General features: G+C 44.1%; 1 protein-coding gene across 2 annotated transcripts; it reads right to left on the reverse strand.

The window, feature by feature from the left end:
* Positions 1 to 14,303: 14,303 nt before the first annotated feature.
* Positions 14,304 to 38,861, reverse strand: LPL (lipoprotein lipase). Of its 2 annotated transcripts, XM_040417895.1 has the most exons (10): positions 38,602 to 38,860; positions 29,673 to 29,851; positions 24,322 to 24,501; positions 23,409 to 23,520; positions 21,591 to 21,833; positions 21,110 to 21,352; positions 20,695 to 20,815; positions 17,017 to 17,199; positions 15,881 to 15,988; positions 14,304 to 14,573 (listed from the first exon to the last, which is right to left on the reverse strand). In XM_040417895.1, coding segments are annotated over exons 1-10 (1,470 nt in total). In that variant the 5' UTR covers positions 38,702 to 38,860; the 3' UTR covers positions 14,304 to 14,572. The 2 variants fall into 2 exon arrangements, with proteins under 2 accessions (XP_040273829.1, XP_040273830.1); XM_040417896.1 differs by lacking the exons at positions 14,304 to 14,573; positions 15,881 to 15,988 and adding an exon at positions 16,549 to 16,843 and having other exon boundaries at positions 16,972 to 17,199; positions 38,602 to 38,861.
* Between the last annotated feature and the right edge of the window lie 33,228 nt (positions 38,862 to 72,089).

Here is a 72,089-nt window from a genome sequence, read left to right on the forward strand (position 1 = left end):
ACCTCTGTCTCCTGGATCGCCCAGGCTCATACCTACCTCTGTCTCCTGGATCGCCCAGGCTCATACCTACCTCTGTCTCCTGGATCGCCCAGGCTCATACCTACCTCTGTCTCCTGGATCGCCCAGGCTCATACCTACCTCTGTCTCCTGGATCGCCCAGGCTCATACCTACCTCTGTCTCCTGGATCGCCCAGGCTCATACCTATCTCTGTCTCCTGGATCGCCCAGGCTCATACCTACCTCTGTCTGCTGGATCGCCCATGCGGTCATCTCCTTAGTTATTCCTCCTTGACTATTAAATCGTTTGATGCATGTATCTTTACAGAGGAAGATGTTCTAAGTTTGCTGTCTAAGGTGAAGACAGATAAGTCACAGGGGCCTGATGAGACACACCCAAAATTATTAAAAGAGCTTAGTGGTGAGCTGGCAAAACCGTTAACAGATTTATTTAACCAATCATTAGTAACAGGAGTCGTCCCGGAAGATTGGAAATTGGCAAATGTCGTGCCCATTCACAAGAAAGGTAGTAGGGAGGAATCGAGCAACTATAGACCAGTGAGTCTGACATCAATAGTAGGCAAATTAATGGAAACCCTATTAAAGGATAGGATTGTGGAACATCTAAAATCCCATGGATTGCAAGATGAAAAACAACATGGGTTTACTTCAGGGAGATCATGTCAAACAAATCTTATAGATTTTTTTGACTGGGTGAATAAAATAATAGACGGTGGAGGTGCAGTAGACATCGCATATCTAGATTTTAGTAAGGCTTTTGACACTGTCCCACATAGAAGACTTATCAATAAACTGCAGTCATTGAGCATGGACTCCCATATTGTTGAGTGGATTAGGCAGTGGCTGAGTGACAGACAACAGAGGGTTGTAGTCAATGGAGAACATTCAAAACAAGGTAATGTTACCAGTGGGGTTCCACAGGGATCTGTACTGGGACCGATTTTGTTTAATATCTTCATAAGTGATATTGCAAAAGGCCTCGCTGGTAAGGTTTGTCTTTTTGCTGATGACACAAAGATATGTAACAGGGTTGATGTTCCTGGAGGGAAACGCCAAATGGAAAAGGATTTAGGAAAACTAGAAGAATGGTCAGAACTCTGGAAACTGAAATTTAATGTGGATAAGTGCAAGATAATGCACCTGGGGCGTAAAAACCCAAGGGCAGAATATAGAATATTTGACACAGTCCTGACCTCAGTATCTGAGGAAAGGGATTTAGGAGTAATTATTTCAGAAGACTTAAAGGTGGGAAGACAATGTAATAGAGCAGCACGAAATGCCAGCAGAATGCTTGGATGTATAGGGAGAGGTATAAGCAGTAGAAAGAGTGAAGTGCTTATGCCGCTGTACAGAACACTGGTGAGACCTCACTTGGAGTATTGTGCGCAGTACTGGAGGCCATATCTCCAGAAGGATATAGATACTCTAGAGAGAGTTCAGAGAAGAGCTACTAAACTAGTACATGGATTGCAGGATAAAACTTACCAGGAAAGGTTAAAGGACCTTAATATGTATAGCTTGGAAGAAAGAAGAGACAGAGGGGATATGATAGAAACTTTTAAATACATAAAGGGAATCAACTCGGTAAAGGAAGAGAGCATATTTAAAAGAAGAAAAACAACCACAAGAGGACACAGTTTTAAATTAGAGGGGCAAAGGTTTAAAAGTAATATAAGGAAGTATTACTTTACTGAGAGAGTAGTGGATGCATGGAATAGTCTTCCTGCAGAAGTGGTAGCTGCAAATACAGTGAAGGGGTTTAAGCATGCATGGGATAGGCATAAGGCCATCCTTCATATAAGATAGGGCCGGGGGCTATCCATAGTATTCAGTATATTGGGCAGACTAGATGGGCCAAATGGTTCTTATCTGCCGACACATTCTATGTTTCTATGTTTCTATGTTTCCTTCTGACTCTACTAGATTTTGTTCTCCTGGGAACGGGTACGTTATTTTTTTTTATGTATCATTACCCCGGGTCCGTCCAGGCCCTTTTCTTCCTTCTCTGCCTGGTACGTTCAGGTCTGGTCTCCCTGCATGTCTACTATTCCGGGTTTTTTCCAGGGTCTCCCGCTGTCGGCGGATCCATCCAGGCTTAGCCTCCTATCTATTACGATACTTCACCATGATCCGCACAGGCCCACCTACTCTTTCACACTCGTCTCACCCATGCCTGTCCCTTCCTGGTTTACTTTTTCCTGGCACTGCCAGGTCGGTCCTTCACCGGGCTACGTGGTGTGGTATTTCTGGGTCACCCCCTTTTTTTCCAGGTGATGCCAGAAGCAGATCCCGCGGGGTCCCCTCTCCCAGCCTTCAATTCCCGGGTGATGGATTAGAGTCCCTCCTTTCTCACGCCAGGAACCTGGTACAACATTCCCTCTCCTCCAACACGGCCAGGAATTATCAAGCCGGCTATAAAATATATAAAGAATTCTCGGCCCCATGGCTTTGGGGGCCCGATGACTGCTTCGGCCCTATTGCTTTGGGGGCCCGATGACGGCTTTGGGGGCCCGATGACGGCTTTGGGGGCCCGATGACGGCTTTGGGGGCCCGATGACTGTTTTTAGTCCTGCTGGGCTGATTGCCTGGTTGGTTGTCCATCTGTGCATCTGGGCTGATTTGGCCCGTATGTATCACATACATACCTGCTTCTCTAATTTCCTAATAATCCACGTTGATCGCTCACTTTATGTTTTGACCACAAACTGGTCCGGTTCGCCCTATAGCATCATTGTCATGCCTTACGCAGATATTTGCTCTTGCTTTAATTGTTCATGCTTTCGTTCAGGTCCTGCCAGAAGAGAAACAAGCAGGGTAATTCCCTCTAGCATTTCAGTCTCTGATCGTAGTCGATCATATCTTGCCAACCAGGTCCCCGCGCAAAGTCTTTGCCTTTTTACCACGACCAGGAATCCATTTTCGCCGGTAGCTTCATTGCAATTGCATTCCCTCACTCATGGGAGGGCTTAGACAGAATCTTGTATATTATGGCTTCGTAGCTTCTTTCCGCACTAACCTCAGATTCCCGACAAACACGTTGAATCGAGTTTGGGACAAAGTTCAGCATTTCCTCATGGTAGAACATTCAGATAGTAGGTCGGTCTTCTCGTCTCAAGCGTTAAAACAATTCTCAGGGGCACACAGTAGAACAACGCGCGGACCACGCATCCATGATGCCTTGTAGTTGGCTTTGGAATTAGTTTGCACATGCCATTCGAGTCCCTTTTCTACCCTACTTGGCTTGGTTTTTGCCCACTTATAGGCCTACCCACGATCATGGCTTAGGGCACACAACAAGCCATTTAGTCAGGTTAGCTAAGACACGCCTAGCTGGGTTGTTTCTCTCCCTAGGGTTCTTCGGATATCTCTTGGCCGTAGCCATGACCACAAGTTGGTAAGGCTGATTAGTCAGCCTGCATTTGTGGGAGGGGCGGAGGCTCTTCATATACGAGCCACAGCCTCACTCACAGGCGTGGGTTCTCAGGTACCCCACCCTCCCTCCCTTATCTTCTCATTTCCACAGGGTATGCCCACTTATAGGCCTACCCACGATCATGGCTTAGGGCACACAACAAGCCATTTAGTCAGGTTAGCTAAGACACGCCTAGCTGGGTTAGGTTGTTTCTCTCCCTAGGGTTCTTCGGATATCTCTTGGCCGTAGCCATGACCACAAATATATATATATATATATATTTCAATAATAAGTGAATTGAATGAATGAATAAAGAAATAAGAGGTTTAATAAATTAATGAAAAAAGAGATAAATAAACTCATCGATTCATAAAAAGAAAAAGAAATTATTCGCCAAATAAATACTGTATTTTTCGCCCTATAAGACGCACCGGCCCATAAGACGCACCTAGGTTTTTGGGGAGGAAAATAATAAAAAAATATTTTTAACCAAAAGGTGTGCTTTTGGTGGGTTTGGAACTAATGATGGTCTGTGGATGGCACTATTACTAGGGATCTGTGGATGGCACTGTTATGGGGGGATCTGTGAAGGACACTGTTATGGGGGGATCTGGGGATGGCACTGTTATGGGAAATCTGTGGATGACGCACTATTATGGGGGATCTGTGGATGACGCACTGTTATGGGGGGATCTGTGGATGACACACTGTTATGGGAGGATCTGTGGATGACGCACTGTTTTGGGGGGATCTGTGACGGACACTGTTATGGGGGGGATCTGTGGCTGACACTGCTACAGGGGGGATCTGTGGCTGGCACTGTTACAGGGGGGATCTGTGGATGGCACTGTTACAGGGGGGATCTGTGGATGGCACTGTTACAGGGGGGATCTGTGGGTGGCACTGTTACAGGGGGGATCTGTGGGTAGCACTGTTATGGGAGATCTGTGGGAGGCACTGTTATATATGTGCCATCCACAGACCCCCCAGCCCATAACAGTGCCATCCACAGACCCCCCACCCCTTAACAGTGCCATCCACAGATGTTCCCCATAAAACTGTCATCCACAGATCCCCCCCCACCGCTCCAGTGCTGCAGTATACAAATATAAAATGTCTCATTCAATTAAAAGTGATTAAACATGCCCCCTTGCTCCTAATATTACCGTACATCCTAACAGCTTCTGTACAACCCAGGCAGGCAGGCAGAGCGGCGCATCACTCACTGACGTCACTTGCCTGTGCCGCCTGCTTCATTCATAAAGTAGGCGGCGCAGGCACGTGACATCAGGGAGTTATGCTGCTGCCCGCCTGGGCCTGAGCCTGGAGGGCGGTCAGAACATCAGGTCCAGTGTGTCTCCATTCCTCTAAGCTGACAAGCTGGAGCACGGCCTGGCAGCGCACGTGCCCCACACTTGTGTAGCTACGGGGACGCTTGCTGTGGGCTCAGCAGCGGTTGAGACAGTGGGTTGAGGGAGAGCAGCAGTTCTCCCTTGGACACCCCGGGGCGGCATCACAAACTGAGATGCCTCCACATCTGATGATCCCTCCCAGGCACCTCGGAGGGACACCCAATGGGCGATGAAGCTGATATAGCGTCCCTGCCCATGTCTGCTGGTCCAGGCATCCATTGTCAGATGCACCCTGTCGCTGACAGCATGATCCAGCAGCAGGTATACATTCTGCACAATGTGCTGGTGTAGGGCAGGGATGCCAGTCCTGGCAAAGAAATGGCGGCTGGGGACACGCCATTTGGGTTGGGCCTGCTCCAACATCTGCCGGAATGGATTGCAGTCCATAATATTGTTCGGCAGCAGATGTTGGGCGATAACCCTTGCCAGGAGCCCATTGAGTGAACGCACGTAGGGTGCGTAGGCCGTGGTGCGTTCATATGCCTTGGCGACCGACGGTTGGTGCCGGACGGCAGCGCAGACAACAGAGGAGGGTGCAGAGGAGGCAGAGGTCTGGCTGCCTGTACCAGTACCTCTAAGAGAAGGAGTGGGAGAGTGGGAATGCATTTTTGGAAGGGGGTGGGGTGGCTACAGGACAGTGGCAGGAGCTGCTGTCCCCTGCGCACTGCTGCTGGCCCTGCTGCGACCACCCTGCATCTGGTCCCACTCCCGCCAGTGGTTGACTCTCCGGTGCTGGGTAAGGGCAGTGGTACCCAGCCGAACAACAGACCTCCCTCTCCTCACCCTGGCATGGCACAGCTGACAGATGGCAATTGTCTGATCGTCTTCTGCCAGGGTAAAGTAAGCCCAAACAGGCGACTTACGCACCGACCTCCTGTCAGATAGGGTGGTGCTGGCTTGCACCTGTTCTAGCTCGGTGCGCATAGGTGGAGGTGGCACCTGGCGCTGCTGCTGCCGCTGGACCTGCTGCTGCTGCCACCGCCTCCTGCTATCATTAACAGTGGAGCCACTGCCACTGGGCTCCCTGGTGAGCTGGCACACCATTTGCCTTGGGTGCCTACCTTCCTCACCAGTGCGGCTGTCACCTGACAAGGAAGGTGGCACCCATTCTTGGTCACCCTCCTCTTCGCCGCCTGCATTGTCAGACCCAAGGTCGACCAGTGGTGGACTGAGGGGAACAGCAGATGTTGAGCCCCTAACCTGGCTCCGCTGTCCCCCGGCTGACGCCTGGGTCTGACTAGGTGCAGGGGTTCTGTGGCTGAAACCACCCCCACAATTTGGAAGGGATGTCACTGGGGTACTGACGGGCGGTACCCCCTCCTCCTCCTCCTCCTCCTCCTCCATCCCTTCCAAAAGATACTGCGCATCCGTACCCAGCTGCAGCTCACTCTCCTGAATTACCTCCCCCAAGATGTCCCTGTTGCTGTCAAGCAGCATCAGGAACGAATCTTGGGGTCTGGGGGCTGGTCCTGTAGGAGGCGGACAGCTGCTGTTGCTCAGAGTCGGGGCAGAGGACTCCGTGCCGAATGACACAACTGCCTTGGCGTCCTGAGATGAAATGGGGCAGCTGACATGGCCCAAAAAAATCTCTGATGAGGCGGACGCACTGGAACCGACTCCTCTACCACGACCACAGCTGCCGGAACGCTCACGTCCACTCATGATCGATTCTGCAAACACTGTGTTTTTAAACGCCAAAAGAAAATGAAGAGGAAATTTGGGCTAACTTTATTGGGTTTGGGAAAATGGGGCAAAAATGCAATAAAATAGACACGAAACCCTAAGACAATGACACTAAAATATCAAGCAAAATACTTTTTTGTTTGTTTTTCTTGTTTTTTTCACAGACGAACGATGATGACAATAATCCCTCCCTAGCACATGAAACCCTATGACAATGACACTAAAACACCAAGCAAAATAATTTTTTTATTTTTTTTTACAGACGAACAACGATGACAATAATCCCTCCCTAGCACACGAAACACTAAGTGGTGTAAAGTAGAACAGGTTTAGTTGCCCATATCAATCAATCAATCAGATTCCACCTTTCATTTTTGAGAGCTCCTTTGGAAAATTAAAGGTGGAATCTGATTGGTTGCTATGGGCAACTAAGACAGTTGTACTTTGCACCAGTTTGATAAATAACCCCAATTATGTCTACTGAGGTCACTATTTTTTCAGCAGTATAGTACCTGGGGCATTGGGGAGCACCAGTTTTGGGAGTGGCAGCAGGATGACATTGTTGGAACACCAGGATGGGGAGTTTGATGGAAAAATTGAGAAGTCTAACGTGTCTGTGTAAGAGAGCTCCTTTGGAAAATGAAAGGTGGAATCTGATTGGTTGCTATGGGCAACTAAGACAGTTGTACTTTGCACCAGTTTGATAAATAACCCCAATTATGTCTACTGAGGTCACTATTTTTTCAGCAGTATAGTACCTGGGGCATTGGGAAGCACCAGTTTTGGGAGTGGCAGCAGGATGACATTGTTGGAACACCAGGATGGGGAGTTTGATGGAAAAATTGAGAAGTCTAACGTGTCTGTGTAACTCTGTAGAGACGAGATGCAACTGAAAGAATTTGTCATGGCATTCTGGATCAAACATAGGAGAAAAGGAAAGAGGAGGTCTACATTAGTGATGGACGAGCATCGGCTGGGACGGATCCTTTATATACTGCTCATTATCTTTTTAACCCTGTGAGTATAATAAACCCTCTCCATTGTCAACCTATGTGACAGTGCTTCACTATTGTTGCTACTTTTGGTCTTTGACAGAAGTTTGGAAAGAGGAGGAGAAGGTGGCTTTCTGTGGCCTGAGTGCTTTCCTATATCCACCAACATCTGAATGAATCCTGAGTGAGGAATTTTCTGTTCCGTAGAGCAGCGTTGTCCGACAAAAAAACGCACCTGTAGCTGAGGTAATGGAGCTAAACTCCAAACAAATGCTGCACTACCCAAATGCACTATATAGAAAGTATAGTTTATAGAAACTATAGTTTTTTGGGGGGGCAACTGGTATATCACACCACTAGAAATTATTTGTTCCAATGGCGTTTGTCACTATCTGTAGCTGAGGTAACGCAGCAAAACCGCAAACAAATTGTCACGGTGGGGAGTGGGGGAATACCCCCACCGTACGATATATGGTATGCGTGGAAGCAGCTAGGCCAAGAAGCCAGGAAAAGGGAAGCATGTCCCCTCCTATAGCGTCCCTAATCCTCTCCCTAACTCCTCGCTGTATGAGCGGACCCCGATGGTAGTACGGCTCATACCCTGTAAACCTTGGACCCTGAGTCGCCCTGATAGTCCCTCAGATAGGAGCAGGGGGGAGACGTCCTGTTCGTCCAAGACACAGAATAACAAGTGTCTCTAAAGACCTAATAGCAGGGAAAAGGAGAGACCATACACAGCAAGAGGATCGGCAGGTAAGAACACACGACAACACACTTACCTGCCGAAGTCTCCACGACTGGAACCCGTGCATACGTACAGAAGCCCTAACACCAAACAGGACGCCGTACCACCAACTCAAACAGGTATCCAGCACACCAGACTCCGCCAGGACCCCAATGCCGCAAGGTGCATGGCAGCCCCATGCAGCACTGCATACAGGCTAGTGGTTCACCCCTCCAGGAAACCAACCCCCTTCCGGAGGACACAACACACAGGGAAAACATCTTACATACATGCAGGGAAAAACACCAACAACAGCCCAGACATGTAACAACGATCAAGACGTACAACACACCCTGAACATAAACCCACACCTAACATACAACAAGCTAGGTAGGGTATAAGGAGCATACAAAAGGAAGACAAATTGTGGACCTCAAGGACTGGGAAGAATCACCCAGGAAAAGAGCATGTAACGGGGTGCCGAAGGCACACTCGGTCTCCCATCAGCCACAGACCTGCTGCTTAGCTTCGGGAGTGAGGATCTGTGTTTGACCTCGTTCCCAGGGTGGCTTTGCTAGCTGGGAGGCTCCCTGCTCCTAGGTCTGCCTTGAGTGCCGAGCTGATCACTCGGTGCTCGACTGGTCGGTCTGTCAGTCATGTGACGCTGGCCACGTCACATGACCCTCACTCCCCACTATAAATACAGGAAGCCTGCTGGCCACAGGTTGCCTCTTAATTTAGGTTCCTGGCAGTTGTTGGATACCTGTGTACTTACCTGATCCTGTTCCCTGATGATCCTTTGCCTGCGCCTCCTGTACTGCGCATCCTTCCTGGTATATTGACCTCGGCTTCCACCTGACTATTCTTTGCGGACTCCTTTGGTACTTCTCGACTCTCCTGGTATTTATGACCCCGGCTTCTCCTGACCTTTCTTTGCTTATCCCTCTGTACTGCATTGTCCTCTTGGTTTTGACCCGGTCCGTTCACTATCCGTTATTTGTCTTGTCTGTCCTTCCCGCAAGTATCCTTTAGGGACTGCCATCCAGTTGTCCCCTATCATCAGTACTCGTGAGGCAAGTAGGCAGGGCCAGGGGTGAGGTGGAGCGCAGTGCTCACTATAAATAGATGACTTATCCTAAGGTTGGGTCATCAGTATCTAAAACCCAGAAAACCACTTTAAAGGGAACCTGTCATCAACTTTATGCAAGTGTTGTGTGTTTAATATATGCAGAAGCACTTTGTTACCCTAAAGAAGCCAGTAATCTCTGTAATCCTTCTCCATTTCAGTCTCCATTCAAAAACATAATCACAAATTTCTAGTTAGAAGAACAATAAAAATAATTAGAAGGCTCACTCATCTTCCACTATGGATTTACAGAAGGTGTTCTGTCAAATGGCTAACCCACTGCCACCTAGTATAACATGTATGAATAGGCATACCTTCACCTGGAATGTACTTGATAATGACTAAAAATGAAATTAAAATAAATTGATTTATTATACAATACAACTGTGTAATTCCAGAAGGGCTCTTTCTGGATAAATGCAAAAAATAAAAAATATATCAGATAAAGATAACACCGCTAAAAACCCTTAGAGGCATAACTCGTTTCTGTTCCCTCTTTTGGTATTTCACAATATGATGCCCAAAAATATACAAATCATAAAAATAGATAAAAATATGATGCTGAAAATATCCGGATAATATATTCAATGTTCCACTATAAGAAATGGTTGCTGTAGTGCACCACATAAAAATGCTTAGTTGCAACAATATATCCTATATCGTATGAGGATTTATATATTGTCAATATGACATATAATAGGGTATCCAGATAGTGTAACTAGTATTAATGTTGCAGACCATATGTGAGATTAGTAGCCAGAACTTTTTATGATAACCACCTCGCTGTAGATGGTATCCCAAATATTGTATTCAGTACTGAGCAAAACCTATATGGATCGCTGTGTAGCGTCTTTCTTGAAATGGCTCCAAAGAACAATGATGGATAAAGTATGTTGGAGGTATATTGATTGAAGCTGGTCACATCAGCATAAACACTTGGCGTCTCAGCGCACTTGCTATACAGCATGCTCAATGCAGAGCTTATATATTGTAATATCTGTCTTAGGCCTATTGCACACGGACGTTTTTTTTTCCCGTTTACTGGACGTTTTTGGCGTTCCGTATACGGTCCGTATACGGAACCATTCATTTCAATGGGTCCGCAAAAAAAAACGGAATGTACTCCATATGCATTCCGTTTCCGTATTTCCGTTTTTCCGTTCCGTTTTAACATAGAACATGTCCTATTATTGCCCGCAAATCACAGTCCGTGGCTCCATTCAAGTTAATGGGTCCGCAAAAAAACGGAACACATACGGAAATGCATCCGTATGTCTTCCGTTTCCGTTCCGTTTTTTGCTGAACCATCTATTGAAAATGTTATGCCCAGCCCAATTTTATCTATGTAATTACTGTATACTGTATATGCCATACGGAAAAACGGAACGGAAAAACGGAACAGAAACGGAAACACAACGGAAACAAAAAACGGAACAACGGATCCGTGAAAAACGGATCGCAAAACACTGAAAAAGCCATACGGTCGTGTGCAATAGGCCTTACCAGCACCACGCTGACTGTTTCATTTAACATCCTTTTTAGACTAAACTTGCGGCGGCTGTTACTTGCTGCTTTTGGTGTCCCGCTTACTCACTACTCATGTAAGCTTCCACCAGCCGCTGGTTGCCAAATCACGTGGTTTCCGTCTCTACGTGGCTCACCACCCACTGGCTTTCATTTCAGCATAGTTAGATATTGTCTTGATATATCCAATATATCCATATGTTGTAAAGATATGTTTGTGCATGGAATAGACCAGTGTCTCACTCTTTTCTCAGTGGTTATCCGTGTGCATTCCATTTCCATATGTCCACATGGGAGTTTTGCAAAAGAGATAAAACATGTCCTATTCTTGTACATATTGTGTACAAGGATAGGCATTGTTTCAATGGATCCGCAAAAAAAACAAAAAACGACACAATACAGATGTCACACGGACATCATTAGTATTTTTTGCGGATCCGTGTTTTGAGGACCACAAAATACATACGGTTGTGTGCATGAGCCCTAATACAGGCTGTGGACTCCATTATAGCCAACGAGGACTAAGCTTTGTCGCTTCCCCGAAACTTCCAGATTTGTGATATCATGCTGGTTCACATAGTCAGTCTCCAGCAGAAACTCCACCTGCAAGATTTCAGAAAAACTGTTTGCTTTGCAGCTTACTGACAGTCTTGCAGGCATATCTAAGAGGAACAATTTTATACAGATATTTTTTTTTATATGTTTAGTGCTCCTTTAAGCATACAAAAGACAAATTTTTCGCAGTAACATAATCTTTATTTTTGTAAACATACAGTGATTGTTGCATGTTATGAAAATAAATGATTCCAAATATTCAGAAAAAAAACTATATTTACATTGAGAGTAAAAAATGTTGAAAAGTCCTAACATATATACAAAATATAATTTACATTCATACACAGTGAATAAATAGTGTGTAATATGTTTTTTATGTAACAGTCTTTAGAAATGCTCCAGCCCCATGGTTTTATTCACTTGGCTTTAGAAACAGGTAAAGGTTTAGTTACATGTATGGTTTAATGCAGTATCATTTTGGATATAATTTTTTTTATATACTATATGTATGTTAATAACCCTTAATATCAGAAAAATTTCTTAGTTATTAGAGAAGACAGTTTAAAGAATTATAAAGCAAATCTTTTAAATTTCATAGTTAAAAGCAACATGGGTATTTGGGAAAGTCAGAATTTCTTTTGCACATTTTTGTAGCGTGCCACACTTACAGAAATCTGTTTGTCAAAGGAAAAGGCAGCTGATCAAGAAGTGTTGAAAAATTTAGGCTCCGAGACCCTAAGGGCTCTTTCACACAAGTGAGTTTTCAGTCCGGATGCATAATTTCAATGGGTCTGTGTACATTTGCGTCATTTTTCATGCATCATCTTTGCATTCACGAAAAATAGCAGCATGTTCTATAGTGTACATTTTTCATGCAGCTCTGATGCAATGCATTTTTCACTGACCGTTGCCAGTAGATGTACATTGTTATTCTTTAGGTTTTCTTCACACATGTGAAAAACGCATACAATCCGAATCCAATGTGGACAGAAAAAACACGCGCATTGAACATGATACTGACACAATCCGTATCGCTTGCGTGAAAGAGACCAAATACAAATACATAGCTTATTTTAGTGTGGCCTGATGTGGCAGAGCGGTCATTAGCCTCCCACAGACACCAGGACCTGGCTTTGACTGCAACCTCTGTACCTTCTATAGCTATGCCCATGAGTGTGTCTCTACTTTGCTGTGTGACATCAGACCTAACAATTTAGAGCGGAATTTAGAGTTTTCAGTGGAAGATATGCGGAATGATCTCATTAACAAACTATGGTAAAGGGAGTAGTAAATTTAATTTGCATTACTTTTACTAGAAATTATAGTTCCAGTCTTTATTTACCGGTGCTTTGACATTTTTATGTCTGTTCCTCCTGTGACTGTTGTTTTTACATCTGCTGGTAGGGTTTGCCAAAAACCTGAGATATTTGTCATATGTAGATAGGATGACTACAAGAAAACTTAACTATACATGATTTCATCATTACTATTGCTGAAAACTGGTCACAGCAAAATAGTATTCCATATAATTAACGCTTACTAAAAATTGTTCTTTTCTCTTGTAGTCTGGATATACTTTATATATTTATTTAATGGATGCATTAGTTAATAAAATGCGAGATGATAAATGCCATAACGCTTCAACTATTGATTTAATTGTAGACTGATTTAGGAATGGTTTATACTTAAAGGGGTTATCCCAATATTAATGTCAAAAATTAAAAACATCATATAGTACATGACAATTGCTTTCTAACAAAGCTTGTACCAGCCCTGTACCTCACATGGATCCAGAAATCTCCTCATTCATTGCTCCAATTGCTCTACTATATTTATATCAATCTGGCAGCTGAAGGGGCGTGCATTTCTGCTGCAGCTTGGGGGGCGTGTCCTCTTTGCTTCAGCTGTCTCCCTATCACAGCTCAGGAGAGAGTTACAGGATGGAACTGAGCATGTGCATCCACCACAGTGAGGTGGACATAGGAATAAGGAAAATAATAAAACTATACAGATACATTTTATTCAATAACTCAATGGCTATACTAAATTTTTAATTACAGGTAATTACAAAAGTATTCAGATCCAGGTGTTGGGGTGAAAACTATGGAATATGTTTTTTGTGGGAAAACCCCTTTAAGTTGTGATTACTATTCATGTTCTCATTTTTTCTCATTTTTGCTATGTGCTGGAATAAAATATGTAACAACATTGACTATATTGTCAACGTGGCAAAAAGAAAACCTAAGCTCCTACCTATAGAATAATGATGAATATAGTGGGTATGGCAATTTAGAAGAGATAATTAAAAAAAGCATGGGAAAAAATGAGCCAATCCAATCAATCTGATGTTCATACCCTAATGATACAGTTGTGCTTGTAGGAAGCAGTTATATTGGAGTTTTGTTTTTTATAGCATGGACATTTCAAAAAAGTACATAAAGAAACATATCTCTGCATAACATATAACTCTATGGGGAAGATTTATCAAAAGTGGTGTAAAGGAATACTGGCTTAGTTGCCCATAGCAACCAATCATGTTCCACCTTTCATTTTCTAAAGGGGTTCTGAAAAATAAAAGGTTGAATATGATTGATTGCTATAGGCAACTAAGCCAGTTTTATTTTACACCACTTTTGATAAATCCCCCCCTATATCTGTGGTGGTACCCATGTAGAGATGTTTACTAGTTGTTTAGTCCAGAATGTCTCTGGTTTTAGTACAGTACTTGAGTGGATGTCTCATCTGCTTTAACACAGATATGGCTTTCAAGTCATTTAAATGTGTAACTGGTGCTGTTACAGTATGAAAGAAGCATACACTATACAATAATACTTTTGGCTGTAAAGAATGTTTTTACCAAAATAAATATCCACAATACACAGGTAGCCTGCAATGGGTTGATGATCTAGAGTTGACTTTTGTTGCTCAGTCTTTGATCCTGTTATTGTTCTACGAAGAAACTGTTAACTCTTGTCTATGCAAAAGTGCCCAATATGAAATACCCTTTGATTGAACTTCATTGTAGGTGGGCATATAGAGTTTTAGTAGTAACAAATGTCACTTGAATGTTCTTCACAGCATCAGTAACATTGGACATGTGGTTCAAAGTGCAAATTCATTTTCACATCTAAAAAAAAAATATCACTTATTAATTTCTTCAACATAAACTCGTTTACTTTCATTTGAATGAATTTGTATCAGTGTCGAGCAAACAGATTTTTGCAAGCCTCATTCAGGTAAACAGGACATTCATAGTGTGACTATACCCTAAAGCTGACTGTAGCCATGACAAAATTGTATGTGGACCTCCTTTGTCCTCAGATCCTACCAATATTGTCTGGATTTGACGAGAAGTCAATATCAAGATTGTCTTGGTTATTAGAAACAAGGCTTGAATTATAAATTTTTTAACTATTCAACCCTTTGTATAAGGGCTTGTTCATACGAACGTGTGAAGCCCGTGCCCGTGCTGTGGACCACAAATTGTGGTCCGCAATGCACGGGCACCGTCTGTGGGGCAGGCGCATGGGGATCGCAGACCCATTCACTTGAATGGGTCCTCAATCCTTCCTTTCCGAAAAAAAGATAGAGCAAGTTCTATCTTTTTGCGGTGCGGAAGCACGGAACCCCAGAAAACACTCAGTAGTGCTTCCGTAGTGTTCCGTTCCATTCTTCCGTTCCGCATCTCCGGATTTGCGGACCCATTAAAATTAATGGGTCTGCATCCGTGATGCGGAATGGCCACGGAACAGTGTCCATGTATTGCGGATCCGCAAATGCAGTCCGCAATATGGCAACTGGCTTCACACGGTCGTGTGAACGAGCCCTAACACTGTAGATAACACTGGAACAACCACACAACAACATTGCCCAGATATAAGCTCAAAACTCAAAAGCACTCAATAGTAACAGTTCATAAACCATCTGCCCAATCAGATCAATCAAAATTGGCTGGATTCCCACATTTGTATTCTAGACAAATTATATGTCCATATTACATAAATGTGTAACAGCCAGGTCAGTTAAACCCATGGTCAGACCATGACACATTCAAGTAATATGATATATACTACATCTGGATGTGTGAATACAGCCTGATATTTATACAGTAAATGGGTACAATTTGGCAGAGCAAAATCTTCTGCTTATCTGTGCCTCTCTACTCTGGCTTATAAAGACGGGGGGGGGGGGGGGGGTGAGGTGGATTGAGGACTTACTCTATGATGTTCACATACCCAAATATGGCATATGGACAAGGGTTGTCCTAAGGGAACATCCTTTTAAGACTTGTTGACTTTTTATTGCTATAATGGGCTTCATTTATCAAAGCTGTCTTATAAAAAAAACTTTTTGTTTATTAAAAAGGCCAATTGTTCACTTACAGTCAAATTTGTATATACAAACATAAAATACAAACACTAAATTTGCTCATACCAGTCTCCTTTCTTCATGTTGGAGTGTTCATTACATCTCACAAATACCACGGGTCCTTTCCCTCTTGTGATAGTTGCGCGTTCTCCATTTTGAGGACAAAATATTAGCCTGAAAATTGAAAATACATAATCATTTCTCTTGAATCAACATGTTATTGTCATATATTAACTCTTTGGGTTTTTATCTCAACCATACATTGTCAATTTTTGCTAGATTCCAAATGTAGAACTATTGATATGTCATTGACATATAATTGACAACCAAAAACCTGATCTTCTAGGTGCAGGGGGGAGCATTGCCCCTGCTTCTAGAGGCTCCGTTCTCCCACCTCTGGCCACGCCCTGCTACACTAGATTGACAGGGCCAGGCAGCGTTCACCTCCAACTGCCAGCCCTGTGCGCTGGGGAAATGTCGCAGACAGGGCCGGCAGTAGGAGAACAACGCTGCCTGGCCCTGTCAATCTAGTGTAGCAGGGCGTGGCCAGAGGTGGGGGAACGGAGCCTCTAGAAGCAGGGGCAGCGCCCCCCCCCCCCATGCACCTAGAGGCTAATTAGCATATTATAAAAGTTACGGGAGGCATATATAAAAGTAGGAATAGGCTAGTTAGGTTCAGCTGACATTAGAACATTGCTAATGTCAGCTAGTTTAATAGGGTTAATTCTGGTGACAGAAACCCTTTAAAGGCCAAAGTGGGCACTATTCTAATTAATAATAGCCACAATATACTTGATTTTGTTTAAGAAATTGCATTGAGCAATTATCACTCACATTTTTTGCAGGCCCAGCACTTGGACCTCTTTTAGCCATGAGGTTTCATGCTCTGATCTATTGCCTGAAGAGTCAGTCAACACCTGCCCAAGGATGTATAGTTGGCCAATGAAATTAATATGCTGTAGGATAAGTGCTATGTACAGATCTTATTATAATGTTATGATGACCATATTGAAAAATATGGCACATGTCAGTTTGTGCAAAAAGTGTGACTTTTTGTGATTTTACACTACTCTTGCTTTTAAAAGAAATAGGTTGGGCGCTTAGCAGAAGTGGGTGTGCACCTCTTTATAAATTTGGCACAATTTTTAACCTCTTAATTGGTTTTATAAATAGTGAATTGATGCAGTGATAGTATGACTTACTTTTTCTGCAGCTCTCCTGATTTTATCCTGATTTTCTGCACATCAAATGCATATGTTTTGAACCAGTTTGCCCAGCCTAAATATGACTCATTCTCCCATCTAATCTTCAACATTAGCAGTTCTCCTACATCAAGTTCAGTGTAGATCAAGTAGGAATAGGTTTTGTTGGTGGACATTTCTGCTCTAAAAGAATAAATCACTTTGGTTAAAATTCCTAATATGTACGTAATTTAATGAATAATTGCATTTCTTGTCTGATTATTTGTAAGCATTACTTATTTCCTTGGTAATATATATAAGCATGGTAAAATAAAACAGTTAAATGAGTTGTTTGAGAATATTTTAAAAAAAAAATACTACTTTCTCCCAGAAACAGAACCATACGTGTGGTATTACAGCTCAGTTACATTGAACTGGAAGCAACACCAGATAAAGCCAGTGGGCCAGTTCGGAGATATTTTAAATAACATGATTAAATATGAATAGATTGAAATATTGTCTTCATTAGAAACAAGGCTTAGAATTGTAAATGTATTAAACTTTCTTTTCTCTTACAAACACGTCCTGCTTCCAAATATATATATATTTTTGTGTTTAGCGCTACTAATCTATTTATTTGACATAAGATGTCATTTTTCCACCCCCAAAAACAACATCATTTTGAAATTGTAACTTGACAGCTGAAGAAATTAGATGCAATAAATGTATAATCATCATTTGTTACACATGGGACGGCTGATAAGTGCTAGAATAGTGTGGGTCAATCTGCTGGAACCCCACCAGATTGCGGCTCCCCACAGATTGCGGCTCAAAGGACCTTTGAACCGCAATCTGTGCCAGAAATACACCTAAAATAGGAGTATTTCTGTTTAATAAATTACCCCCTATGTTTCAACAAACTTTCTGCAAATCCACGTGTTATTTTTGGTCTACATGTTTTATGGGGCCATACAATTGTACAAGTTTCCATATAACTTCTCCATACTATAATGTACATGACAAATTGAAAACTTGAATTACAATTTACTCAGACATACAGTCCTGATCAAAAGTTTAAGACCACTTGAAAAATGGCAAAAAATCATATTTAGCATGGCTGGATCTTAACAAGGTTCCAAGTAGAGCTTCAACATGCAACAAGAAGAAATGAGAGTGAGACAAAACATTTTTTGAGCATTCAATTTAATGAAAACAACGAATAAACTGGAACAGGCTGTTTTTCAGCTGATTAAAAGTTTACGACCACACCTCCCAAAAAACCTAAACCCCCCAATAAACAGAAATCCAACTTCCAAATATGAACTCAGTAATGAGTAGCTCCACCGTTATTGAAACAGCCTGTTTCAGTTTATTCGTTGTTTTCATTAAATTGAATGGTCAAAAAATGTTTTGTCTCACTCTCATTTCTTCTTGTTGCATGTTGAAGCTCTACTTGGAACCTTGTTAAGATCCAGCCATGCTAAGGGCTCTTTCACACCTGCGTTATTGTCTTCCGGCATAGAGTTCCGTCGTCGGGGCTCTATGCCGGAAGAATCCTGATCAGGATTATCCTAATGCATTCTGAATGGAGAGTAATCCGTTCAGGATGCATCAGGATGTCTTCAGTTCCGGTACGGAACGTTTGTTGGCCGGAGAAAATACCGCAGCATGCTGCGCTTTTTGCTCCGGCCAAAAATCCGGAACACTTGCCGCAAGGCCGGATCCGGAATTAATGCCCATTGGAAGGCATTGATCCGGATCCGGCCTTAAGCTAAACGTCGTTTCGGCGCATTGCCGGAGCCGACATTTAGCTTTTTCAGAGTGGTTACCATGGCTGCCGGGACGCTAAAGTCCTGACAGCCATGGTAAGTGTAGCGGGGAGCGGGGGAGCAGTGTACTTACCGTCCGTGCGGCTCCCCGGGCGCTCCAGAGTGACGTCAGGGCGCCCCAAGCGCATGGATCACGTGATCGCATGGATCACGTCATCCATGCGCATGGGGCGCTCTGACGTCATTCTGGAGCGCCCCGGGAGCCGCACGGACTGTAAGTATACCGCTCCCCCGCTCCCCGCTCCTACTATGGCAACCAGGACTTTAATAGCGTCCTGGGTGCCATAGTAACACTGAAAGCATTTGGAAGACGGTTCCGTCTTCAAATGCTTTCAGTACACTTGCGTTTTTCCGGATCCGGAGTGTAATTCCGGCAAGTGGAGTACACGCCGGATCCGGACAACGCAAGTGTGAAAGAGGCCTAAGGCTACTTTCACACTTGCGTTGTTCTTTTCCGGCATAGAGTTCCGTCACAGGGGCTCTATACCGGAAAAGAACTGATCAGGTATGTCCCCATGCATTCTGAATGGAGAGTAATCCGTTCAGTTTGCATCAGGATGTCTTCAGTTCAGTCGTTTTGACTGATCAGGCAAAAGAGAAAACCGTAGCATGCTACGGTTTTATCTCCGGCTAAAAAAACTGAAGACTTGCCTGAATGCCGGATCAGGCATTTTTTCCCATAGGAATGTATTGGTGCCGGATCCGGCATTCAGAATACCGGAATGCCGGATCCGTCCTTCCGGTATGCGCATGCGCAGACTGAAAAAAAGGTGAAAAAATAAATGCCGGATCCGTTTTTGCCGGATGACACCGGAAAGACGGATCCGGCATTTCACTGCATTTTTTCGACTGATCAGGCATTTTTAAGACTGATCAGGATCCTGATCAGTCTTAGGCCTCTTTCACACTTGCGTTGTTGGGATCCGGCATGCACTTCCGTTGCCGGAGGTGCCTGCCGGATCCGTAACAACGCAAGTGTACTGAAAGCATTTGAAGACGGAACCGTCTTCCAAATGCGTTCAGTGTTACTATGGCACCCAGGACGCTATTAAAGTCCTGGTTGCCATAGTAGGAGCGGGGAGCGGGGGAGCGGTATACTTACCGTCCGTGCGGCTCCCGGGGCGCTCCAGAGTGACGTCAGAGCGCCCCATGCGCATGGATGACGTGATCCATGTGATCACGTGATCCATGCGCTTGGGGCGCCCTGACGTCACTCTGGAGCGCCCGGGGAGCCGCACGAACGGTAAGTATGCTGCTCCCCTGCTCCCCGCTACACTTACCATGGCTGTCAGGACTTTAGCGTCCCGGCAGCCATGGTAACCACTCTGAAAAAGCTAAATGTCGGCTCCGGCAATGCGCCGAAACGACGTTTAGCTTAAAGCCGGATCCGGATCAATGCCTTTCAATGGGCATTGATCCCGGATCCGGCCTTGCGGCAAGTCTTCAGGATTTTTGGCCGGAGCAAAAAGCGCAGCATGCTGCGGTATTTTCTCCGGCCAAAAAACGTTCCGTACCGGAACTGAAGACATCCTGATGCATCCTGAACGGATTTCACTCCATTCAGAATGCATTAGGATAATCCTGATCAGTATTCTTCCGGCATAGAGTCCCGACGACGGAACTCTATGCCGGAAGACAATAACGCAGGTGTGAAAGAGCCCTTACTAATGCCATCAGTTAGCATACATTTTGCCTGATCCGGCAGGCAGTTCCGGCGACGGAACTGCTTGCTGGATCTCTCTGCCGCAAGTGGGAAAGTAGCCTAAATATGATTTTTTTGCCATTTTTCAAGTGGTTTAAACTTTTGATCAGGACTGTATATACAGACATTTTACAGTTGTATAAATACAACATATTGCATAATACTTACAAAGTGAGAGGTCGGTTTTCACTTTCTCCCTTTGTTCCATACAGAGAAACCAAGAATGGTTGGTTGGTAACAGTGAAGTTCCTCTTTGCAAAGAAGTGCACTTTTACTTGATAGTGAAATACTACAAAATCACAAAAGGGAAAAACTAACATAAATAAGAATTGAAATACAGCTATTATCATACAGTAAGTAAAAATACTATAGTCTGCTTTACTAATGCCCTGGGTTACATTATTATTGAACCATTTATAAATTGTAAACCTATGTTCTAGGCTGAATATTTTTTTTATTTTTTTTTTAAGAATAAGTGAAGCGATTTGTGATATCAATGAGCACTTGGTTGTCAATTAATTGATAGGTTTCACTCAAATATCAGCACAACAGTTGCCTTAGAAGTAGTTATTAATGTTATTACCTTTAAATGGCATCTGGGCATTTGTTTTCAAGTACATCTTTACACTTCTCTTTCCTCTGACCTTGTTGACTTTGTAGCCCAAAGTATTGCAGCGGTTCTTACGGCAGCTTAGACAAAGTCCTCTATCAAAAGCTTCCTTTGAATTGCAGCGGTAGGCCATGCTTGGCTTCTCTTCATGAAGTAAAGAGTCAATGAAGAGGTGGATGGAACGTTCATGGGAGCATTTCACAATCTGGTCCATGTCTTGAAAAATAAGAAAATTTATTATTCTACTATTACACACTACGGGTTTTAATCACATTATATAGAAAGTTAACAGTACAGTTAATACACCTTTGGAATTTGTTACTTTAAACCCTTTTTTGGAAACATTCTTATTTTTATTATACAAAAGAGCATATGGAGTAAAATAGGCTAAGAAGGAACACAGTCAACTCCTGAAACCATCCTTGATTAGTAAAATTAATTGTTCATATTTTACCTATAATTCCACGAATTCCATTTTCTGCTATAAGCCGTATGGTATCTCCAATGCTGCATCCTGGTTGAAAACTTCCGCCATTAGGATAAATGTCAATATGTCCGACTGGCCTTTGAATACCAATGCTGCGGTCAGGAGTTCCTACGCTGTAGGTGTGTACAACATCTACAAACTCTGCATCATCAGGAGATAAAGTAACCGATGTCTCTGCATATTCAAAGGTGGGACCAGCTGGATCCAAACCTGCATAGAAACACATAATGAGCTCAGAAAACCTTAAACCATCGGGTGATACAGTATATAGCAAGATATGGGGCACTGACTTTTTTATATCTCTGTTTTATTGGCTGCATTTTTTGCCCATAACAATAAATTCACACTTCAGTCACTCTATTTTGGATGCAGATTGAATGGTCCAACTCCCCTTCTTGAATTTTCTTACTCATGTATTTTTTTCTGGCTTTAAAGGATACCTATACTTTCACAATTTTTTTATTTTATTATTTTATAATGACATAGCAAAGGTTTTCACTGATGGAAAATCAGAGTGCTAAGACCCTCATTGAATGCTAGAATGAGGGGAAAACACACAGCGCTCCCTCTCTCATCGCTGCGGAAGATGCACTCAGTAGAAAGTCTATGAGCCTGTCTTCAGTCCGTTTCCTGCAGCAAAAAAAGAAAGAAAATGCTCTTTGTCAGCACTACTATCTCCCCATTCTAGTGATTGGTGGGGGTCTCCGCACTTTGTCCCCCACCGATCAAAATGTTTGATACAGTATGTCGCTATGACATATCAAAAGTTTTGCTAAAGTACAGGTACATTTTAAATTGTTCTGTACTGAAAAATATCTAACATGTCATATCTACTCCCTGTAACCATCCTTAAATACTCAGGAGTTGAGCTGCTGACTTTCTGCACATTCAAGTTAGAACTATTCTCTCTTAGGCCCCTTTCACATGAGCAAGTTTTCTGCTTGGGTGCAATGCGTGATGCGAATTCATTGCGCCCGCACTGAATCCTGGCCCATTAATTTCATTAGGTCTGTGTACATGTGCGTTGTTTTTCATGCATCATTTGTGCGTTACGTGAAAATCGCAGCATGTTCTATATTCTGAGTTTTTCACGCAACGCTGTCCCCATAGAAGTGAATGGGGCTGCGTGAAAAACAAGCAAATGTGGATGTGATGCATTTTTCACTGATAGTTTCTAAGAGAGGTTGTTTGTAAACATTCCGTTTTCTATCACGCACGGGAAAAAACGCATCAATGCGCATTTCACCCACTCGATAAAAACTGAACAACTGAACGCAATCGCAAACAAAACTGACTGAACTTGCTTGCAAAATGGTGCGAGTTTTGCTGAACGCACCCTGAACGCATCCGGACCTAATCCGTATTGTTCGTGTGCAAGAGGCCTTAGACCTAGAGAAATTCGTAGGTCCAAACTCAAGTCAAAACTTGGCTTATTGTTTTTGGCTTAGGATTAGCCTCACTTCTTAAATTCAAAGCCATTCATTATCTCCCAATAAGACTAAAGGAGCCCATACACTTAAGTGTAAAGCTGGTTGATTATCTTATGCGGATGAGGGGTGCTGACTCTCACCAAAACAGTTGATTTTGGGAAAAAGAAGGATTGGGCATGTGAAATGTCATCACCTTCCTATTCTCAAAGGAGATAAGACATCACCAGGACTGTATGGTAGCAGCTTACTCCTCTGTCCTCATTAAGAACACATGTACGCTTGGCTGAGCTGAGTGTATCTGTTGGCTGAATAAGCCTAAATGTAAATGTCAAATTGTCCTCCTACCCGCTCTTACCTGTTATCCTGTTGACTTTGTTAGTTGTCAAGCTACCAGCAACACCTGCTGCATGAGCGCCAAGACTGTATCCTAAAATATGAATGTTATCCAATGGATAGCCAAACTGTTCCTATTGGGAGAAAAGTACAGATAATACACTTTAAGTCATGATAAAGAATAATACAACTATTCTTACCAATTGCATTGTAAAGTTTTGAAAATACAATATAATAGCAATAAAGTCTTGACCGTGCATTAGTAAAAATAATTAAATCTTAACCTAATTCTGGTATATCTTTCGTAACCTAAATACATAATCTGTCCTTCATTGTTGCCTTCTGTTTGTCACTCATACACCTTTTTTCCAGTTCTTAAAGACTAAATGGCCAAGATTCAATACTGAATTTGCCCCTTTTGTGTAGAAGTAGAATTTTGGTGCATTTTGAAAAGAAAAATTATATCTAGATATTTCACCATGTTCAAAAGGGGGCATGGCATATTGAGAATTGAGACATGGTTGAAAATGTGACTCAGCTCCAAATGCACATGAACATTTCTGGTGTAAAAAAGTATCTTAAACTTTTACAGAGGCATTCTATAGATGCCCCAGGTTTTATCGTACACCCTGAACCACTGTGATAATTCTGGCACATTTAATAATTCACCTATCTTCGTGTCTACCCTGTTTAACTGCCAGTAAGTATGGGCCAATAACAGGCTGCTTTCATTGCTCTGTGTAATGTGGTCCATGTGGTAGCCTCATTTTCAGGACCTATGTTGCTTATGTGAGGTGAACTCATTACATCATGGTGATCTATGATGGAGGGAGTTCAGGTCAGATGAGCTGTGGTTAGTCTGGAAAATGCAGCCATCACATGGACCCCATGTCACTGATCACATAGAGCTTTATGTTACATTTGTCTTTACATACCTCAATCCAGTCTATGAAGCTTGCAACATCCTGTCCCACCAGTTGCGTATAACCAGCTGACACTGGATAGTGCTGTTGTGCTCGTTGCAGCCAGTCTACAACAATCACATTTGAGTGTGGTTCTCTTTTATATAAGGCATCTACTAACTTGGGAATCCAGCTTTCGTACATACCCGTTACCTATATGAGAAAGAAAATAAAACAGTATTTATAACATGTATAACTATGTATGTACAACTGTAGCAAACTTTAAACTAATGCTTAACACAACAAATGCCAAAGAAAAAGTGAAATGAAAGTTTGTTGCAACTATATAATATATGTTATGAATATTATATATTTACTGTGTAGATGTCATGAAATGTAAAGGGGTTGTTTCATGAATACAGCACCTATCCATGTTCCATATTAAAGCATAAGTCCTTTCTGGCCAGCTGTCCCGGCATAGAATGCCAGGAATCGGCTGGACAAAAACCGTTGTGGGAAGGTAGCTGGATCTCTACCAGATCCTATTATAGTCAATGGGGTCCGGTGGCCAGGCGACAGTATCCGACAATGCCAGATCTGGAGAACCCGGCAGGTTGTTCTATGCCGGAATAGACTGTTGGAGAAGACAAACGCAAATGTGAAGCTAGCCTAAGGATTTCAGAACAGAGACCTCCTGTGGTGGACCTGGTCCACAAATATAGGACATGGACAGTGCAACCTCACAACATATCTACAGTAATTTAGTGACTACTAGCATTCTCCATGTGATAACAATTTTGGAGCATTTAGTCTTACGACTCTATGATGTGTCATTCATTTATTATTCCTGCTAGACGTTATGTATGAATTACTAGAAGTTTCCACTGAAGGTCAAGATGGATATTACCAGTTGAGGGTGTGTCCCCACAGAGCCTGATCATATCCAATCAGTGCTGCCAGAGTCAGACTGTGCATTGACACACCCCCAACTGGCAACACTCATATGGACCTTTATTGCAAACTGCTGGTAATTAATTAATAACATCTAGCAGGAATAATAAAGGAATGCTACAATATAAAAGCATAAAAACAGATGCTTCAGAAGGGTTAATACATGGGGAATGCAAGTAGTTATTAAAATAAGCATGTCAGGAGAATTTACAGGACATTTTTAAGGGCTGATGCACAAGGCAAATTGTGGATCTGATAAACACGGATACCGGCTGTGGACATTCCACATTTTGCAGAATGGAACTCCCGGACCCTTATACAACTATGCTATCCTTGTTAGTAATACGGACTATAGGACATGTTCTATTTTTTTGCGGAACAGCCATGCGGACACACGGACACGGAATGATTTCCATTTTTTTCGGCCCCATTGAAGCGAATAGTTCTGCATAGGAGCCGCATAAAAAATGGAATGGACATGGAAAAAAAAAATACGTTCCATGCATGAGCCCTTATGCTGATCACCAGAGGTTTGTAGCAATGGGTCACCATTGTCAACAACTTTGCTTTAGTACCTACATAATAAATTGCAAGTGTTCTAGATTATATATATCTACTTAGTGGTACATTTGACATTAGTTTAGTGTTTTATTATACCATAATATGTTAATGAAGCTGGTAGCCTGTGATAAGATAGCAAAGCCTAACATGGAGAAAGCATGATTAATCTGAGGCGACTAAGATTAGATACTATTTCCCTAGTAGTACACTACTGCTCTTGCTTGATTAAAGAGGTTGTCTCACTTCAGCAAATGGCATTTATTATGTAGAGGAAGTTAATACAAGGTGCTTACTAATGTATTGTTATTAGCCATATTGCTTCCTTTGCTGGCTGGATTCATTTTTCCATCACATCACATTATACACTGCTTATTTCCATGGTTGCAGACCACCCGGCAATCCATCAGTGGTGGCCATGCTTGCACATTATAGGAGAAAGCCTCTCTGGTGGCCGGGACCATGGGAGCGCACATAGGCTAGTGCTTTTTCCTATATTGTGCAAGCTCAACCACCACTGATGGATTGCAGGGTGGTCGTAACCATGGAAACGAGCAGTGTATAATGCGATGGAAAAATGATTACAGCCAGCAAAGGAAGCAATATGGATAATAACAATACATTAGGAAGTGCCGTGTGTTAACTTCCTCTGCATGATAAATGCCACTTGCTGAAGTGAGACAACCCCTTTAAATTATTCTAAACAACAAATCCAATCTTACTCATTTGTACACACTTCTGAATTATGGTGCTGCTAACTAATTATTTTGCACTACTACTTTTATTTTAACTGTAACATTGCCAAACAGTAATATCAAAGGTTATGTTAATATTGTAAATTAATTAATCAGTTAAGCATTCATTACATCCCCTTTAAATATAATATAGAGTTATAGTTAATGCCATGTCAAGGATCTCCCCTTAGAGGGTATTCTTTATTACCTGATGATTTGTGGAAGCAATTGTATAGCAGCAGCTGCCAGTGCTATGGCAGGTAAAATGTCCTGTGTAATGGATGTCACTAAAACATTTGTAGGTCATGTTTGCGTGGCTAAAGCCATCTGCTTCCTGTTGTCATATGAAATGATACATGCTTGGTGAAAATCATAATGCTGCTTCTCCATATATATATATATATATATATATATATATATACGTGTGTTTGTTTTTTTATATTTGTTTTTTATTGTATCTAAGGCATGTTGCTTAAACATTACTGTTCTTTTAAAAAGAACTTGGTATTACATGTGTAATGCTGGCACTGAAGAATCACATCATCTGCTAGAATGAGAAGCACATCCTAGCTGAATATGGATCTGTTGTATAACTAGAATTGTTTCCGAGAATTAGAAGGCTCAGGGCCAAATTTATTTCTACTAAAAGTTCCAGACTGTTCTTTTTCCCAGGCATTAATGTTACAGAACAATTCCATTCCTGACCCCACTTGGCTGTGTGACATTGCGCATAAACCTCCTGAGTGACTGTTACAAACTTTAAACAACATGTTTCTTTAGAAAAAGATTTAGAGCTTAAAAATTAAATTAAAGGGCAACAAATACTACACATAAAAGAAAGTGGACGGAATGTCTAGTGTTCTACCATAAACTCTATCACCTTATCAGGAGTAATAAATGCTTCAGCCAGGAAACTGGCTACAAATCTCCCTGATAAAGGCAACAGATAGTGCTGATATGGAGCAAGAGTAAAGCTCAGGAACCAATGTTCATAGGAATTTACATCCAGCAATGGTTGGGGATGTGTGGGGCTGAAAGGTAGTTATGATTGTTTGTACAAACCTGTGGGGTCATTTATCAAACTGGTGTAAAGTAGAACTGGCTTAGTTGTCCATAGCAACCAATCAGATTCCTTCTTTCATTTTCAGAAGGAGCTGTCCAAAATGAAAGGTGGAATCTGATTGGTTGCGATGGGCAACTAAGCTAGTTCTACTTGACACCAGTTTGATAAATGACCCCAATGAATTCCTTAGCACATCCCTGTTTACACAGGGAGATTTGTTGCCGTCAATGCTGAAAGATGCAATCACATTTACACTGGCCAATTATCGGAAAAGTTCATTCCCAATAATTGCCCCCGTCTGCAAGCCATGTAAAAGAGCCATAATGATACTATAATCTGAAGAGAAAATATGATCAAGCAGTCTAATATGTTTCTTTCAGAAGTTGCACTACATTTTTTTTTTTGGAAGAGTGAAAATGCTCCTCTTAACATTTTTGAGGAGTATTTTTAGCCGAGGAGGAGTACGAAAGTTGCGGTAATTCATATATAATACATAGACTTACATAACGATAAGAGGCTTCTATTTATGTAGGGAAACTGTCTATTCTATATCTATAAATAGCAAATTAAGACAATTTTAAATTTATCTAACAGAAGATTAGACCGGACAGCAAACGATACTAATGTCTGTAAAGCGCTATGGAATATGTCAGCACAATATCAGTAAAATAAATACCTTGAAATGCTATGTAAATATGAAAACTGCATTGTGATTGGTTGCCAGCATTCCCAGAAAGCAAGGGAAAATGCCCACAAAGGGGGAGAGAATGCGCGAGTTTTGTGCAAATTTACCTTAAAGTGGGTGGTTTTTGAGAGTTTCCTGTGCATTTTGGGGTGAACCTAGGGGTAGGGCTTAAAGTGGTTATAAGAAAGTAGAAAATGTATAACCTATCATCAGGATAAGTCATCGATATGTGATTGTGGAGGTCCGACTCCTGGCACCCCTGACGATCAGCTGTTTGAAGTGCTGTAGCTTGTTCTCAGCTTATTAAGCACAGCGCCATAAATCGTATAGTGGCTGTGCTTCGTATTGCAACCCGGGCCTATTCATCATGTGAGCTGCTGCTCTCACCAGAGTAATGCATCGTCTTCAAACGGCTGATCACTGGGGGTGCTGGGATAATGAGATATTGATGATCTATACAATATTCTAATCCTGGACAGAATTTGCGCTATTGAAAAGAAGTACGACACAGAAATGACCTAAACATTTCTTTAATGATAAGTTCCTCCAATCCATTTTGGCCAAGCTAGAGTAGCATTAACCTTTTTACCTTATGTAACTGAAATGTGTGCTCTCCAGGGTAATTTTACTTGGAAATTACAGATAAATTGATACAGCAGATATGTTGCCTACCAAATAATGTAACCTAAGATAATACCTGGTATAATTCACGTTGCTATATGAGGCTATAACAGTACCAGCCACATTGCCCCCAGGGGAACTGCTGCAGCAAGAAAATTCATTACACACTGCTTATGGCATGATTGCCAGGAGCCTGTGAATTCCAGAAATGATCGTACATTAGGCGGCGTTCCGAGCATGCCACATCGCCAATGCACCCCAAGTTTCGCAAAAGCCAATTTATTATCAGCTAGTCACATAATATTTTTTATACTGTTAGTTATCAGTGCATGAATAAACAGAAGAAGGTCCTATAGCAGGGGTCAGCAACCTTTGGTACTCCAGCTGCTGTGAAACTACAACTCTCAGCATGCACACTTGCTTGACTGTTCTTGTATCTCCTATAGAAATGAATGGAGCATTCTGGAACTTTGTACTTTCAGAACAGCTGGAGTGCCGGAGGTTGCTGATCCCTGTGCTATAGGTAGCAGAAGTTCTACATCTTGCTTAAGATGGAGCATGTACACTATGATCAAATTCTGCAAGCAAAAGATGTTCAGGCTGCAATATACAGTACTTGCTTTCCACTATATCTATATGTTCCATGATATATGTTGTCAGATTTGGAACACATGGATTCAGTCATTTGCTGAAAGACAGTTAGACATGCATGGTTCGCAAATTGGATGTACCATTAACATTTTGTAAGCATTTTCATCCCCTAGGCACTTACAGTCCATCCATGGATCACTACAAAGGTTTTGCTCGTCTGGTTGAAATGGCAGTTTTCAACAGTTTGCTCTTGGCCAGGTATTAGATAACAGGTGTCCTCATCTGGTTCTTCTGGAGTCCGAAGGGAAAATTTGCTCTCAATGTCATTGAAATCAGTTTTCTTCCAAAGAGAAGTGACTGCTGTGAAATAAGCAAATGTGTCATACATCACTATCCAGCATATCTGTATAATTTTTATCTAGAAAAATAACACATACATATCCTATTTTATGGCTGCCTGTAAATGTATAAGCATGGTATCTTTTGTGCACCATGATAACTCATTGGTAGATTTACCTACAGTCTAGAGATGAGCTAATTGAGTCTAAATGAACCAGATTTGTTACAAATTTCACAAAAATGTGTCCACCAAAAGATTACAATTTTTTTTAAATTCATTTCAGATGAACTGTGTGAAAACAGAGCCCATTGCCATTTTAAAATGAATATTAACGGGGACAATCATGAGCGAAGACTAAAAGATTTTGTCAGGGCCCCCTCAACAGTATTATACAATGATATTATATACAGTGACAGTATATAGAGTAACATGACATATATTAGGGGTAGGAAACAGACGGATTGGCTGCCGGGCCTGTTCTGAGAGAACGATCTTGACTTGTCACAGGAGTAGAAGTTGCACGGAAGTAAGGGAGTTGCAATGAAGTTGCTGGGGGAGGCCCGTTCAAAAGTTTGCTGTAGGGCCCAATCATTTCTAGTTACGCCACTGGGCACTGAGGAAAGTCCTTTGCTGTGAGCATCACAGAACAGCATTCTGTGTTCAGCTTCTGACCTGGAACGATGTTATGTGGCAGTGTCTTACAAAAAACTATTACAGACACAAGCCAGTAATATAGTGTGATAGGGACGCTATAAGCATATCTTAGGGAATTTCATCACAGAAAGTTTTGAGGGAGTGAGGGGCCTTCACCCAGTTGTGGGCTGGCAGCTAGTTCTGCCTTAGAAAAAACCCTAAACCCCTATTTTTCTTGTATATGAACAGGAAGCTCAGTTCATATGCTTTATTGTCAGCAGTACTAATAGTAAAGTTTATTCCCCATACCTTCATTTGACAGGACATCCTGGATAATTAACTTACTGTGTTTTGCTTGGAAAAAGTCAGGTCTTTCCAACACAGAGGTTCTTTGTTTGCCCTGTCTGTCAACATTTCCACCCAGAAGTACACTTGAGGTCCTGTTACATGGGGCAGGCCAATAACGAGTGCCGATCGATGATATACAAGTCGATTGCCACTTTTGTAAAGTGAAACTATTCTTTTCATGATTGTTTGTATATCGTCAGCAGCACAGCCCCTGTTTAGATGTGCTGCCAAGAAACAAAGATTTTAAGTGCCGTATGAGCATTTGTTGGGCGATCAGTGAAACATTGGTCAATTATCTGGAACATCCATTCATACAAACGTTCACTCCTGATAATTGGCCTGATCCTCAGCCTGTGAAAAACAGTTCTTAGATGTGTAACTTGTGTCCCAATGCAAAATCTGTACTGAGGCACCTAAAATGTGCTATGTGCTGGTGTCTTCACAAAGACACCAGGTCCCAGACGAATCGGCTACCTTTACACCCATACTGCTATGCCTGTCAGTATTATTATTAAAGTCATGTATAAATGGGTGATACCTAAAAATAATAATACAATGAGATTGTAATGATTAAAAATCTGTCATTACATTTCATGTACATATGATTTTAGCTTCACAGGTATGTATGAACCACTGGCAAAGTTTCTTCATTTTGTGGAAATTGCTGTTCTTATCATTTGACCCTTGTGAACTTCCATGAGCTGATTCAGCAGCTCGCATCCAGTGCATGCAATGAGCACATGTGCCTCCATTTAACCTCTATACTGCTGATCTGGCTGGAGCAGTCAAGCATATCCCCAGTACAGAGCAAACCATAGAATGCTAATGAGTAACTTGTAATACAAGAGGGATAAGGTGATCGCCTCATGGCTGTAATATCACTTAAAGGGTTAACCATTTAGAAGTATATATGCATTTTACTCAGTAGTGATCTCTCTGCAGTCATAAAGTCTTTTATACGTAGATAGGGACACCAAAGGGCCCATTAAATAGAGCAATAATCTTTAGATTTTTGGGGTAATTGTTTGAAATTTAGCAATTATCGTCACATGTACTAGCGTGTAGTGATCAAACGACGAGCGATAAATCATTCATTTGCCATGGATCCGACAAATCTGCATGATTGAAAGATTATCATCAGTCGCCGCCACATCCCCTCATCTAATCCCCTTTGTCTAGTCCTTCTTTCTTGTTTCTGGGAAAGCTGAGTGACATCTTATATGGGCTCTGGTAACAGCATATCCAGTATTATTGTGGATATGAATGGCAAATCTGCCTGGTTATATAAATTTATCTAGCAGATTTGCCATTCACTTGTCTCTGGGAATTTAGTGACGTCACCCGTTTGAAGTGGTATTGACAGCCATTTTGGTTGTCACCCAGCTTTTCCAGAAACAGATGTAACTAATAAATTACTGAATGACAACTCATTGCTTAGGCAATATGGGTACATTTCTACATTTGTATTTCAGCCTTATGTCCTGGCCCAATCGCATGTCTAATTACCCCAACTAACAGCTTCAAAGACCCTTATGATGCTTTTAGGTCATGTCATTAGACAAGCAGAAAGACTGGAACGCTTGGCCACAATATGGCAGCAGACATGCACCTATATTAGGCTCCTGTGAAATTGGGTTATATTTACTGGTGATTTTTTGGTTTTAGAAGAAACAGTGTCACTTAGGAAGTCACATCAGTTTAAGCAGCCTATTTGTGATACGGCATCTCTAAGGATTAGGAATCACAGCGAGCACTAATTGGCATTGAATACGAGGTGAAATGTTACATCGTGTTTGCTGTGGAAATTTCTGCCTGCTATGGGATAAGAAAGAAACGGCAAGAGCTCATACTGTTGTTACAACACGGATCTGTAGTGAGGTATTTTGTTGTGGCCACTGTAACAGGCAACAATCCTCCATGTACCTGTAGCCCTCGACTAGCAGTAGATAACTAAATGCATTCTATGTTTTAGGCAGATACATGAGGCTTACAATGTTAATTTGGTGCAAACCCACTGTTGATGTTTCCTGATTACCCTCAATTTTCAGTTTTAACATTACTTTCCAGAGGTGGACTGGGTACTGAAAGTGGCCCCAGGACATTGTCCCCCCTGGGGTGTGCCCCTTAGGATCCATAGCTAGCCCCTGTTACTTTCCACAGTTTTATTAAATTTTTTTAATTTCCATATATGAATTGTGAATAATTTGCAGAGAGCGGAATGGTTTTCGGAGATAAACTCACTCTCAGCATACAGTATATCTTGGCAGAGCTAATGCTCCTGTGGCTTACTTTCCAAGAACCAGCAGTGAAATGGTCCTGTTCATCATCAAGTGTTGTTGACACTGTCTAAGAACTGGCAAACATTAGCACATGAAAACTGTGAGAACAGGGAAAGAGCTTTCACTGCTTGTGGCACCATATTATAGTCCATAAACATGTCATCTTACAAATCAAGCAAATCTGCCTAGTGTTTAGCTGCTGACTTCTGGAACTCAACAGGGACAAGTAGCTGTAATATCGAAAGAGCCATTAAACTGTCGTCAACTTCTCAAGTGATAATATGTGGCCTGTAACACAAGGTTCATTAGTATTCTATTTGACCTCTCACCCTCCCTACTAAATGTAAGCTTCCTTTAATGAGCGTTAAACTATAGACTGTAAGGGTACTTTCACATTAGCGGCAGGGGAGTCTGGCAGGCTGTTCCGGCGGGTGAAAAGCCTGTCGGATCCGTCTTGTCACTAGCTCACGTGTGCCCCCGGACTGCCGCTTCATCCCCATTGACTATAATGGGGGCGGAGTTCCGGTGGCGGCACGGCAGCGCACGGCAAGAGGCAGCTGGACTAAAAGTACGACATGCAGTACTTTTTAGAGCGGCTGCCTCTCGCCGTGTGCTGTCCTGATGTTCTGATGGCCTAAGACAGACATTTAATTTATAGTAGGCAACACATTGTTGGCGTGTATTTTTGAGATTTAGTAATGGTACGGTATGTTCAAACATTGAATTTGTGTTGCGATTATTGCTCTTTTTCCAGAAAACACACAGCAAAAACCATGCTTTATTGCAGGGGAGCCCAACCTGCGGACCTCCAGCTGTTGCAAAACTACAACTCCCAGCAAGCCCTAATAGCTGTAGGCATGCTGGGAGTTGTAGTTTTGCAACAGCTGGAGGGCCACAGGTTGAGCATCCCTGCTTTATTGCATACTACATCTTTTTTTCCCCTGAAGTAAATAGCTAAATTACATAGCTATACAGACAGATTGATTGATTTTCCTTATTCCCTAATTCTCAATGATCGAAAAAGAAATGGTCAATTGAAAATAATTAAAAAATATGTTAAGGAAATTTGGGTCATTACAGAGCTACTACAAAAATCAGGTACATCAAACAGAACCGGCCGCTCTGAATGCTGTGCATATGCGTATGCATGTGGTGTGTTAATATTCAAACTGATAGTTATGCAATTTGCAAAACCTAATTCCTGTTATGAAATACGGTACATCAAATAATCTGAGGACAGAGAGATAATGATCTGACCTCCACAGTTCCCAGAGTTTGGTCAATCTGATCAAGATTGATCTCATTAAAGGGAATTTGTCACCTGCTTTTACCATTTTAAGCTGTCACCATCGCTATGTTCACTAAAATACCTTATTTCCAGCAGTCTTCTTTTTACTTTATTTCGTTTTGTCCTTTTGATATAAAAGCCCTTTTTATGATATGCTAATGAGGCTCCAAGGTGCCCAGAGGGGCGTTTTTTTCACTCTCCGGAGCCCAGTGACGCCCCTCTGCAGTGCCCAAGAACGCCTCCTGATCCTGAAATAACCTCCCACAGCCGGCAAACGGTTCCGCCCCCTCCCCACGTCATAGTCTACCTTCTAGAAATGCCCTGTCCTTCTTCCTGTCGGCGGCCAGAAAACTCGCGCAGGCGCAGTACCGCCTGCGGCCTGCGCCTGCGACATCATCAAGCTCCTGAGGGCAACAGCCTCAAAAGTCTCACTGGGCATGCACCGAGCCCAGTGATGTAACCTGAGCGCTGTTGCCCTGAGGAGGTTGATGATCGCGCAGGCCGCAGGCGGTACTGCGCCTGCACGAGTTTTCTGGCCTCCGACAGGAAGAAGGACGGGGCATTTCTAGAAGGTAGACGATGACGTGGGCAGGGGGCGGAACCGTTTGCCGGGCTGTGGGAGGTTATTTCAGGATCAGGAGGCGTTCTTGGGCGCTGCAGGGGGGCGTCACTGGGCTCCGGAGAGGGAAAAAAACGCCCCTCTGGGCACCTTGGAGCCTCATTAGCATATCATAAAAAGGGCTTTTATATCAAAAGGACAAAACGAAATAAAGTAAAAAGAAGACTGCTGGAAATAAGGTACTTTAGTGAACATAGCGATGGTGACAGCTTAAAATGGTAAAAGCAGGTGACAAATTCCCTTTAAATTAACTGTGACGTGTACAAAATGCAGGGACACAGGATTCAGTACGACGGGTCTTACCTGGTGCAAAGTTTGGAATCAGTTTTGTTCAGTTTTGCATCAAATCAGACATGCGAGGAATATATTTAGTTATATTAGAAATAAAATGCTCTTAAACCATTTTTACCTCCGTATCTACTAGTTTCATAAGTGCGCTATCAAACAGATTAAAGTATTATCTACGGTACACAAGCAATTATTACTGGTGCAAAACACTTCTGAAGCTGTCCTTGAATACTGTATATTCTTAGAGTTAGCACTAATGTACAGGGCTTTATCACAGATCCACAGTATGGAAACATGGCCCATACTGTATCTCTGTAGGCCAATGATTTCTTGCAGATTCATACAGAATCCATGAGAGGAAAAAGTGGGAAATGTTCCTCCGCATGTCAGTCACAAGTCTTCTGGATAATGCGTTGACGTACTGACATAGAGTTCTTACGGCTTCATATTATGGTTGCCATGTGAAGCAAAGTCATTTTGCTGAGCATACAAGCCTTAGGTCCTCTTTACATGGGCCAATGATTGGGAATAATGATTTCCAATCATTGGCAGCATTTTTACATGAGGCAATCACCTTACAAATAAGCAAACTCCTGTATAGCGCTAAAAATCATTGTTTGCCCTCAAGGGCCCCAAGAGCCCTTGAGGCTCATTAACGGAAAAGAGCCTTTGGAGTCCTGTTCGAATTTCTGTCATGGTACAATCATAGGTCCCTATAATATTGAGATTAGGTTTCAAAAGCATCCCTGAAGGTGCATTTACACACGCGGAGCAGCACCAGCGTTCCTTCCCGATAGTCAGCTGCTCATTCAGTGGAGGAGACCGCTGCATTTACATGCAGCAATCATCTCCACAGCATAAGGCTACATTCACATGACCGTATGAATGAGTCCACATCCGTTCCGCAATTTTGCGTAACGGGTGTGGACCCATTCATTTCTATGGGGCTGCAAAAGATGCTGACAGCCCACCGTGTGCTGTCCACATCCGTTGCTCCGCACCGCGGCCCCGCAAAAAAAAATCAAACATGTCCTATAGGTAGAATAGGTATTTTCTATGACAGCCTCGGCATGTGCGGTCCGCAAATTGCGGCACGCCCATGGGCTGGGGTCCGTGTTTTGCGGATCTGAAAAACACCACGTTTGTCCGAATGTAGCCTAAGGACGAGGATCGCTATTGTGTTCCCTCATACAGCGGCATTGTTTCTGGGTGGCAGATCGCTGTTTAGACCGCATGATCTGCTGCCCAGAAACGATCATTAATGTGCCTGTTCAAACGACAGTATCTCCCGATGAACAAGCCTTTCACTCCTTCATCCACACCTTTCGACAGGAAGATTGTCAGGAACGAGCGCTCGCAGGCGATTCATTCCCAATAATCTGCCCAATAATCGGCACGTGTAAATCCACTTTAATTTGGGACAGTTTATTCTATTTACTCCCTGGAGAATGTAAATTGCATCAAGTACTCTTCAGTGAGAATAAACAATTGCTTATTGAATTGCTTTAAAAGACGTGTCTTCTTGATTAGTTTCAATGTTTTATTCATCACTTATATTACAGTTACAGGGTATGTTCAGGTTTTATACGCACATGCAGTTCAGCTACATTTACAAGCATCCTTTTATCGGTATTTATCTACAGCAGGCACATAGCTTATTTCTATTTGTGTTTTTTTTCTTCTTTCGTTGGCATTATTGAATGGTTCTGCTCGCATCTGCATTACGGTTTACATTTATGATGGATCCCATCAATGCCTGACAGACCCCACTGATTTATAACAAGGTTTTCCAGGCTCCATCATACTATTGATCATTTTCAGGTGAAGAATAGAGCTACATGTACTATTTTAACCATCGAATTTGCAACAGAGCCTCCGAAGCAGATGTGAACAGAACCTAGAACAGCAGCTGTCAACCTAAAGTGACTTTAGCTACTGTAAATGAAATATACGGTCTTCATTCTGGCAACCGTTCCCTTATAGTACAATAGACTACAAGTGAAATGTTTGCCAATGAATCACGCCTAGAAACAGATATGGACTCAAAACATGAACGTGAGCAAGCTGCTTGAGGAAATGAAGAGAACACGGCCTGCAGCACAGGGAGCAGCTCTGTAACAGTTGCTCACATGACAATAGCTGCCAAGAGCAGCAGGGATAGGAGATTCTTGGACTAGCCCACTCATGCTGTTCTCCACGAGCCAATCAGCCAGTCGGTAGAGGGGGTGTGTGGCCGGGTGGAGTCATAATGACCTTGGATTGGGTTAAAAGCATTTGAAGACTGAGCTGGAGGAAGGTAACCATCGGTCAAATTCCTTCTTTTTTTTTTCCGCCTGTCATTTGAACAGCTATTCCTCCTAAACTCCTGTTGTGGTCCCTGAATTTTTCAGCCATAAGACGGGTTATCGTGGGAATTATTATAATTAGTCTGAAACAAAACTATGGGATGCAGACAAGAAACAGCAATATAAGCACAAAGGGGAAATTAAAAAAAGAATCATTCAGTAATTGTAAAAATCACTTATGTATTATAACCTTTATTATAAACTTTGCCTTATTGTCTCATATTTAATATTATTTTGCCTTTTCATGTCTTTTGTTGCCACTATAAATTATTATAATTATTATTATTAATATTATTATTAGTATTAGTATTAGTATTAGTAGTAGTATAAATACCACAAACTTTTTTTCAGTTTGAGTGATGAGAACTGCATGAGAGCATGTTCATACATGGCAGATTGGTTTGACTGAAAAATCCACTCCATACATCTAAATGGGGTTGATTCTGCAACATGGATGCATGGATTACTGCAAACCCCATTTAGATAAACAGGACGGTTGCAGAACTTCTTTTTACACAAATCTTCCATGTGTTAATAAAAACCTAAACGCATGATAAACTTTCCTCAAGTCATTACTAAATGAGTGTACGAGGAAACACTGCAGCACTATCACAGTTTCTTAAGATATACTCAGTAATGAGTGCAAAGTACATTTTTTCTGTGAGCTCCATATGCCGGCATCAGTGTGCCAAGAATTCTTGCACATTGCTTTTTCAAGCTAGAAATAGCAATGCAGTACCGTCATTCATCCTGCTAGTATAGAGTGGAATTAAGGCTATACAGTTGTATAGTAAAGTGGCCAAAGAAACTTCTCATAGATGCAAACAGAATACAGGTTAATGTAATATTAGCAATATTTGTAATATTAAATATACATTTAGTGATGCCCGGACAAGTTAAAAAAATGAAATCCTATAACTTGTAATCCAACCGAGTAGCAAAGAGTAAAGAGATAAGCAGTAAGACTTACTTGTAGTAGTAGGTGACTCAGTAGTGGCTAAGACTTTGTAGCAACAAGCCAACAGACAGTTCATCCATATAAGCAGTGCAAGGGCTTCTCCACTTCTCATGGTTTTCCAAACCTTTGCCAAAAATAAAATAATAATACCCCTACTCTGTCTTAGTGCCTAACTCTATGCAGGCTTTTATTCAACTTTGATTAATGTTTCAGTAACTACAGGGCATTCAATGGAAAAAAAAGGTTTTCACTAGCAGGAGGAGTCATGAACTGCTATTGGCAGCCTGGAGTCTCCTTATGTTGTGAGAGATATGCAAATCATCAGGAGGAGGTTCTCAGGGTTCCTTCCAACACTGACATGCTGATGGGTGGACCAACAGTCATACCATTAGAATACAATGTATACAGAGCTTTCGTATATGCTTCCATTATCCTCTTATACAAAAAACACTTAAAAGTAACACATATTAAACAAAACTACCCAATAAAGCTTGTAAAACCACATGAAATGTATGAATTTTTTTACATCCTAAGAAAAAACTCCACAGAAAAGCATGTGTGAAGGAAGCCTTAACATAGCGTTCCTTCAACTTTATTTGTCTCTTGTGATTCAGAATACAGTAAGTTCAGATAATTCTACCTGCGAGGAAATGACTTACAGTAACCTCAAAGAGTGTGAAAAAAAAATCTGTGGAATGTTTTAGACAAGGTCATACTGTGCGTCTTACAAATTCCACTGGGTGGAGCAATACTGAATGAGATCGAAATGTTTCATTGCAAAACAAAAAGCTTTAGTTTCTACAGCAGACTGTGAGCCCATGTGAAACAGTGATTAATTTAAACCTATTAAAGGGGTCCTCCGGATAGGTCATCAATATGAGATAGATGGGGGTCTGACTCCCAGCACTAGAGATGAGCGAACCGAATCCCACAAAGTAGAATTCGATCCAAATTTCAGGATAAATTCCATTTGCCTTGAAGCCGAATTTCATCGTGCTTCATGTTAGCGAATCGATTTAACCTGAAATAGTGCAAAAAACAAAAATAAAATCATGCTTACCTCCTCCATTTACTCATGACCGGCCGGTGTCACTACCAGAGCTTTGAGACGTTCTCACAGCTCTGTTTCTCCACCCCTGTGATGATGTCACTACTAGAGCTTGGAGGAGTTCTCACTGCTCTGTTTCTTCGCCCCTGTGATGAGCTCTTTACTTTCTGTTTCCTTCCTCCCAGCTGTTCCTCCTGCGTTTGATTTCCCTGCTTTTAAATCACCCCTCCTCCTTTTGTAGTGTGTGGATTATATTTCTCATTTGAGTTGTAGCTCTTGCTTGAGTATCTTCCCTTGTATGCTATCCTTTCACTGGACCTGTGTTCTGCTGCAGCAAGTACTCCGGATATTGCCAGCCTGTCTTTGGATCCGTCTTCACTGCGGCTGCAGCTCATTCAGCTAAGTGTGCAGACATTGTAGTGTATCTGTGTGTTTTCTGACTGGATCCGAGGCGACCACGGTTCCCTCCATATACTGAGCAGGGCACCGGTGGCCGTGCCCCTTCCACTATTGTAGGGGTTACAGTGGTCATCAATCTTAGGTACGCAGGCATGCCTCGTTCCACCATTTGGATCCGGGCATGGGCTTAGCAGCATAGGGAGAGCTTTGAGGGTCTGACAGGGGTCACCCCTTTATCCTCCCTAGTTTGGGTCCGGTCAGTAGCTCTATTTTCTGTGCATGCTCTTGTTGCTCACATACAGCCGTGACATTATAATCCACCAAAACCATCTTTTTTGACATGGATCCGCTTTCTGGCCTGGTTGACCGCATGCAGGGTCTTTCTTTGGAGGTAGCGGATCTCCGTCAATCTATGACTCAGCTTCAAGCATTGGGCTCTGCTCCGGCCCATGGAGTCTGTTGCGAGCCAAAGGTCTCACTTCCGGAAACGTTCTCCGGGGGCAGTGAGAGTTTTGTTTGCTTCAGAGAGGCATGCAAACTCCATTTTTGCTTGTGTCCCCATTTCTCTGGTAATCAGGAGCAGATGGTGAGGATTGTCATCTCCCTGCTCAGGGGTAATGCTCAGACTTGGGCTTTTTCGCTGCCATCAGGGGATCCCTCCCTTCGATCCGTGGAAGGATTTTTTGTGGCCCTGGGGCAGATATATGATGACCCGGATCGTGTTGCTCTGGCCGAATCTAACTTACGTTTTTTATGCCAGAGCAAACTGTCTGCGGAGCTTTATTGTTCTGAATTTCGGAGATGGGCAGCTGATTCAGGTTGGAATGATGCTGCACTCCGGAGTCAGTTCTGTCATGGTCTCTCAGAGAGATTGAAAGATGCGTTTGCTTTCCATGAGAGACCAACGTCCTTAGAGTCTGCCATGTCATTGGCGGTACGCCTTGACAGGCGTCTAAGAGAAAGAAACGAGACCTCTCTGTCCAGCCATTGTCAGTCTAGGGGCAGTGGTGCGGACTCATTCAGTGTGCAGGGGCCTCATCCTGTCTCAGTCCCCTCTGAGGAGGAGCCCATGCAGCTAGGTCGACTTGCCCCTGATAAAAGAGGATTTAGTCCTCAGAGTATGGTGTGTTTTTGTTGTGGGGGCATAGGTCATTTGGCAAATGTTTGTCCGTCTAGGAGATTCTTGAACTGTACTAAGAGCGATAATAAGAGAAAAACCTCAAAAGGTAAATCATCAAACTCTGCTTCATCTGCTACTTTGGGCAAAGTTGATGTAGGAATTGATGCTTTTCCTCTGACCTGCAGTTCCCGTTTTCTCCTGTCTGCCAGGGTGGCGCTAGAGAGCAAAGTCATTTCTTGTGAGATTTTTGTTGATAGTGGAGCGGCCGTCAATCTTATTGACACTCAATTTGTAGCCATGCATGGTTTTCAGGTTTGCACATTAGAAAAGGATATACCTGTTTTTGCTATTGACTCTGCTCCACTCTCACAGAGATCTCTGAAGGGCATTGTTCACAATATCCGGTTAGCTGTAGGTGACACTCATGTGGAGGATATATCATGTTTTGTCCTTAACGGATTGCCTTCTCCTCTAGTTTTGGGGTTACCCTGGCTCACTAGACATAACCCCACTATTGATTGGCAAGGAAGGCAAATAAATGAGTGGAGTGACTTTTGTAGAGAGAATTGTCTTACAGCGACTTTTGCAGAGGTGTCTACTAAAACTGTGTCATCATTTCTCTCTGATTTCTCGGACGTGTTTTCCGAGAGCGGTGTTCAGGAGCTACCTCCTCACCGGGAGTTTGACTGTCCCATTAACCTCATTCCCGGTGCCAAGCTGCCAAAAGCACGCCTCTACAATCTCTCACAACCGGAAAGAATCGCAATGCGAACCTATATCTCCGAGAGTCTCGATAAGGGGCATATTCGTCCCTCAAAATCACCTGTTGCCGCTGGGTTTTTTTTTGTTAAAAAAAAAGATGGCTCTCTGAGACCTTGCCTAGATTTTAGGGAGCTGAACCGTATCACGATTCACGATCCCTATCCCCTTCCTCTGATCCCGGACCTCTTCAACCAAATTGTTGGGGCCAAGGTTTTTTCCAAATTGGATTTGAGAGGCGCGTACAACCTGGTCAGGGTCAGAGAGGGGGATGAATGGAAAACGGCCTTTAATACCCCTAACGGGCATTTCGAGAATCTCATTATGCCTTTCGGCCTGATGAATGCTCCGGCCGTCTTTCAGCATTTTGTTAACAGTATTTTCTACCATTTAATGGGGAAATTTGTATTGGTGTATCTTGATGATATTTTGATTTTTTCCCCTGATGTTTAGACCCATCAGGATCATCTTTTTCAGGTTCTGCAGATTCTGCGGGAAAATAAATTGTACACCAAGCTGGAGAAATGTCTTTTTATGGTATCGAAGATTCAATTTTTGAGTTTTCTTCTCTCTGCTTTTCGCATGGATCCAGGGAAGGTCCGTGCTGTACTTGAGTGGGAGCTTCCTGAGAATCAGAAGGCATTGATGCGCTTTCTGGGTTTTGCGAACTATTACAGAAAGTTCATTTTGAATTATTCCTCTGTTGTCAAACCCCTCACTGACATGACAAAAAAGGGGGCGGATTTTTCCTCTTGGTCGGAGGAGGCGCTTGCAGCTTTTTCTAAGATTAAAGAGAGTTTTGCATCTGCTCCCGTCTTGGTGCATCCCGATGTTTCCTTACCTTTTATTGTTGAAGTGGATGCTTCTGAGGTGGGTGTGGGTGCGGTTTTGTCCCAGGGCCCTTCTCCTGCCAAATGGCGACCCTGTGCCTTTTTCTCTAAAAAACTCTCCCCGGCAGAGAAAAACTATGATGTGGGAGATAGGGAGTTGTTGGCCATCAAGTTGGCTTTCGAGGAATGGCGCCATTGGTTGGAGGGGGCCAGGCACCCTATCACCGTTTTTACCGACCATAAGAATCTGGCATACTTGGAGTCGGCCAGGCGTATGAATCCGAGACAGGCCAGATGGTCTCTGTTCTTCTCCAGATTCAATTTTGTCGTTACATTCCGCCCTGGGATCAAAAATGTGAAGGCTGATGCTCTCTCTCACTGTTTTCCGGGAGGAGGAAACTCAGAGGACCCGGGTCCCATTTTGGCGGAGGGGGTAGTTGTTTGTGCTCTATATTCTGATTTGGAGGCCGAGGTCCAGGCTGCCCAGACTGAGGCACCTGCCCGTTGTCCTTCTGGGAAGTTGTTTGTGCCTCCTGAGCTACGTCACAAACTCTTCAAGGAGCATCATGATACTGTTCTTGCTGGTCACCCCGGGAGTAGAGCCACGGTAGATCTCATTGCTCGGAGATTTTGGTGGCTCTTCGTAAGTCGGTGGAGGGTTTTGTGGCTGCTTGTGAGACGTGCGCTCGCGCTAAGGTCCCTCGTTCACGGCCTTCAGGTTCCCTTCTCCCGTTACCCATACCTTCCCGTCCTTGGACACACCTGTCCATGGACTTTATCACGGATCTTCCTCGTTCCTCAGGGAAGTCGGTGATCCTGGTGGTGGTGGACCGTTTTAGCAAGATGGCTCATTTCGTACCTTTCCCTGGTTTACCCAATGCTAAAACGTTGGCGCAAGCTTTTGTCGACCATATTGTTAAATTGCATGGCATTCCCTCTGATATTGTTTCCGATAGAGGCACGCAGTTTGTGTCCAGATTCTGGAAGGCTTTCTGTTCTCGCCTGGGGGTTCGGCTGTCCTTCTCTTCTGCTTTTCACCCGCAGTCGAATTGTCAGACTGAGCGCCTCAATCAGAATCTGGAGACATATTTGCGCTGTTTTGTGGCAGAGAACCAGGAGGATTGGTGTTCATTTCTCCCTCTTGCTGAGTTTGCTCTGAACAACCGTCGTCAGGAATCTTCTGATAAGTCAACATTCTTTGGTGCATATGGGTTCCATTCGCAGTTTGGGACATTCTCAGGAGGGGCTCTTTCTGGTTTACCTGAGGAGGAGAGATTTTCCTCGTCTTTGTCTACCATTTGGCAAAAGATTCAGAGTAATCTTAGAAAGATGAGTGAGAAGTATAAGCGTGTGGCTGATAAGAGACGTGTGCCTGGTCCGGACCTGAATGTGGGTGATCTGGTGTGGTTGTCTACAAGAAATATTAAACTGAAGGTTCCCTCCTGGAAATTGGGTCCCAAGTTTATTGGGCCTTATAAAATCTTGTCAGTCATCAATCCTGTTGCCTTCCGTCTTGATCTTCCACGGGTTTGGAAGATACATAATGTATTTCACAGATCTCTCTTAAAACCATATGTCCAGCCCACGGTACCCTCCTCTTTGCCTCCTCCTCCGATTTTGGTTGATGGCAGTCTGGAGTTTGAGGTTTCCAGAATTGTGGACTCTCGCATTGTCTGCGGTTCTCTTCAGTACCTCGTTCATTGGAAGGGTTATGGTCCTGAGGAGAGGATGTGGGTTCCGGTGTCGGACATTAAAGCCACTCGCCTCATCAGAGCATTTCATAGGGCTCATCCTGAGAAGGTGGGTCCTAGGTGTCCGGAGTCCACCCGTAGAGGGGGGGGTACTGTCACTACCAGAGCTTTGAGACGTTCTCACAGCTCTATTTCTCCACCCCTGTGATGATGTCACTACTAGAGCTTGGAGGAGTTCTCACTGCTCTGTTTCTCCGCCCCTGTGATGAGCTCTTTACTTTCTGTTTCCTTCCTCCCAGCTGTTCCTCCTACGTTTGATTTCCCTGCCTTTAAATCACCCCTCCTCCTTTTGTAGTGTGTGGATTATTTTTCTCATTTGAGTTGTAGCTCTTGCTTGAGTATCTTCCCTTGTATGCTATCCTTTCACTGGACCTGTGTTCTGCTGCAGCAAGTACTCCGGATATTGCCAGCCTGTCTTTGGATCCGTCTTCACTGCGGCTGCAGCTCCTTCAGCTAAGTGTGCAGACATTGTAGTGTATCTGTGTGTTTTCTGACTGGATCCGAGGCGACCACGGTTCCCTCGATATACTGAGCAGGGCACCGGTGGCCGTGCCCCTTCCACTATTGTAGGGGTTACAGTGGTCATCAGTCTTAGGTACGCGGGCATGCCTCGTTCCACCATTTGGATCCGGGCATGGGCTTAGCAGCATAGGGAGAGCTTTGAGGGTCTGACAGGGGTCACCCCTTTATCCTCCCTAGTTTGGGTCCGGTCAGTAGCTCTATTTTCTGTGCATGCTCTTGTTGCTCACATACAGCCGTGACAGCCGGACCCCGACATCTTGACTGAAGATCTCGGCCAAAATCCTGTGCGTAGTGACGTAAGACGTTGCCATGCGGGCCGGCATGATGACGTAATATCGCGCCAGATCTTCAAGCAAGATGGCGGCGGCCGGCCTGTAGCGAGCAAATAGAGGCAGTAAGTTTGATAAAAAAAAGTTTGTTAATTTTTCACTGTTTTAACACTCAGATGCCGCAATCATGTATGAACGCATCTCCCTATCATTGCACCAGCTACTTACAAAAAAATGTGCTTCGTGACGAGGTAATTTGTCACAAAGCAAATTTTTTTGCAACATTCGGCGAATCAGCCGAATCGAACTTTTCCAAAACTCACTCATCTCTACCCAGCACCCCTGAAAATCAGCTTTTTGTGGAAGCTAACAGTCTGTTGCCTCCTCATAGCTCACCAAGCACATTACCTGTTCATTTTAAAGCGGCTGCCCCAATCACTTGAATGAGACTTAGCTCCGCCTAGGCCATGCGACCGATAAATGTGACATCTAGTGTTGAGTGAATCGAACTTCGGATCATAGATCTGAAGTCGAGTCGTTCAAACACTTCATTTTAATGCGGTATGGAAAACTGTCTTCATACAGCATTAAAACATATTGCCTCCGTGCAGGCAAAATTTATTTCAACCGAAGTTGCGCAAGACTTTGGAGAATAAATTTGGTATGCAGTTCTACATCTTTAAAAACATTTCAAATTAGCAATCTGAAGTCGGATTTTGTACCGAGGTATCAGCCGGCACCAAACCCAACTTGGTATTCTGAATTTAAAATGTAGAACTGAATACCGAATTCATTCACCGAAGTATTGCGCAACTTCGGGTGAAACAAATTTGCCTCCTCCATGGAGGCGATATATTTTAATGCTGTATGGAGACAGGTTTCCGTACAGCATTAAAATGAAGTGTTAGAATGAATCGACTTCAGATTTATGATCTGAAGCTCGATTCGCTCAACACTAGTGAAAGCACATAACCTAAGAAAATGAATAAGCTTTACAGAGTGCTGTGGCCTCTTCATACAGCTGATCGGAGGAAGTCCTGGGAGTCAGATCCCCACCAATCCCGTATGGATGCCCTATCCTGAGGATGTAAATCCTGGAAAACCCTTTTAATATCTTTAGTTCCACTTTCTTTATCGACATGACATTACTAGAACATTGATAGAGATGAGCAAATCGAAGCTGACGAAGTGGAATTTGATCCGAATTTCAGGAAAAATTTGATTTGCAACTAATGCACTAATGCGAATTTCCTCGCGCTTCATGGTAATAAATTGCAATTTTCCTAAAATGGCAGCTACACGTGTGAGGACTGAGGACATAGGGCAAGGAACTCTGGGAAGGTGAGATCACCCAGATTGACATGCCTGCATGCAGCCAATCAGCAGCCAGCCAGCCCTGTGATGTCACAGCCCTATAAATACGGCAGCCATTTTAGATTCTGCCATTTTTCAGCGTTCAGAGTGCAGGGACAGACATGTGAAGGCGCTAGGGACAGCAAGTGCAAAAACAATTGTGGGAAAAAAAGACAGAAAAAACAATTTCTAAGTGCTGGGAAAGGATAGGAATCATTTCACAGCATCTTAGTGCATGGAGAGATATCAGAAGGAGCTGGGGACATTGATAGGAAAGTGATTTACAAGTGCAGGTAACGATTATTTGAGGATATAAACAGTCATTAGACAGCTCTATCATTGCAACTTTTTGTTATTGGGCAGCAAGTGTTATGTTGAAAAGCCTTTAGTGGCTTATATCTTAGTTTCTTATTCAGTACAACATAAAAAATATATACGCATTTCAATTCTGCAGTTATTTCTGTTAAAAGCGTATAGGGGCGTATTTTAGTAAACAAACAAAAATATATACGCACTGCACCGTTGCAGTTATTTCTGGTGAAAGAGTATAGGGGCATATTTTAGTAAACAAATAAAAATATATACGCACTGCACTGTTGCAGTTATTTCTGGTAAAAGCGTAGAGGGGCGTAGTTCAGTACAACAAGAAAAATATATACACACTGCACTGTTGCAGTTATTTTTGGTGAAAGCGTATAGAGGCGTATTTCTTAAAAAAATAATATGTACAGACTGCAGTGTTGCAATTATTTCTGGTGAAAGCATATAGGGGTGTATTTCAGTGAAAAAAAGAAAATATTTACACACTGCACTGATGCAGTAATTTATGGTGAAAGCATATAGGGGCGTATTTCAGCAAAAAAAGGAAAACATATACGCACTGAACTGTTGCAGTTATTTCTGGTGAAAGCGTATAGGGGTGTATTTCAGTAAAAAAAAATGAAAAATATATAAGCACTGCACTGTTGCAGTTATTTCTGGTGAAAGCATATAGGGGTGCATTTCAGTAAAAAAGGGAAAATATATATGCACTGCATTGTTGCAGTTATTTTTGGTGTAAGCGTATAGGGACGTATTTCAGTAAAAAAAGGAAAATATATACGCATTGCACTGTTGCAGTTATTTCTGGTGAAAGCGTATAGGGGAGTATTTTAGTCAAAAAAGGAAAATATATACGCATTTCACTTCTGCAGTTATTTCTGGTGAAAGCAAATAGGGGCGTATTTCAGTACTTTAAGAAGTATATATACGCACTTCAATCTTTAAGTTTTTTTGGTGAAAGCGTATAGTGGCGTATTTCAGTACAACTAGAAAAATATATTCTCAGTCCATTTCTGCAGTTAATTGTGGTGAAATCATTAAGTGGACTATTTTAGTACAAAAAGAAAAATATAAATATAAAAATATATTTGTCGATTTTAGGGGTCTTTTAATTTCCGTTTAATTTGTGTAGTTGTGCAACAAGTATGTCAGGCAGAGAAGTGCCAGGCTATGCACAGAGGAGTGGCAGAGGCCTGAATGTTTCGTGCGCAAGCAGAGGTTAAGGGGGCGTGGCAGCAGGAGTTGCAGCGAGAGGCCTGAGCTCCCGATGTCATCTAGAGGTCGTGTCTTGACCACAAACCCAGCGGTTCTTGATTGGTTAACTCGGTCATCCATGTCATCCCAAATTGACATTTGTGGATCCGCAAATGCGAACAGCACATTCCGGCCCTATTGAAAATGAACAAAATTGCAGAACAGATGCGGACCCATTTTGCGGACGTGTGAATGGAAAAGATATCCCTCAAAATGAAAATATATAAAATTATTAAAGTTAACTAAAAAGCATAGATGTGGTAGGCAATAACAAGTGCTCGGCGGCACTAAATCAGGTGCTTGGAGGCACCAAATCATAAACCATATGTCCTACCACAATCCGGGGGGTTCCAGTGCACATCGATGAATCCAGGAGGGAAAGCAAAAAAACATCCATCCCTGGGCTAGATGATGATGTGGTATTGAAGGACAGGGTGGGCAAAAAACTGTCCCTGATATTGCCCTACAGGAGGGTGCTATTCTGGCCCTGATAGCCTAACCACAGACCACCCGCCCTGATAAGAGCAACCTCATCCGGAACCTTACCCTATATAAAAATGGCCCTAGTAAGCCCCTAGCCCCTAGGCCCCTGACTTCCAGGTGATCACTATACTGGGAGTGCAGAATTATTAGGCAAGTTGTATTTTTGAGGATTAATTTTATTATTGAACAACAACCATGTTCTCAATGAACCCAAAAAACTCATTAATATCAAAGCTGAATATTTTTGGAAGTAGTTTTTAGTTTGTTTTTAGTTTTAGCTATTTTAGGGGGATATCTGTGTGTGCAGGTGACTATTACTGTGCATAATTATTAGGCAACTTAACAAAAAACAAATATATACCCATTTCAATTATTTATTTTTACCAGTGTAACCAATATAACATCTCAACATTCACAAATATACATTTCTGACATTCAAAAACAAAACAAAAACAAATCAGTGACCAATATAGCCACCTTTCTTTGCAAGGACACTCAAAAGCCTGCCATCCATGGATTCTGTCAGTGTTTTGATCTGTTCACCATCAACATTGCGTGCAGCAGCAACCACAGCCTCCCAGACACTGTTCAGAGAGGTGTACTGTTTTCCCTCCTTGTAAATCTCACATTTGATGATGGACCACAGGTTCTCAATGGGGTTCAGATCAGGTGAACAAGGAGGCCATGTCATTAGATTTTCTTCTTTTATACCCTTTCTTGCCAGCCACGCTGTGGAGTACTTGGACGCGTGTGATGGAGCATTGTCCTGCATGAAAATCATGTTTTTCTTGAAGGATGCAGACTTCTTCCTGTACCACTGCTTGAAGAAGGTGTCTTCCAGAAACTGGCAGTAGGACTGGGAGTTGAGCTTGACTCCATCCTCAACCCGAAAAGGCCCCACAAGCTCATCTTTGATGATACCAGCCCAAACCAGTACTCCACCTCCACCTTGCTGGCGTCTGAGTCGGACTGGAGCTCTCTGCCCTTTACCAATCCAGCCACGGGCCCATCCATCTGGCCCATCAAGACTCACTCTCATTTCATCAGTCCATAAAACCTTAGAAAAATCAGTCTTGAGATATTTCTTGGCCCAGTCTTGACGTTTCAGCTTGTGTGTCTTGTTCAGTGGTGGTCGTCTTTCAGCCTTTCTTACCTTGGCCATGTCTCTGAGTATTGCACACCTTGTGCTTTTGGGCACTCCAGTGATGTTGCAGCTTTGAAATATGGCCAAACTGGTGGCAAGTGGCATCTTGGCAGCTGCACGCTTGACTTTTCTCAGTTCATGGGCAGTTATTTTGCGCCTTGGTTTTTCCACACGCTTCTTGCGACCCTGTTGACTATTTTGAATGAAACGCTTGATTGTTCGATGATCACGCTTTAGAAGCTTTGCAATTTTAAGAGTGCTGCATCCCTCTGCAAGATATCTCACTATTTTTGACTTTTCTGAGCCTGTCAAGTCCTTCTTTTGACCCATTTTGCCAAAGGAAAGGAAGTTGCCTAATAATTATGCACACCTAATATAGGGTGTTGATGTCATTAGACCACACCCCTTCTCATTACAGAGATGCACATCACCTAATATGCTTAATTGGTAGTAGGCTTTCGAGCCTATACAGCTTGGAGTAAGACAACATGCATAAAGAGGATGATGTGGTCAAAATACTCATTTGCCTAATAATTCTGCACTCCCTGTATAGATCTATGTGTTATTGACTCATTATAAAAGTATATTATAAGTATATCGCACCCCTCTGTGTATCACACATATCGATAGCACACCTATACTAGTGCTTAAAATGACTTTTGTGGCCCTATTAGCTAGTGTTTGGTGTCCCTAACAGCCTGTCCCTGCTCCACACAGCAACCTCTCCCTACACTGGCAAAACACTGAATGTAAAATGGCGGCCAGATCAGGTTTATTTATAAGGTAGGGGGTACGTCCATGTGCTGAAATGTCTCAATTGGCTGTCCTGTACCACCTGATGGATGTGTCATGGGTCAAAGTTCTTCACAATGTAAAAGAATATGGCAGGCGCGAATTTCTCCATATGTTCGCATGTTCGGCGAATCGCGAACACGCAAAGTTCGCAGCGAAACGACCGCCGGGCGAACCGCAAGGCCATCTCTATTCACGAATATATGACAAATATTTGCAAAATATCACGAATTCGCAATATTGCCACTGCAGCTCATCAATGCAGTACATGTCCTTTACGGCCCACTGGGTGAATGTGGTTCCTGCAAAGCCACACCAGCAACTTGGCCAGGTCACGCCGCTTCATCCTCCTTGTTGTTACGCCCTTGGTCCTGCGACAATGTCCACCTCTACTTTCTCATCCTCCACCGTGTCCTCAGCCTCCACTGCAGGGAAAAGTCACAGTGCCCCTCCAGCATACCACATGTGCAGAGCTCGGCGGTGTCACGCTGTTCTGCACCTGGTTTGTCTTGGCGAACGGAGTCACACAGGGGAGGAACTGCTAAGTGTCAACTGAAAATCGGAACAATGCTGACCGACAATGGGAAGAACATGGTGTCGGCGCTGTGTCAAGGAAGGCTGAGCCATGCGCCCTGCATGGCACACGTGTTCAATCTGGTTGTCAAGCAGTTACTGAAGTCTTCCACCCATCTGCAAGACATCCTAGAAATGACCAGGAAACTTTGCATGCACTTCAGTCACTCGTACACTGCAAAGCACACCCTCCTTGAGCTGCAGCGGCAGAACGGCATTCCCCAACATAGGCTGATATGCAACGTTTCCACCTGTTGGAATTCCACCCTCCATATGTTGGACCGACTATATGAACAGAGAAAGGCCATCAACAATTTCTTGATGATGCAAGCAGATAGGAGTACTCCACTGTGTAACTTCGATGTCAGCCAGTGGCAGCTCATACATGACACCCGCCGTTTGCTCAGGCCCTTTTAGGAGGCCACGTTATTGGTCAGTCGCCAGGACTACGGAATGAACAACATATGGAGGGTGGAATTGCAACGGGTGGAAATGTCGTATATCAGCCTATGTTGGGGAATGCCATTCTGCCGCTGCAGCTCAAGGAGGGTGTGCTTTGCAGTGTACGAGTGGCTGAAGTGTCCTGGAACAGATGCTGGTAACTATGGCTGGTAAAGGGACAGGAGACGTGGTGTCTCGATCTCACGGCCACATGAGCCCTGTGGGGGCTGAACTGGAAGAGGAGGAGGAGGGGGAGGAGGACATTGGAGCACAGGCAATGTGTAGCCAAATGTGTGGTTTTTCTACTCAGCTGACAGGAGACGAGGAGTAGGAGCAGCTAGAGGAGCTACAGGGCGATGAGGAAGACGAGACAGAGGACCCGAACACACCGTGGCGGTATGCAGTGGAGATGGAGGCAGGGAGTCCCTCTGAGTCACTTGCACAAATGGCACGATACATGCTAACTTGCTTGCGTAGTGACAGCCGAATTGTCACCATTCAGCAGAGTGATGACTTCTGGCTCGCCACCTTGTTGGACCCTCGCTACCAGTCCAGAATGGGGGCCTTTTTTACACCCTCCGAGAGGGAGGACAAACTTAACACTAACTATCTGCGCCATCATCCATCCTCTCGCAGGTCTGACCGGGGGGGCCCTCTGTGCTCACGTTCCACTGCCATGGATGCTGGGGAGGGGTGGGGTAGCAGGAGCAGTACCAGCTCCATCAGCAGCAGCCTGAGTCTACAGTCGCTGATGAGTAGCTTTCTACAACCGCATAGTGAAGAAACTACTCACCAGCAGCAGCAGGTAGACCTGGAGCAGGACCTGAACCAACAGGTGGTGGCATACTTGGACAGCACCCTGCCACCCTACATTGAATATCTGCTGGACTACTGGTTTTTAGTGTGGTGGGGCCATAGTTACCCCAAGGAGTACTTGCCTGTCCACCCAAAATGTAGACAGACTGACCTTTGTCAAGATGAATCAGGTGTGGATCAGCCAGGATTTCCAACCACCAATTCCTTATGCATCAGACTAGGTCAGGGATCAGCAACCTCCGGCACTCCAGCTCTTCAGAAACTACAACTCCCAGAATGCTTACTTCACTTCTATGGGAGTTAGAAGAGCAGCCGAGCATGTTTGCATGCTGGGAGTTGTAGTTTCACAGCAGCTGGAGTGCTGAAGGTTGCTGATCCCTGGACTAGGTCATCCATGGTGCCACACCAACACTTTGATAAAAGAGACCGGTTTCTTCTGACTACCTGCCTTAGCTACTACTCTGATGCTACAACCCGCCTGATGCCACACATCTGATGCCAAGTGCTCCTTATTTCACCCATCTTCGTCAGTGGGTACTGGTATTGCCTCCCACTGCCTGTTACCGGGTTAATTTGTGGTCTCCTGATGCAGCTGCTGCTGCCATCTCCAAACTATGTCACCTTGCAACTCTGTGTTCTCCTCATGCTGCTGCAATTCCACACTATGTCACCTTGCCACTCTGTGGTATCCTTCTGATGCTGCTACTGCCATCTCCACATTATGTCACCTTGCCACTCTGTGGTCTCCTGATGCTGCTGCTGCTACTGCCATCTCCACACTATGTCACCTTGCCACTCTGTGGTCTCCTCATGCTGCTGCCATCTCCACAATATGTCACCTTGCCACTTTGTGGTCTCCTCATGCTTCTGCTACTGCCATCTCCACATTATGTCACCTTGCCACTCTGTGGTCTCATGATGCTGCTGCCATCTCCACACTATATCACCTTGCTACTCTGTGGTATCCTCCTGATGCTGTTACTGTCGCCACCTCCAGACTCAGTCATTGTGCCACTCTGTGGCCTCCTGATGCTGCCGCCAACTTCAGACTCTGTCACTGTGCCATTCTGTGGCCACCTCATGCTACTTCCACCTCACCACTATGTCATAGGGCCACTCTGTAGACTTCTCATGCTGCTACCACTATTTTGCCTTTCGGCCTGGCTGACATAATGATTTATTTGATCTTTATTCTGATCTGTCAGAAGGAAGGAATAATGAGACGCACAACGGATCCTGTCTGTGTAGCAGCTGTAAGGCCTGTATGGTCCCATCAGAATTGGCTTATGATTTGGTATGATTTGGTAGCCAAAAGTAGGAGTGGATACAAGACATTCAAATATTCAATTCACATGTAATCTCTGTTTTACATCTACTCCTTTTTTTTTTGGGCCTTAGCAATACTGATGGATTACTGACCAAATGCTGACCGAGTGAAGGCGGATGCTCCACAGACAGGATCCTTTTTTGTGGGTTATTATTCTGACGGATCAGAAGAAGGGCAAATGAATCAGTCACGTCAACACAAACTTACTGCTGACACCCTCTCCACTCTGTCCGGGGGCTCTACTTGTATAATAGAACAGGTTCTGTAGACATCTATGTGAAATCAGCTGACGACGGTGTAAAAGGAGTGTGCTTCTTCTTGGCGCTGTTTATGTAACTATCTGGGTGGAAGGAGCTAAAAACTAGCAGGGTGATGTTAGAGGGAGTGAAATGGAAGTATATATAACTCGCTAGGTGGGAGGAGCTATAAACTAGCTGAGTGTTGTTAGGAGCAGTGATAGGGGATTGTCTATGTAACTAGCTGGTTGGGAGGAGATTTAAACTAGCTAGGTGTTGTTAGGGGCAGTCATAAGGGAGTGTTTATGTAACTATTTAGGTGTAAGGAGATATAAACTAGCTGTGTGTTGTTAGGGGCAGTGATAGGGGAGTGTCTATATAACCAGCTGGTTGTTGTTAGGGGCAGTGATAGGGTAGTGTCTATATAACTAGCTAGGTGGGAAAAGCTATAAATTAGCTGGTTGTTGTTAGGGGCAGTGATAGGGTAGTGTCTATGTAACTAGGTGGGTGGGAGGAGCTATAAACTAGCTAGGTGTTAGGAGCAGTGATAGGGGAGTGTCTATGTAACTAGCTGATGGGAGGAGCTATCAACTAGCTGGTTGTTGTTAGGGGCATTGATAGAGTTGTGTCTATATAACTAGATAGGTAGGAAAAGCTATAAGTTAGCTGGGTGTTGTTAGAGGCAGTGATAGTGAAGTGTGTATATATAATAATTTGGGTGGCAGGAGCTATTAACTAGCTGGGTGTTGTTAAGTGCAATGATAGGAGAGTGTCTATGTAACTAGCTAGGTGGAAGGAGCTATAAACAAACTGGGTGTTAGGGGCAGTGATAGGGGAGTGTCTATATCACTAGCTGAGTAAGAGGAGCTATAAACTAGCTAGGTGTTGTTAAGGGCAGTGATAGCGGGATGACTATGAAACTAGCTGGTTGGGAGGAGCTATAAACTAGCTGAATGTTGTTAGAGGCAGTGATAGGGAGTGTATATATAACTAGCTAGGTGGGAAGAGCTCTAAACTAACTAGGTGTTGTTCGAGGCAGTGATAGGGCATGTCTATGTAACTAGTTGGGTGGGAGGAGCTATAAACTGGCTAGATGTTTGGGGCAGTGATAGTGGAGTGTCTATATAACTAGCTGGTTGGGAGGAGCAATAAACTAGCTGTGTGTTTTTAGGGGCAGTGTCTATATAGCTAGGAAAGAGGATCTATAAACTAGCTGGGTGTTGTTAGGGGCAGTAATAAGGGAATATCTGAAATAAAGTGGCCTAAATGGGAGGAAATGCTCAAAAACCCCAAACACTGTGGCAACTTTATAACTGGGGGAACAATTCCTCCACATGTAGTTATTTTTCTTGACATGTTTAGAATGTGGCATTGCGTACTGCTGGTAGCATTCTGTTGCACCTGTTAGCCTACGTCACATGGCCTGTTATAGGTGGGGCTTACAGCCTTATCATCTCTCCCACTAACTGAGTGATTTCACTATGGAGGTATGTGGGAGCTTGGCTGTAATTTGTATCTTAGCACCTCTTAGACCATGTTCACACACCATAGGTAGTCTAGTTGTAGGAACCAATGCCACACTGAGATTCCTTGACGGTGGTGCAAAAGGGCTCCGATGTGTTCCCCACAGGAATACATTGGCTAACGTCTCAGTTCTTAATATCATCTTGACGGATTAGCCACTGTTGTCAGTTGCATATCATTGTGGTGCACCTTTTGCAGTGATTTTTGCAGAGATAGGGGAGTGTCTATGTAACTAGGTAGGTGGGAGGAGCTATAAACTAGCTGGGTGTTTTTAGGGGCAGTGATAGGGAAGTGTCTATTTAACTAGTGGGGTGGGAGGAGCTATAAACTAGCTAGGTGTTGTTAGAGGCAGTGATAGGGAAGTGTATATATAACTAGCTAGATAGGAGGAGCTATAAATGAACTAGGTGATGTTACGGGCAGTGATTGGACATGCTGGCTGGGTGGGAAAAGTTATAATCTAGCTGGGTGTTGTTAGGGGCAATGACAGGGGAGATTCTATGTAACTAGATGGGTGTGAGGTGCTATAAACTAGCTGGGTATTGTTAGGAGCAGTGATAGGGGATTGTAAATGTAACTAGGTAGGTGAGAGGAGCTGTAAACTAGCTGGGTGTTATTAGGGGCAGTGATAGGGAAGTGTCTATATAACTATCTGTGTGGGAGGAGCTATAAACTAGCTGGGTTTTGTTAGGGGGCAGTGATAGGGAAGAGTCTATGTAACTAGCAGGGTGGTAGTAGCTATAAAGTAGCTGGGTGTTGTTAGGAGCAGTGATAGGGGATTGTAAATGTAACTAGGTAGGTGAGAGGAGCTGTAAACTAGCTGGGTGTTGTTAGGGGCAGTGATAGGGAAGAGTCTATGTAACTAGCAGGGTGGTAGTAGCTATAAAGTAGCTGGGTGTTGTTAGGAGCAGTGATAGGGGAGTGTAAATGTAACTAGATAGGTGAGAGGAGCTATAAAGTAGCTGGGTGTTATTAGGGGCAGTGATAAGCGAGTGTCTATGTAACTAGCTAGGAGGGAGGAGCTATAAACTAGCTGAATGTTGTTAGGGCCCTTTCACACTTGCGTTGTCCGGATCCGGCGTGTACTCCATTTGCCGGAATTACACGCCGGATCCGGAAAAACGCAAGTGAACTGAAAGCATTTGAAGACGGATCCGTCTTCAAAATGCGTTCAGTGTTACTATTGCAGCCAGGACGCTATTAAAGTCCTGGTTGCCATAGTAGTAGTGGGGAGTGGGGGAGCAGTATACTTACAGTCCGTGCGGCTCCTGGGGCGCTCCAGAATGACGTCAGAGCGCCCCATGCGCATGGATCACGTCATCCATGCGACACGTTCATGAGCGTGGGGCGCCCTGACGTCACTCTGGAGCGCCTGGGGAGCCGCACGGACGGTAAGTATACTGCTCCCCTGCTCCCCACTACACTTTACCATGGCTGCCAGGACTTTAGTGTCTTGGCAGCCATGGTAACCATTCAGAAAAAGCTAAACGTCGGCAAGTGTTCAGGAATTTTGGCCGGAGCAAAAAGCGCAGCATGCTGCGGTATTTTCTCCGGTAAAAAAACGTTCCGTTCCGGAACTGAAGGCATCCTGATGCATCCTGAACGGATTTCTCTCCATTCAGAATGCATGGGGATAATCCTGATCAGGATTCTTCCGGCATAGAGCCCCGACGACGGAACTCTATGCCGGAAGAAAAGAACGCAAGTGTGAAAGAGCCCTTAGGGGCAGTGATAGGGGAGTGTAAATGTAACTAGATAGGTGAGAGGAGCTATAAAGTAGCTGGGTGTTATTAGGGGCAGTGATAATCGAGTGTCTATGTAACTAGCTAGGAGGGAGGAGCTATAAACTAGCTGGGTGTTGTTTGGGGCAGTGATAGGGAAGTGTATATATAATAATTTGGGTTGGATTTGCTATAAACTAGCTGGGTGTTGTTAAGGGCAGTGATAGGAGAGTGTCTATGTAACTTGCTGCGTGGGAGGAGCTATAAACAATCTAGGTCTTGTTAGGGGCAGTGATAGGGGAGTGTCTATATCACTAGCTGGGTGGGAGAAGCTATAAACTAGCTGGGTGTTGTTATTGGCATTGATAGGGGAGTGAATATGTAACTAGCTAGGTGGGACGATTATAAACTACCTGGGTGTTGTTAGGGGGAGTGATAGAAGAGTGTCTATATAACTAGATGGGTGGTAGGAGCTATAAACTAGCTGAATGTTGCTATTGGCAGTGATAGGGGAGTGTCTATATAACTAGCTGGGTGGGAGGAGATATAAACTAGATGGGTGTTGTTAGGGTCAGTGATAGGGGAGTGTCTATGTAACTAGCTGGTTAAGAGGAGATATAAACTTGTTAGAGGCAGTGATAAAGGAGTGTTTATATAACTATTTGGGTGGGAGAAGCTATAAACTAACTAGGTGTTGTTAGAGGCAATTATACGGCGTGTCTATATAACTAGCTGGGTGGGAGGAGCTATAACCTAGCTGGGTGTTGTTAGAGGCAGTGATAGGAGAGTGTATATGTAACTATCTGGGTGGGAGGAGCTATAAAATAGCTGAATGTTGTTAAAGGCAGTGATAGGGAAGTGTCCATATAATTAGCTAGGTGAGAGAAGCTATAAGCTAGCAAGGTGTTGTTAGGGTCAGTGCAGTGGCGTAACTAACGGGGAAGCAGGGGAAGCAGCTGCGGCTAGCAAGGTGTTGTTAGGGTCAGTGCAGTGGCGTAACTACCGGGGAAGCAGCTGCTTCGGGGCCCGACGTCCCGCGTGTGTGACAGTTTATTTTCAAGTTCGTTCGTTAAATATCGATTTCTTACTGTTCAGGGCCCCTTCACAGCAGCTGACCTGGCCCCCTCGCTAATGTAATCTTACTGTCTCTAATAAAGTCTTCTGATGTGTCTGGGATTCGAACCCACAACCTCCAATATCTGAGTGTATCAGAGAGGCAAAGCATTTACCCTCACAACCATAAAGGCTGCAATACAACTGATTGAAAAAATATGAGACTACTGTTATAGCTGGCTAAGTGTACATCTATACACATGACAGCCGCCCTAACACACCCAGCACTGCTACATCTAATACACATGACAGCTGCACCAGCACACTCAGCTCTACTATATCTCTATATATGACAGCTGCCCCAGCAAACCCAGCTCTGCTACATCTATACACATTACAGCTGCCCCAACACACCCAGCACTGCTATATCTCTATAAATGACAGCTGTCCCAGCAAACCCAGCTCTGCTACATGTATACACATGACAGCTGCCCAAACACACCCAGCACTGCTACATCTAATACACATGACAGCTGCACCAGCACACTCAGCTCTACTATATCTCTATATATGACAGCTGCTCCAGCAAACCCAGCTCTGCTACATCTATACACATGACAGCTGCCCAAACACACCCAGCACTGCTACATCTAATACACATGACAGCTGCACTAGCACACTCAGCTCTACTATATCTCTATATATGACAGCTGCCCCAGCAAACCCAGCTCTGCTACATCTATACACATGACAGCTGCACCAGCACACTCAGCTCTACTATATCTCTATATATGACAGCTGCTCCATCAAACCCAACTCTGCTACATCTATACACATGACAGCTGCCCAAACACACCCAGCACTGCTATATCTCTATATGACAGCTGTCCCAGCAAACACAGCTCTGCTACATGTATACACATGTCAGCTGCCCAAACACACCCAGCACTGCTACATCTAATACACATGACAGCTGCACCAGCACACTCAGCTCTACTATATCTCTATATATGACAGCTGCTCCAGCAAATCCAGCTCTGCTACATCTATACACATGACAGCTGCCCAAACACACCCAGCACTGCTACATCTAATACACATGACAGCTGCACCAGCACACTCAGCTCTACTATATCTCTATATATGACAGCTGCCCCAGCAAACCCAGCTCTGCTACATCTATACACATGACAGCTGCCCAAACACACCCAGCACTGCTATATCTCTATATGACAGCTGTCCCAGCACACTCAGCTCTGCTATATCTCTATATATGAGCAGCTGTCATGTGTATAGATGTACACTTAGCCAGCTATAACAGTAGAAGTCTCATAATTTTTCAATCAGCAGCAAGGCTTCTCTTATGGTCTTGTGGTTAGATGCTTTGCCTCTGATACAGAAGGACGGCGGTTCGAATCCCAGCAGAAACCTTTTCTGAAATACAAGCACTGACTCCATATATGGACATACAGGGCGGGACACAGGAAGAGGCTGCATCGCATCGCTGACATGGAGGTAAGTAGAAGTGTTTATTATTATTTTTTAATACCCGACTGTTACTGCCATGGGGGGAGCGGGGGGGGGGCACCTGATACTGGCACATGGGGGGGGGGGGAGAGGCACCTGATACTGGCACATGGGGGGGGAGAGGGGTTGGCACCTTGGCACCTGATACTGGCACATGGGGGGGAGAGAGAGGCACCTGATACTGGCACATGGGGGAGGGAGAGGGTTTGGCACCTGATACTGGCACCTGCGGGGGAGGGGGGGTTGGCATCTGATACTGGCACATGGGGGGGGGGAGTGAGGCACCTGATACTGGCCCATGGGGGGAGGCACCTGATACTGGCACCTGGGGAGGGGGGGGTTGGCACCTGATACTGGCACATGGGGGGGGAGAGAGGCACCTGATACTGGCACATGGGGGGAGGCACCTGATACTGGCACCTGGGGGGGGGAGGGGGGGTTGGCACCTGATACTGGCACATGGGGGGGGGGGGAGAGAGGCACCTGATACTGGCACATGGGGGGGAGGGGTTGGCACCTGATACTGGCACCTGGGGAGGGGGGGGGGGGTTGGCACCTGATACTGGCACATGGGGGGGAGGGAGAGAGGCACTTGATACTGACACTTTTTTTGTGGGGGGGAGATGGCACTGTGATACTGGGACATGTGGGGGGGGAGGAGAGAGGCACTTGATACTGGCACATGATGGGGGGGCATCTATGGGGACACTTACTGGCACATTATTGGGGGGCATTATGGGGGACACTAGGCCGGCAGCCTATCAGAGGCCGGACACTGAGGGGCATCTACTGGGGCACTATATAGGGGTATTTTATACTGGTACATTATGGGGGGCACTAGCAGGAAGGGGGGAGAGGAGCACTATGGAGGCATTTACTGGGGGCACTATATAGGGGTATTTTATACTGGCACATTATGGGGGCACTATGGGGACATTAGCTCCACTGGGGGCATTACAAGGGGGTATTTTTGCACTGTCACATTATAAGGAGAATTATTACTACTGGGGGGGGGGGGGGGCATTATGGTGGGCTTTATTACTCCCTCATGGTATGAGCTCCCTAGTAGCAGCACCAGCCTCTCCCTGCTCTGCTATCCCTCTGTTCCTTCTCCAAATCCTTATTATGAAATCTTTCTCATTAGGATAAAGCACAACATCAGCTCCGCCGAGCCCCCGGCCAAAGTGTGGAAGTGGCGTCCGAGATCCCCAAGGGCCAAGTCAAGTAACTGTAAGTTTTCATGTGAAATATGTTTATGTTATACACATATAGCATTCACTGTGCCACACAATATACAGTATACCGCTACACTGTGCCAAAGGAGTGGGGTTTACACAGGAGGAGGGAGGTGCGAAGCGGGCTGGGGGGGCCCTTACAAATATTTGCTGTGGGGCCCAGTCACTTCTAGTTACGCCCCTGGGTCAGTGAAAGGGGTGTCTATCTAACTAGCTTGGTGTTGTTAAGGACAATGTGTCACTACCATGGTTATGGTCATGACTCTTTGGTCGCATGCAGTTGTCAGCGGTTTGTTCTTTGTTGTCCACCACAGGTGAGGGCTCTGTGTTTGTTGCCTCACTTGTGGTTGCCGTTGGCAACATATGGTTGTTGGCAGTGTAGCAGCTGGAGCTGGGGGCTAGGTGGCTCGCTGTCATGGCATGCGGTTGCCTCGGGCAACGTGTGAGTTTAAGTGTTCACTTTCTATGTTTGGTGTTAGGGAGTTTGTTCTGTTTACACTTCTCCTTTAAGTGACACTTACCTTCTCTGGTGATGAAAGGGTTAACTCCTTTCCTGGTGTGTGTGTGTGTGTGTGTGTGGGTGTGGCTGCTTGGGCTATTTAGCTCCTGCTGGATGCCAGAACTCTGAGGGGTACTCCTGCCATGTTTATGCTGGAGTCATCCTCCTGGTTCATTTACCATCTGTCCAGTGAGGGCCACCCTTGTGGTCATAAAAGTTATGCATGATGTTAAGTTGATGTTGTTATCCTTTCTATGTTTATTGCAGCTATGGATGTCCTGGTTACCTGTGTGTTTTGTGGTGTGCTGTGTCCTTAGTGTTCGTGTGGACAGCAGTACTGGTGCATGGGTTCCAGTCAGCGAGGCTGTGGCAGGTAGGTTTAGAACTGGTGTAGTTCACCTGCCATATCCATATGTCTGTATATGTTTCCCCTTTCCTTGCAGCTTTGCCAGTGAGGAGCTATGAACTAGCTAGATGTTGTTAGGGGCAGTGATAGCGGAGTGTCTATATAACTAGCTAGTGGGGAGGAGCTATAAACAGGAGCAGATTAAGTGCATGATAGGCCCGGGGATGTCTACCCAACTTGGCCCCTCCTTCCATTTTAGTTTAGTTTTTTTTGTATGAAGAGTCTGCGGTGCTTCATGAGCGCCACAGTCTCTTCCTAGGCCATATAACATCTTCAGATTAAAAAAAATACCCCAAATTACCCCAAATTGGGTCCTAAACTGATAGATGTGGTCGCCAAATTTTAAATACATATAATTATAATAAAAAAGACATGGAGGAGAATACAGCACCACATACCTCTTACATCCAGGGACATCTCCTGTCATGTAGACCTTCTCTTTCCTCTCCTCCTCCATTTGACCCAGACCACCATGACAAATTATTTCAGCCACATCTCGTCTCTACAGTTTGTAACAGACACGTTAGAGTTCTAAATTTTTCCAACAACCTCCCCATCCTGGTGTCCCCAGAGTGTCATCCTGCTGCCACCCCCAATACTGTGCCCGTTGTGCTCCCCAATGCCCCAGGTACTAGACTGCTGAAAAAATAGTGACCCTAATAGACATATTTGGAGTCATTTATCAAACTGGTGTAAAGTAGAACTGGATTTCCAAAAGAGCTGTCAAAAATGAATGGTGGAACCTGATTGGTTGCTATGGGCAACTAAGCCAGTTCTGCTTTACACCAGTTTGATAAATTACCCCAAATGTCCCTATAGTGTCCACAGCAACTATAATGTCCCCTAGAGTGCCCCGAGTAATAATAACACCCTCTATTGTGCTCCAGGCAATAATCCCTGTATAGTGTCCCCAAAAATTATAGAATTGCCCCTACAGTGCCTCCCCAAAAGCAACACCCCCATATAGTAATTTCCACAACACTGCCCCAACATATTAATACCCCATAGTAATTTGCCCCCACACAGTAATTTCCCCCAAACTGTCCCCATATAGTAGTTTGCCCCCACACAGTAATTTCCCCTACATAGTAATTTCCACCACACTGCCCCCACATAGTAATGTCCCCCACACTGCCCAATATAGTAATTTGCTCCCACATAGCAATTTCCCCACACTGTCCTCACATAGCAATTTCTCCCACACTGCCCCATATAGAAATTTGCCCCCACATAGCAATTTCCCCCACACTATAGTTTTCCCCACACTGCCCCACATAGCAATTTCCTTCACACTGCCCCCACACAGTAATTTCCCCCACACTGCCCCCACATAGTAATTTTCCCCCACACTGCCCCCACATAGTAATTTTCCCCCACACTGCCCCCACATAGTAATTTGCCCCCACACTGCCCCATATAGTAATTTGTCCCCACATAGTAATTTGCCCCCACACTGCCCCATATAGTAATTTGCCCCCACATAGTAATTTTCCCCCACACTGCCCCATATAGTAATTTTCCCCCACATTGCCCCATATAGTAATTTTCCCCCACACTGCCCCATATAGTAATTTGCCCCCACATAGTAGTCCCTCCCATAATAATTTGGCTCCACACAGCCCCCACATTTCCCCCCGATGTACTCGATGTCTCTTCACTAATATGTCCTCCCGTGTTGTTAGGGGCAGTGATGGGGGAGTGTATATATAACTAGATGGGTGGGAGGAGCTATAAACTAGCTAGGAGTTGTTAGGAGCAGTGATAGGGGAGTGGCTTTGTAACTAGATAGGTGAGTGGAGCTATAAACTAGCTGGATGTTGTTAGGGGCAGTAAAAGAGGAGTGACTATGTAACTAGCTGGGTGGGAGGAGCTATAAACTTGGTGGTTGTTGTTAGGGGCAGTGATAGGCAAATGTCTTTGTAACTAGATGGGTTGGAAAATCTGTAAACTAGCTGGGTGTTGCTAGAAACAGTGATAGGGGAGTGTCTATGTAACTAGATGGGTGAGTGGAGCTATAAACTAGTAGGATGATGTTAGTGGCAGTCATAGGGAAGTGTCTATGTAACTAGCTGGGTGGGAGGAGATATAAACTAACTAGGTGTTGTTAGTAGCAGTGATAGGGGAGTTTCTATGTAACAAGATGGGTGGGAGGACTTATAAACTAGCTGGGTTTTATGAGCAGTGTTAGGGGAGTGTATATATATATATATATATATATATATATATACATATATATATATATAGCTAGGTGGGAGGAGCTATAAACTAGCTGGGTGTTATTAGGGGCAGTGATAGGGGAGTGTCTATGTAACTAGCTGGGTAGTAGGAACTAAAAACTCGCTGGGTGTTGTTAGAAGCAGTGATAGGGAAGTGTATATATAACTCTCTGGGTGGGAGGAGATATAAACTAGCTGGGTGATGTTAGGAACCGTAATAGGGGAGTGTCTATGTACTTAGATGGTTGGGAGGAGCTATAATCTAGCTGATTGTTGTTAGGGGCAGTGATAGGGAAGTGTTTACATAATTAGCTGGGTGGGAGGAGCTATAAACTAGCTGGGTTTTATGACTAGTGATAGTTGAGTGTATATATAGCTGGCTGGGTGGGAGGAGATATATTCTAGCTAGGTGGTGTTAGGGGAAGTGATGGTGAGTATCTATGTGTAACTATCTGGATAGGAGGAGCTATAAACTAGCTGGGTGTTGTTAGGGGCAGTGATAGGGGAGTGTCTTTGTAACTAGCGGGGTGGTAGGAGCTATAAACTAGCTGGGTGTTGTTAGGGGCAGTGATAGGGGAGTGTCTTTGTAACTAGCGGGGTGGTAGGAGCTATAAACTAGCTGGGTGTTGTTAGGGGCAGTGATAGGGAAGTGTCTATATAACAATCTGTGTGGGAGGAGATATAAACTAGCTGGGTGTGGTTAGGGGCAGTGATAGGGTAGTATCTATGTAACAAGCTGGGTGGGAGGAGCTATAAACTAGATGGGTGTTGTTAAGGGCAGTGATAGGGGATTGACTATTTACTTAGATGGGTGGTTACAGCTATAAACTAGCTGGGTTTTATAAGCAGTGATAGGGGAGTGTATATATAACTAGCTGGGTGGGAGGAGCTGTAAAGTAGCTGAGTGTTGTTAGAGGCAGTGATAGGGAAGTGTCAATATAACTATCTGGGTGGGAGGAGCTATAAACTAGCTGGGTTTTGTTAGGGGCAATGATAGGGGAGATTCTATGTAACTAGATGGGTGTGAGGTGCTATAAACTAGATGGGTTTTGTTCGGGGCAGTGATAGGGAAGTGTCTATGTAACTAGCGGGGTAGTAGGAACTATAAACTAGCTGGGTGTTGTTAGAAGCAGTGATAGGGAAGTGCATATATAACTCTTTGGGTGGGAGGATATATAAACTAGCTGGTTGTTGTTAGGAACCATGATAGGGGAGTGTCTATGTAACTAAATGGGTGGGAGGAGCTATAATCTAGCTGATTGTTGTTAGGGGCAGTGATAGGGAAGTGTCTACATAATTAGCTGGGTGGGAGGCAGGGGCGTAACTAGAAGTGACTGGGCCCCACAGCAAATATTTGTAAAAGCCCCCCTAGCGCGCTTCGCACCTCCCTCCTCCTGTGTAAACCCCACTCCTTTGGCACAGTGTAGCGGTGTACTGTATATTGTGTGGCACAGTGGATGCTATATGTGTATAACATAAACATATTTCACATGAAAACTTACAGAGATATAGTAGAGCTGAGTGTGCTGGTGCAGCTGTCATGTGTATTAGATGTAGCAGAGCTGGGTTTGCTGGAGCAGCTGTCATATATAGAGATATAGTAGAGCTGAGTGTGCTGGTGCAGCTGTCATGTGTATTAGATGTAGCAGTGCGTGGTGTGTTTGGGCAGCTGTCATGTGTATACATGTAGCAGAGCTGGGTTTGCTGGGACAGCTGTCATATAGAGATATAGCAGTGCTGGGTGTGTTTGGGCAGCTGTCATGTGTATAGATGTAGCAGAGCTGGGTTTGCTGGAGCAGCTGTCATATATAGAGATATAGTAGAGCTGAGTGTGCTGGTGCAGCTGTCATGTGTATTAGATGTAGCAGTGCGTGGTGTGTTTGGGCAGCTGTCATGTGTATACATGTAGCAGAGCTGGGTTTGCTGGGACAGCTGTCATATAGAGATATAGCAGTGCTGGGTGTGTTGGGGCAGCTGTCATGTGTATAGATGTAGCAGTGCTGGGTTTGCTGGGGCAGCTGTCATATATAGAGATATAGTAGAGCTGAGTGTGCTGGTGCAGCTGTCATGTGTATAGATGTAGCAGAGCTGGGTTTGCTGGGGCAGCTGTCATATATAGAGATATAGTAGAGCTGAGTGTGCTGGTGCAGCTGTCATGTGTATTAGATGTAGCAGTGCGTGGTGTGTTTGGGCAGCTGTCATGTGTATACATGTAGCAGAGCTGGGTTTGCTGGGACAGCTGTCATATAGAGATATAGCAGTGCTGGGTGTGTTGGGGCAGCTGTAATGTTTATAGATGTAGCAGAGCTGGGTTTGCTGGGGCAGCTGTCATATATAGAGATATAGTAGAGCTGAGTGTGCTGGTGCAGCTGTCATGTGTATTAGATGTAGCAGTGCTGGGTGTGTTAGGGCGGCTGTCATGTGTATAGATGTACACTTAGCCAGCTATAACAGTAGTCTCATATTTTTTCAATCAGTTGTATTGCAGCCTTTATGGTTGTGAGGGTAAATGCTTTGCCTCTCTTACACAGTAAGATTAGATCACATTAGCGAGGGGGCCTGGTCAGCTGCTGTGAAGGGGCCCTGAACAGTAAGACATCGATATTTAACGAACGAACTTGAAAATAAACTGTCACACACGCGGGACGTCGGGCCCCGAAGCAGCTGCTTCCCCTGCTTCCCCGGTAGTTACGCCACTGGTGGGAGGAGCTATAAACTAGCTGGGTTTTATGACTAGTGTTAGTTGAGTGTATATATAGCTGGCTGGGTGGGAGGAGCTATATTCCAGCTGGGTAGTGTTAGGGGCAGTGATGGTGAGTGTCTATGTAACTATCTGGGTCGGAGGAGCTATAAACTAGCTGGGTGTTGTTAGAGGCAGTGATAGGGTAGTATCTATGTAACATGCTGGGTGGGAGGAGCTATAAACTAGATGGGTGTTGTTAAGGGCAGTAATAGGGGATTGTCTATATAACTAGATGGGTGGTTAGAGCTATAAACTAGCTGGGTTTTATATGAGCAGTGATAGGGGAGTGTCTATATAACTAGCTCGGTGGGAGGAGCTGTAAGGTAGCAGATAAAAAACATAATGTCTCCCAAAGATAATTGTGCTAAGCTCATACTGTGCCAGGGTACCACCCAAAGTATTAGCTTTCCCCAAAGGTCCGCAAATAAATTGTTCACCCCTGCCAGAGTGCACTTATTGGTAACAGTGCCCCTACAGTGCCCCCAATAGTAATAATGTCCCTCATTGTGTCCCAGAAGTCAAAATATCCCCATAGTGCCCATTCTAGTAATCTTGTTCCCCAAAGTCTCCTAGTAGTAATAAAGCCCTCCATAATGCCCCCAAATAGTAATAATTCTGCGTAATGTTTGTTAGTAGAAACAATGCCTCTTATTATATGCCAGTATAAAAATACCCCCTTATAATGCGTGGCCATTTGAAAAAAATATATAATAATGTAATACCGCTGTATTACAAAAAATGAGGGAGTAATTTTAGGAGATGTTTTATTGATGACTGTTAGTGTTGGTCGAGCACCAAAGTGCTTTGGTTTTCGGGTGCTCAAGTAGAACACCTCAGGATGCTTGGGTTCTTTACCGAGCACCCGAGCACAATGGAAGTCAATGGGAGAACCTGAGCATTAAACATGGCACCCCTTGCTCTGAAGAGGGGAGGGTGTCTGGTTCATAGGAAAAGGTCAGAAATTGATTGAAACACCACTGAAATGGTTTGGGAACAGCATGGGGAGGATGTCTGAATGCATCTTGGACTCCCAGATCGCTGCTGGGAATAATGTTGTCCGAGTAGTACTGACAATAATATGCACCAAACCGAAGATAAAATTGATGTTAGAGGAAAAATTGTTAAAAAACATTCTTTCCTATATATTAACTTGTACATAAAGTGCAAGTGCTGCCAAAAATTACAAGAAAGAGGTACTCTGATACAACATGTATATCACATAAAGGAGGGCCTCATTCACATTGTGGTACAATTGTTCAGATAGTGGGACTCCTACACTCATAAAGCCTATGCACTAAGGGAAACGACTGCCAAAAATTACAGGGAACCAGCACTCCAATACACCCTTTATTACACATAATTGAGGGCATCATACACAGCCTTGAAAAATTATGATTGCTGGCCTGCTGGTGACCCTCAAAAACAGTAGGAGCAAGGGCCTGCTGGTGTCCCTCTAAAAAATTAGGGGCAAGGGTCTGCTACTGATCTGACCATTTAAAACATTAGGGGTGAAAGCCTGCTGCCGAGCTGACCATCAAAATATTTAGGGGTGAGGGTCTGCTGCTGAGCTGAACCTCTAAAACATTATGGTTGAGGGCCTGTAGGTGACCCTCAAAAACATGACCGGGGTATTGGTTATGCATAGTTCACCCCCTTCTTACCTCATTACACTTTCTTGTATCTCCCCACCATCCCCATTACATCTCTCCGTCACCATCCCCCGAACCCACATAAGACTCGCACCATTGACTGGAAATGTAATGGCCACAGCAGCCGTTTATTAAATAACAAATACATAAATAACCACAACAATAATAATAATAATAATAAATAACCTAATAACTTAACCCAATGGGGGAAGGTCCTTGAAGCCCCAAAAACATCGAGCTGCCGAACCAGGGTGAGCCATTCTTGCCTCCAGCCATTACCCCCAGCTCAGATGCACCACCGAATGACCCCCCCTCAATTCACCACAACCGCTCGGTCCACCTGGGAGTCCAGCCCTACCATGGGGCCCCCCCAATGTCCTCAAATTCCACCATGACCAACTCCAAGGACCCCCACCGCCCTAGCCGCCATGACACGATCAAACTCCCCAACATATCTCCTCCCCTTGCTCCAACCAACCCCCAAAAAAGGGAGGGTGGGTGGGAGCTTCCTTCTCACCTAAAATGGCTCCCTGCTTCTTCTTCCCTGCAGTATTTAACCCCTGAACTCCTCCCCCCTTAGCTTAAACTGACCTATCCTAACCCTTTGCTCACCCTTTAGCCCCCTCCCCCCCCCCTCTAACCTCGTCCTCCAATCCCACGAACTCCGGGGCTCCCTAACCAAACCCCCCGTCATGGGGGCCTCCCCTAAAGAGCTTCGCCTCCCCCAGTCCGGCCATTGCTTTATGGGTGAGGGCCTGCTGATGACCCTCTAAAACATTATGAGTGAGGGCCTGCTGCTGAGCTGACCCTCCAAAACATTAGGAGCGAGGGCAGCCTAATAAGCATTTTGATATGATGGAGGAGGAGAATGAGAAAAGGGAGATTGAAACATGTACCTTTTTAGTGGTGGAAGGGGTGCATGGGAATATAGTGTATTCAATACACCATAAAAGCCACATTTAGAGTCCCTTTATGTTCAGCCGCTTGCCTCTGGTGGAGTAGAGAAGTCAGAATCAATCCAGGCCTTGTTCATTTTTACAAGAGTCAACCGGTCAGCATTTTCAGTTGACAGGCGGATGCTCTTATGAGTTACCGTGTTCTCCGAAAATAAGACAGGGTCTTATATTATTTATTTTCTCCGAAAAAAGGGTTAGGTCTTATTATTGGGGTAGGGCTTATTTTGGCTCCATGAACATATTTTATTTAGACACATGCCAATTATAAAACTCCCTGGACAGTGTTTATATTAAATATGACTATAACCCCCCTCATCCATAGGAATGCACCTATATACTGCAGTACATGGGTGCATTCATATGGATGAGGGGGGTTATAGTCATATTTGCCACACATTTTTAATTCTGGTACCGTATATGCAATGAGCAGGACCGTGGTACGGTTAGGCGGATGCCGAAAAACGCTATGGGTCGGCATATGGGTATATAAGTCTATTGTTTTTGTTTGTGACGCCAATTGCAGCATGCGCAGGTTACTGTCTCAGGGCCCTTTAAGGTGTTGCAACTCACGTACCAGGTTAGGAATGCCAGAGTGGTGTAATGTCTCTGTGTAGCAGTAGTAATAGTGTCAACGGTGTCTCCTACCTTGGTACGGCTGGACTCCTGGATCCTGGCTCACTCTAGTAGGAGTAATTGAGGAACTTGGTAGCAATGAATGAGATCCAGACTTGAAATATAATTCATCTTGTCTTTACTGGAGGCAGCATCAATCCACATGAGATATAGCAATAGTCTTTGGTCCCAGCAGGTATTGGCAATGTATGGCAGGGATTACTATCTCTTCTGCTTCTATCATATGCCTGGAGAATATGGCAGGAATCTATATCTTCTGCTCTGTCTATCTTCTGCTGTGTTGGGGACTGACTAACTGAGGAGGAATTTGGCTTCTCCTGGTCTCTGGATGTTACTCACAGTTATGCTCACAGGGATTGGTTCGTCCTGGAGTTCTGGAGATGGCTGCTTGCTTGTCACCAGTTGAGGCTGAAGGGCTCAGACTGGGAATGGTGATCTTTGGTCTCAACCGAGACAAGATCCTGGTTTGGAATCCCTATTTCTGGGAGCTCCTAATTGTCACAGCCTTCCCCTAGCCGGGGCGGCTGGCACACTAACTCTAACTTCCTTCCCCACCCATAAGGCAGAATGTGGGAACATTCTACACCTCCTTAAATAGGGGGGAGCTAAACTGGAATGTACTATTCCAGTCTAGATATGCTAAACTGAACTAAGTCCCTTCTAAACACATTGCTGCCACCTGCTGGTGTACATGACAATTACAGCAATATATATATTACAAGGATTTCAATGCACATTAGTGAGGATGTGATGTTAAATTACACAGGATGACAATGCAGATACACTTAACAGGTTGTAGCGGAGTAAAAGAGTTTTGTAACATAACTCTGGGATGTTACATATTTTGCCCCTTAGCTGTCCTTACCCAAGGGACCTAGGCAGCAATCTACAGTACCAGGGAGAGCAGATACGGCACGGGAGAGATGTAGGGAGCTCCTCCAGGCAGAAGAGAGGAGAAGGAGATCCTCCTGCTGCCTCCTTCATTTAAGTAAGAACGTGCAGGTTCGCGGCAGTACGGGGCATACAGAGAAGTCGCCAGCCCGGCCAACGTGAAAGTGAAAGGAAGCGGGGGCTGCCGGCATAATTTAGCATTTACTGAAGCCGCCCGTCAGGTGCTGCTTAGTGCCGTGATGTATGCGCGGGCTGGCGACTTCACTAAAGGCTAATTCATTGAAGCCTGAACTGCCCGCCTGCCCGCCCACAGTTTCATGGCAGCTCAGGAGCCATTAGTGAGTGCTCCTGAGCTGCTGCAGCCCGCACATTTCCCCCACCTTCCCTTTATATAAAATAAAATACGGCTGTATCTAGGGCTTATTTTTGGAGTAGGGCTTATATTTTAAGCCTACTCCAAAAACCCTGCAAAATAGTGCTAGGGCTTATTATCGGGGCAGCACTATATACACGCTCTGACAAAACGCTGGTGGCGGGGCAAAGAGCGCCAGTTCGTGCCACGTGTCCAGCTTGGACACCCAATAGTTGAAAGGCACACAGGGATCACTGAGGAGGCTGACACGGTCTGCTACGCACTCCTTCACCATCTTCCAAAATGTTTCCCTCCTTGTGACTAGTGATGAGCAGCAGGTGCTATATTCAAATTCGCGATATTTCACAAATATTTTGTAGAATATTTGTCTTATATTTGTGAATTATGCGAATTCGAGCTTATTTTATTGAATGCAAAAAATCAGCAATGTAAAAATCGCGTAATGCGAATTCGTAACGCGAAATACAGGCGTGGGTCACTTTGGCTCCATTTTTCAAGCTGATATAAGTTTCCTGATACTGGAGAAAATGGTTGGCATGGGAGAACATTAGAATACAGTAGCTTGATATGCAGATAGAGTCAAGTGCTCCAATATATTCGCGATTGCACTAATCGGCAGTGATTAGAATATTTTTT

The sequence above is a fragment of the Bufo bufo genome, chromosome 2 (assembly GCF_905171765.1).
Source record: "Bufo bufo chromosome 2, aBufBuf1.1, whole genome shotgun sequence".
Lineage (NCBI taxonomy): Eukaryota > Metazoa > Chordata > Amphibia > Anura > Bufonidae > Bufo > Bufo bufo.

Coding starts and splice junctions, on each gene's coding strand:
- LPL (XM_040417895.1), bottom strand. CDS start 38,701: ATGAGAAGTGGAGAAGCCCTTGCACTGCTTATATGGATGAACTGTCTG. Junction 23,521..24,321: donor GCTTCATAGACTGGATTGAG/GTATGTAAAGAC, acceptor TTCTCCCAATAG/GAACAGTTTGGCTATCCATT. Junction 20,816..21,109: donor TGCCCAGATGCCATTTAAAG/GTAATAACATTA, acceptor GTGATTTTGTAG/TATTTCACTATCAAGTAAAA.